The 69,984-nt window shown below is 52.0% G+C and overlaps 10 non-coding genes across 10 annotated transcripts; 6 read left to right on the forward strand and 4 right to left on the reverse strand.

Moving 5' to 3' along the window:
* Positions 1-10,438: 10,438 nt before the first annotated feature.
* On the forward strand, positions 10,439-10,510 carry TRNAQ-CUG (transfer RNA glutamine (anticodon CUG)). The gene has a single exon. It is a non-coding gene; the product is annotated as a tRNA-Gln (tRNA).
* Positions 10,511-24,926: 14,416 nt separating this feature from the next.
* LOC127041030 (U5 spliceosomal RNA) lies at positions 24,927-25,042 on the reverse strand. Its single transcript, XR_007771612.1, has one exon. It is a non-coding gene; the product is annotated as a U5 spliceosomal RNA (small nuclear RNA).
* A 7,701-nt stretch (positions 25,043-32,743) lies between these two features.
* TRNAK-UUU (transfer RNA lysine (anticodon UUU)) lies at positions 32,744-32,816 on the forward strand. Its single transcript has one exon. It is a non-coding gene; the product is annotated as a tRNA-Lys (tRNA).
* Positions 32,817-34,782: 1,966 nt separating this feature from the next.
* Positions 34,783-34,856, reverse strand: TRNAV-UAC (transfer RNA valine (anticodon UAC)). The gene has a single exon. It is a non-coding gene; the product is annotated as a tRNA-Val (tRNA).
* Positions 34,857-39,464: 4,608 nt separating this feature from the next.
* TRNAQ-CUG (transfer RNA glutamine (anticodon CUG)) lies at positions 39,465-39,536 on the forward strand. The gene has a single exon. It is a non-coding gene; the product is annotated as a tRNA-Gln (tRNA).
* A 9,704-nt stretch (positions 39,537-49,240) lies between these two features.
* Positions 49,241-49,404, reverse strand: LOC127041034 (U1 spliceosomal RNA). Its single transcript, XR_007771616.1, has one exon. It is a non-coding gene; the product is annotated as a U1 spliceosomal RNA (small nuclear RNA).
* A 3,520-nt stretch (positions 49,405-52,924) lies between these two features.
* On the forward strand, positions 52,925-53,040 carry LOC127041029 (U5 spliceosomal RNA). The gene has a single exon (XR_007771611.1). It is a non-coding gene; the product is annotated as a U5 spliceosomal RNA (small nuclear RNA).
* A 1,809-nt stretch (positions 53,041-54,849) lies between these two features.
* Positions 54,850-55,047, forward strand: LOC127041045 (U2 spliceosomal RNA). Its single transcript, XR_007771626.1, has one exon. It is a non-coding gene; the product is annotated as a U2 spliceosomal RNA (small nuclear RNA).
* Positions 55,048-60,386: 5,339 nt separating this feature from the next.
* On the reverse strand, positions 60,387-60,550 carry LOC127041011 (U1 spliceosomal RNA). The gene has a single exon (XR_007771594.1). It is a non-coding gene; the product is annotated as a U1 spliceosomal RNA (small nuclear RNA).
* A 3,518-nt stretch (positions 60,551-64,068) lies between these two features.
* On the forward strand, positions 64,069-64,184 carry LOC127041033 (U5 spliceosomal RNA). The gene has a single exon (XR_007771615.1). It is a non-coding gene; the product is annotated as a U5 spliceosomal RNA (small nuclear RNA).
* Positions 64,185-69,984: the final 5,800 nt, after the last annotated feature.

The following is a 69,984-nucleotide window of genomic DNA, read 5'->3' on the forward strand; positions in this document are numbered from 1 at the left end:
CAAGGAGTGAAGGGGGCCCAGGACTGCGCGGAGCTTTGGTAGGTGCATTCTGGCTCAGCATAAGGAGGGGGAGGACATGGATGACTTCCTGGTTGCCTTTGAGATGGCCTGCGAGCTGCACCAGGTAGATCCTGCGGACAGGCTCCAGGTTCTCACTCCCTTACAGGACCCCAAGGCCGTGGCATTGTACCGCCAATTGGGAGAGGCGGAGAAAGGGAACTACGAACTTTTCTAACTGGCCCTGCTGCTCGAGTTCGGGCTGACTCCTGAGATGTACCGGGAGAGTTTCCGGGGTCAGTATAAAACCCCTGAGGTCTCATATCTGCAACTAGCCGTCCGCATGGAGGGATACGCCAGCAAGTGGGCCAGTGGGGCCCAGATGAAGGGGGACCTGGTTAAACTGCTGGGACTGGAGCAACTGTAAGAGCAGTATCCATCTGACCTGAGGCTGTGGTTGAAGGACCAAAAACCAGAGGACCCGAGGCATACAGGGCGGCTGGCCAATGAGTTTGTGAAGATCCGGTCGGGAGATGGCAGGGAGGAGTCCCAAAGGAACAGGCCCACCGCGATGCAGAGAGAGTCTCATCCTGGGACATCCCAAAGAGGTAATAGGGAGAATCCTCTCCCAAGGAGAATGCCCAGAGACATGGCTCAGAAAGGCTGCGGCCTCAGAATAAGCCAGCTAGAGAGAGAGCATGTCTCCATCCCTGTCTCAGCTGCTGAGTTCCAGGCTGAGTTGCAGAAAAATCCCTCATTCTGGTGGTAGATTTCGCCACTCGCTACCTCGAAGTGGTGGCCTTGTCCTCTATCGAAGCAGACACTGTGGCAGATGCGCTGCTGACCATTTTCAGCTGGGTGGGGCTCCCCAAGGAAGTCTTGACGGACCAGGGGTCCAACTTCATGTCGACCCTGCTCCGGTGCTTGTGGGAGAAATGTTGGATCCGGCACAGCTGGGCCTCAGCGTATCACCCCCAGTCCAACGGGCTGGTGGAAATATTCAACGAGACGCTAAAGATGATGCTAAAAACATTTATGAACCAGCATCCGCAGGACTGGGACAAGTACTTACCTCACCTGCTGTTTGCGTATAGGGAGGTACCCCAGGAATTTATTGGGTTTTCGCCTTTTGAACTGTTATATGGAAGGCAGGTAAGGGGGCCCCTGGACCTGATGAGAGACAAATGGGAGGGGAATGCCACTCCCGATGGGGAGTCAGTGGTGGAGTATGTCCTGACCTTCAGGGAAAGACTTGCTGAGCTCATAGGCCTGGCCAGGGAGAATCTGGCATGAGCCCAGAGGAAGCAGAAGGTCTGATATGACCGCACGGTGCGGGCCCGCGCCTTCACCACTGGGGATCAGGTGATGGTTCTCATCCCCGTGAGAAAGAACAAACTTCAGGAGCCCGGGAAGGGCCCTTCAAGGTTGTCAAGCAACTAAATGAGATAAACTATGTGGTGGAGCTGTTGAACTGGACGCACCACCGCTGGGTGTACCATGTGAATATGATGAAGCCATATTATGACCCGGGGAATGTGGTGTTGGCCGTGTGTGGACATTGGGAGGGGCAGGGAGATGACCCTTTAGTGGATCTATTCCCTGGGACAATAGCTGGTTCCCCGCTGGAGGCAATTCCCCTCTCTGATCAGCTGACCCTGGCCCAGCACGCTGAGATCAGTGGGGTGCTGCATCTATACCGACAGCTGTTTTCCAACCAACCTAGACGCACTAATTTGACTGTCCACTGGGTGGAGACCGGGTCACATCCTCCTATAAGATGCTCCCCTTTTCGGGTCATCGGGAAAACTGCCCAGGACCTAGAAAGAGAGGTCAGGGACATGCTGGCTTTGGGGGTGATCAAGCCATCTTCCAGCCCTTGGGCCTCTCCAGTGGTGCTGGTCCCCAAAAGGGATGGGTCGATCCGGTTCTGTGTGGACTATCGAAAGCTCAATGCCATCATTGTATCTGTTGCCTACTCCATGCCCAGGCCTGATGAGCTCCTAGAGAAGCTGGGAGGTGCTCTGTACCTCACCTCCGAGGATCTTACAAAGGGCTACTGGAAAGTGCCACTGGCCGCAGATGCCAGGCTGAAATAAGCCTTTATCATCCCTCTGGGGCTCTACGAGTTTCTGACCCTGCCCTTCAGCCTCAAGGGAGCGCCAGCCACCTTCCAGCGGCTGGTGGATCAACTACTGAGGGGGATGGAGCGTTTTGCTGTGACGTATATTGACGACATCTGCGTCTTTAGCCGGACCTGAGAGGACCACGTGTCCCAGGTTAAACAAGTGCTGGACCAACTGCGGGAGGCTGGGTTAACCGTAAAGGCTGAGAAGTGCAAGGTGGGGATGGCTGAAGTATCTTACCTGGGCCATCGGGTGGGGAGCGGCTGCCTAAAGCCAGAACCAGCCAAGGTGGAGGTGATCAGAGACTGGCCCACTCCCCAAACCAAGAACCAGGTCTTTATTGGGATTGCGGCGTACTATTGAAGGTTCATGCCCCACTTTTAAGCCGTAGCCGCCCCCTCACTGAGCTGTGCAAGAAGGGGAAGCCAGACAAGGTGGTCAGGACTGAGCAGTGCCAGCAGGCTCTCCGGGCGCTGAAGAAGGCTCTAGTTAGTGACCAATTTCTGGCAAACCCAGATTTCGACAAGCCCTTTATGGTGTTCACCAACGCCTCAGACATGGGACTGGGGGCGGTGTTAATGCAGGAGGATGAAAAGGGGGAGAGACACCCCACCGTGTACCTGAGCAAGAAGTTGCTACCACGGGAGCAGAACTACGTGGCCATCAAGAAGGAATGCCTGGCCATGGTGTGGGCCCTTAAGAAACTGGAGTCATATGTCTTTGGGCGACACTTCACTGTGTACACCGGCCATTCTCCCCTGACTTGGCTGCACCAGATGAAAGGAGCCAACGCCAAGCTCCTGAAATGGAGCCTGCTCCTGCAGGGCTATGACATGGACATGGTCCATGTGAAGGGAAGTGCCAACTGATAGCAGACACGATGTCCCGGAGAGAGGGGCCCTGATCTTCCCCAAGTCACTGGTCAGAGTTACCCCGCTCAGTTCATTCTCGAAGCGGGGAGAGATTTGATGCAGTAGGGACTCTCTGTGTGGGGGGATGGGAGAGCTGGGGAGGACATTAGGTGAGGGACAGGATTTTTAAGCCTGTATCTTGAGCCAGGTACGGGGAGAGGGTGTCAGCACCTTTGCCCGGGAAGCTGGACAAAGGAATCGGTCGGCTGGAGGAAGGGCAGTTCAGTTTCTGTTTTGGGCTGGGTGGTTGGAGTTCAGGGTATCCCAAGCTGGGATCCAAGTACCCTGAACACCCAGAAGAACTAGATTGAGTGGTCCTGGTTGTGCCTCCAAGCTATGCTGTAACCTGCATTCCTGTGTCGAATAAACCTTCTGCTTTACTGGCTGGCTGAGAGTCACTGGGAGTCCAGGAAGAGGGGTGCAGGACCGGATTTCCCCACACTCCGAGACAGGAGTGGTGCTAGGTCGCTGCCTTCCCTCCTCGGCTCTGTGAGGGGACTGGGTAGAGGCCTTTCCAGTGGGGGAGGAGCGCTGCCTCCCCTCCCCGGCTCTGTGAGGGGACTGGGGAGCGGCTGTCCAAGCGGGGGTGGGGCACTTCCTTCCCTCCCCAGCTCTGCGAGCGGACTGGGGAGTGGACGATTCAGAGGGGGTGTGGTGCTGCCTTCCCTCCCGAGCTCTGTGAGGGGACTGGGTAGAGGCCGTTCCAGCGGGGCGGGGTGCTGGGTTCCCTCCCCGGCTCTCCGAGGGGACTGGGCAGCGGCCGTTCCTGCGGGGGCAGGGCGCTGCCTTCCCTCTCCGACTCTGCTAGGGGACTGGAGAGCAGCTGTTCCTGCGGGGGCCGGGCACTGGATTCCCTCTCCAGCTCTGTGGGGGGACTGGGGAGCGACTGTTCCAGCGGGGGTCGGGGCGATGACTTCTGTTGCCGACACAGAAGGTGCCCGAGGCAAGCAACAGTGGTTTGTTGCCCAGAGTGTGAAGCGCCAATGAACACACACCAGGGTGGAGAAGCAAGCAAAGTTTATTGGGATCTCAAAGCGGTGCAAGGAGATGAACGCCTCAAATCGTGCACCACTACACAAGCAGCTTTTCCCTTTTTATAAGTTTTTTTTTCTCTTTCTTCTTTCTTCCCCCACCCTCCTCCTCCTCCTTTCTCCCCTGTAGCAATTAGGTAAGCGCAGGTGCATTAAGTAATCTTGTCCGCGGCAGCTTGTTAGTAAGTTTTCCTTCTGCAAGTTACCTTGTCCTTCTGCTAAAGGTGCACAGGCCTTATCACTACTGCTTTAGACCGGTTTTAGCTGTGCTGCAAGTGATAACTTACTGTTACACATTTCATTTCACAGCTGCTAGCTTTCTAGATCAAGTAGAGTTCAACATGGAGGAGCTTTGGTTCACTAAGGCTTAGATTTATGCCTAGTGACACCAACACTGGGGAGCGGCCGTTCCTGCGGGGGTGGGGCGCTGCCTTCCCTCTCCAGCTCTGCGAGGGGAATGGGGAGCGGCTGTTTCTGTGGGGGTGGGGCACTGGGTTCCCTTCCCAGGTCTGCGAGGGGAATGGGGAGTGGCCGTTCCTGCGGGGGCGGGGCGCTGCCTTCCTTCCCCAGCTCTGGGAGGGGACTTTGGAGTGGCTGTATCTGCGGGGGTGGGGCGCTGCCTTCCCTCCCCAGGTCTGCGAGGGGACCACAAAGTGGTCTTTCCTGCTGGGGCAGGGCGCTGCCTTCCCTCTCCGACTCTGCTAGGGGACTGGAGAGCAGCTGTTCCTGCCGGGGCCGGGCACTGGGTTCCCTCCCCAGCTCTGTGAGGGGACTGGGGAGCGGCCGTTCCTGCAGGGGTGGGGTGCTTTCTTCCTTCCCCAGCTCTGCGAGGCAAGTGGGGAGCGGCCGATCCAGCGGGGGCGGGGCACTGAGTTCCCCTTCCAGCTCTGCAAGGGGACTTGGATGTTGTTTTTCCTGTGGGGGCGGGGCGCTGCCCTCCCTCCCCAGCTCTGCCAGGGGACTGGAGAGTGACCGTTCCTGTGGGGTCGGGGTGCTGTGTTCCCTCCCCAGGTCTGCGAGGGGACTTGGACGTTGTCTTTCCTGTGGGGATGGGGCACTGGGTTCCCTTCTCAGCTCTGCAAGGGGACTGGGAAGAGTCCGTTCCTACGGGGGCATGGCACTGTCTATCCTCCCCATCTCTGCAAGGGGAATGGGTAGCGGCCGTTCCTGAGCGGGAGGGGGACTGGGTTCCCCTCCCAGCTCTGTGAGGAGACTGGGTAGCAGTTGTTCCTGCGGGGGCAGGGCGTTGCCTTCCCTCCCCAGCTCTACCAGGGGACTGATAAGCAGCCGTTCCTGCGGTTGCGGGGCACAGGGTTCCCTTCCCAGCTCTGCGAGGGGACTGGGAGCGGCCGTTTCTGCCGGGGCGAGGCGCTGCCTTCCCTCCCCAGCTCTGCGAGGGGACTATAGAGCGGCCGTTCCAGTGGCAACGGGGTGCTGCCTTCCTTCACCAGCTCTGCGAGGGGAATGGGGAGCAGTGTTCCTGCAGGGGCAGGGCGCTAGGTTCCCTCCCCAGCTCTGCGAGTGGACTGGGGAGCGGCCGTTGAAGCAGGGACAAGCCGCTGCCTTCCCGCCCCAGCTATGGGAGAGGAATGGAGAGCGACCGTTCGGCGGGGGCAGGGTGCTGCCTTCCCTCCCCAGCTCTGACAGGGGACTGAAGAGCAGTCTTTCCTGCGGGGTCGGAGCGCTGGTTTCCCTCCCCAGCTCTGTGAGGGTACATGGGAACGGCCGTTCCAGAGGAAGCGGGGCGCTGCCCTCTCTCCTCAGCTCTGTGAGGCCACTGGGGAGCATCCGTTCCTGCGGGGGCGGGGCACTGTGTTCCCTCCCCAGCTCTGCCACCGGACTGGGTTGTGGCCATTCCTGCGGGGGAGGCTGCTGGGTTCCCTCCCCAGCTCTGCAAAGCCACTGGGTAGCGGCCGTTCCTCCGGGGGCAGGGCGCTGTCTACCCTCCCCAGCTCTGCCAGGGGACTGCGGCATGGCCGTTACTGCGGGGGCGGGGCGCTGCCTTCCCTCCCCAGCTCTGCCAGGGGACTGGGGAGCGGCCTTTCCTGTGGAGTCTGGGCTCTGGGTTCCCTCCCCAGCTCTGCGAGGGTACTAGGTAGCGGCCGTTCCTGCGGGGGTGGGGCGCTGCCTTCCCTCCTTAGCTGTGTCAGGGGACTCGGGAGTGGCCGTTCCAGCGGGGGTGGGGTGGTGTGTTCCCTCACCAGCTCCGGGAGGGGACAGGGGAGTGGCCGTTCGAGAGGGGGAGGGGCGCTGGGTTCCAGACCCAACTCTGGGAGGATACAGGGGAGGGGCAGTTCCAGCGGGGGCAGGGCGCGGACTTCCGTTCCCAACTCTGGGAAGGGCCTGGGGAGTGGTGGTTCCAGCGGGGGGGGGGGGGACGGGGACGCTGGCTTCCCTCCTGTCATAAACAGATGGTTAAGGGTTAATGTCTCTTTTACCTGTAAAGGGTTAAGAAGCTCAGTGAACCTGGCTGACACCTGACCAGACGACCAATCTGGGGACAAGATACTTTCAAATCTTGGTTCAGGGAAGTCTTTGTTGTGCTGTTTGTTTTGTTCTTTGTTCGCTCTTGGGGCTAAGAGGGACCAGACGTGCAACAGGGTTTTCTCCAATCTTTCTGAATCAGTCTTTCATGTTTCAAAGTAGTAAGTATAGCCAGGAAACGTGGATCAATCTTATGTTTGTTTTCTTTACTTGTAAATGTGTCTTTTGCTGGAAGGATTTTTACCTCTGTTTGCTGTAACTTTGAATCTCAGGGTAAGCGAGGCAGGGAGGTCCCTGTAGGCTATATAAATCTGAATACCCTGTAAAACATTTTCCATCCTGATTTTACAGAGATAATTTTTACCTTTTCTTTCTTTAATTTAAAACTTTCTATTTTAAGAACCTGATTGATTTTTTTCCTTGTTTTAAGACCCAAGGGGATTGGGTCTGAACGCACCAGAGATTGGTGGGGGGTAAAGGACGGGGAGGGGAGGTTAATTCCTCTTTGTTTTAAGATCCAAGGAGTTTGGATCAGTGTAGCCTCTCAGGGTAACCCAGGGAGGGGAAAGTCTGGGGGGAAAAAGAGGGGAGGGAAGGCTAATTTCTCCTTGTGTTCAGATCCAAGGGGTTTGGGTCTTGGGTTCCCCAGGGAAGGTTTAGGGGGAACAGGAAGTGTGCCAAACACCATATTTTGGCTGGTGGCAGCGTACCAAATTTAAGCTGGTAATAAAGATTAAAAGTGATCATGCAGGTCCCCACTTCTTGGACGCTAAAGTTCAAAGTGGGGAAAAAACCTTGATACCCCCCCAGAATGGACCCTGCCTGGGCAGACTCGCTGTGGGAAGCGCACGGAGGGTCAGAGGATGCTGAATGCTCCAAGGAGAGACCCAGGATGTGAAGATGTGTGAGCTTCTTGCCCTAAAAACTTCTGCTCCAAGGGAGAGGAGGCTCCTCAAAGTCCTGACTGGTTTTGTGGGGAGCAGTTCCAGGGCATCGCCCAGGGTCTCCGTGACAACTGGTGGCAGAGGTGGGATGTACTGCACCCTGTGAATGGCGCTGCTTGCAGTAAGTGACTGGGGAGCAGTAAAACAAAGGAGGAATAATGAGAACCAGGCGTGCTGAAGGCTCCGAGAGGGACGGTTTCAGGGAGCGGTTAACCTCTGGGAGTGTGTGACCAGCGAGAAGGACTGTTGGAGTAAGAGGGTCCCCCTGAGCACTGCAGCAAGCAGTCTCAGTGGCGGAGGATCTTGCCGCTCGACCCTGGGAGAGAGGATTTTTGCAGTAGCAGGGTTCCCCTCGGCATGGCAGGAGCAGTCCCAGGGGCGGAGGAGTCTGCAGCTCGACCCTGGCAAAGAGGTGGTGACCACGAGAAGGGCTGGCACACCAGGGGTTCTTCCTGGAAACCATGGGGGAGCCAAGAGCACACAGGCGTGTGAGTCCAGAGCAACTTGGGAACGGTGAAGTGATGGCCTATCACCACCTCCTTGAGAAGGACATTGTGATCCTGTACACAAAGAGGGTTACGCACAGGGAAGTTCACCAAGGCACAGTTAATCATGAGTGGGAGGAGAAGGACATGTCTGAGGAGCAGATTCCTGACCCAGATGGGGCTACAAAAGGATCTGGGAGCAGCTGGAGCAGCAGCCAGACATCCCCGAGAGTCTGGTCTCCAACCAGATGATGGTTATCACGATCAGGTTCCCCATCAGGGGATCGAAGACATATGGGATGGGAGCAGAGCCTGAGAATGCGAGAGGATAGTGAGAGAGAGCAAGAGCCTGAGGAAAAGCTGCAGGAGAAGCAGCAGCAGCATGGACTGGGGATGGTGGAGCAGAGAGACATAGGGGGCTGCCCAAGGGTCAATGGGGAAACACGCATGGGGTGGCAAGACCCTGGGACAGAGAGAACTGTGGTGGTGCAGCCGCAGATGCTGAGGGGCTGTGGGACCTGGGTGAAGGTCCCCATGGTGAAGCCCCCCGTCCTGCATATGGCCTGGATCCTTGTGCAGACCCAGGAGGGGTCTGGCTGGCTGGTTGCTGAGGTTCTCCAGGATATTGGCTGGGAGGCCCTGTTGGGAGGTGACTGTGTCTCTTTGGGACAGGATCCAGGCCCTGCTCCTGTAACGGCCGAGGATTTGAATTCAAATCCAGGGAACCAATTGGGTAAGACGGAAATGGTCTGTGAAAATGCAAATGACGTGGCTGGCAGGGGGGAGGGGCTGCTGGGCTCAGGGTACCTGCCTACCTGTAACCAGCCCCTGGGGCTGAGTGGGAGGGAGAGATGCTCCCTGCCCCCCTGCACACCGGAGAGGGGGCTCACGCTGGCTCTGAGGCTGTGACTAAAGCAAGGAGCTCGCTGCCTGCCCCCACTCAAACCGCCACTCCCCAGGCCCCTCCCACAGCTGGGGAGGGAAGGCAACGCCCCAACCCCGCTCGGACCGCTACTCCCCAGGCACCTTCCAGAGCTGGGGAGGGAAGGCAACGGCCCAACCCCGCTCGGACCGCTACTCCCCAGGCACCTTCCAGAGCTGAGGAGGGAAGCAAGTGCCCTGCCCCCACTCGAATCGCCTCTTCCCACAACCCTCCCAGAGCTGGGGAGGGAAGCCAGTGCCCCGCCCCAGCAGGAAAGACTGCGTCCCAGTCCCCTCTCAGAGCTGGGAGAGGAACCCAGTGCCCCGCCCCCGCTGGAACGGCCGCTCCCCAGTCGCCTGATGAGCTGGGGAGGAAAGCCAGCACCCCACCCCCACTGGAACGGCCAGTCCCCAGTCCCCTGGCATAGCTGGGGAGGGCCCCCAGCGCCCCGCCCACCCAGGAACGGCCGCTCCCCAGTCCCCTGGCATAGCTGGGGAGGGAACCCAGCGCCCCTCCCCCGCAGGAACGGCCGCTTCACATTCCCCTTGCAGACCTGGAGAGGGAAGGCAGCGCCCCTCCCCCGCAGGTTTGCACACGGGTCATGGCCATGGCCGGGAGCGCAGCGCAGAAGCTGCTCCAGCCCTGCAGCCTGCGGGGCAGCGCACTGGGGCTGGGGGCAGCACGGAGCAGGCAGGGCCCAGGTGGGCGGGGGGCGGAGACACACGTGGGGCGGACACGCTCCTGCCAGGAGCTGCCTGATTCACCCCCTGCCCGGGAGCTGCAGGAGGGGCCCAGATCATGGCTCGGCTGCAGAGCTCGGAGCCCAGACTGGGCCCAGGAGTGAGGGGATGGGGGAGCTGGGGATGTAGCGGGGGTTGGAACCAAGAGTTGGTTGGAGATGGGGTTGTGCCACTTCCGCTTGGCGGCAGGGGGGCCCTCTGCCTTTTTTTTTGCTCCGCACCCCACGTCCCGATATTTCATCTTTGACATCTGGCCACCCTAGCCTGATACGAAGGAGGAAGTCTGCACCAAGGGGCCAGGGACTGGCCTTTGCTAGAGAAACCACTGTCAAGTTTTAGCCAATCAGGACAAGTCAGCAAATAAGAACAACTTCAGGTATCAGTAACTGCTACAGGTTGCAAATTCCTACATGTAGCAGTTTCTGGCACTACACCTGCACAGCTCTGCTCCCTGGCTCTTCTCGGGCTCCTGCTCTCTCCTTAGCTCTGTCCCACTCTCGCCCAGGCAGTTTCAGCTCACATGGAGGATGGGACCCCCTGGCCTGGTGACTCCCTCATCACACTGCCTGGCCTGTCAGCGCAGCTAACTTGGAGCTTTGGCTTCTCCCCATTGTCCCTGGGGACTGTCAGTCTCAGGGTCCTGATTTCCCATTGATCCTTCCCCCTTCTATTGGTGCTGGGAACTAGCCAATCAACCTCCCCCACACACAAACACACTAAGTTTTAGTAAAGGGCCAAGAGCCCCCTTACACAAGCCAGCCCCATGAGGGTCACCGATGTGCAGAGAAAGCAGCACAAGCTGGTCCCATGGTGTAATGGGCAGCACTCAGGACTCTGAATCCTGTAATCTGAGTTCAAATCTCAGTGGGACCTTGTGTTGGCTTGTGGTCATAGGCGGCAGGTTATATACATTTGTGGTGCTCGGGCTGCAGGAATATTCAGGGCTGGGGGCCCTGCTCCAGCAATATTTGGAGCTGGGTCTCTTCCCCTGGCCCTGGCCCCTGCCTGGCACCCCTCCCCCTGCTGTGCTGTGTCCCTGCCTGACAAAAAGCAGCATGGGCCTGCCTGCTCCTGCTGCTGGAGTAGAGGTATTTGGGCAGAACTGCTGTCTGCTGCCCCAGGGTCCTAGTGCCTGCCCTCCACTAATTGCAAGGCAGGCTGCCCTGAGCCCCCCTGCAGTATGAACCCCCCATCTTCAGCCTCACACCACACCCCAACCCTCTGCCCTAGCCATGAACACTTCATCTCTCAGCCCCAGCCCTGAGCCCCTTCCTGCATCATGAATCCCTCATCCTCAGCCCTGCACTCCCTCCCAGAGCCTGCACCTCTCATCCCTTCCTACAACCCCACCCCCTGCCCCAGCCTGGAGCCTGCACCGAGCACTCAAACTCCATCCCAAAGCCTGCACCCTGCACCCCTCCTGCACCCTAATCCCCAGCCCAGGATCTGCACCCCAGATGTCCCCCCCAAACCCCCTCCCAGAGCCTTAGGCAGGTGGGGGAGGAGTTTGGGGGGTGTAGTTGGGGGGTGGGTTCTGGGCACCACCAAAATTTCTACAAACTTGCCACCCATGTTTGTGGTAAAGCCCCAGAGCTCAACTTCCCTGTCTCCAGCTTTGTACGAGTGAATCTTTCCCCTCCTGCTGGGTGACTCACACCTCCTAGAGCCAGGTCTTTGGCTGGGGTGGCCACAATGGGTTAGGGCTCTAGAACTTGCTACCCTGATAGCTGCGATTCTTGCTGCTGCACCTGCTGTTCACAAGCTTGGCCCTTGTGCTTCCTACCACACTTTTCCTCTGGCCCACATGGAGAAGAAAGGAGTGCCAGGACTGGGATTAATAGTCAGGCTTTGGCAGGAGGGAGGAAGAGTCCCAGGCTGGAGCCCCACATACCTTCCCTCCTCCAGGCACCTAGAGCAGAGGCAGCCCAGCTCTGTCCGCTGGATACATCGGCAGAGTAGGTGAGTTCATTTAAATACAGTCTGGTCCCAAAGCCTCCTCCCAACCCTGGTCATCAGTATCTGTCAGGGGGGAGCTCATTCACACCTCGCTTACAAATCATCATTTGAAATTCTAAGGTTGGACAACACTGCTGAAGCCAATGCACCAACATTGTCAGCAAACACAACAGCTGGGTGAGGAAACCCGGCTTTGTCCAGACTTTCCAAACCTATTTTACTTTCTCAGGTACAAGTAGTTTTCATACGTTATATCTGCTTTTAACGTTTCAATTTCCATTCAAATTTGCAACCAATGGAACCAACATTGGCAGCGCTGCATGTAACTACCTGTCCACCGAGGGAGGGGGTGTTGGGGAAATTCGGGGAAGGGGGTGCACAGCTGTGATGCAGTAGGGACTGTCTGTGTGGGGAGTGGGAGAGCAGGGGAGGACTTTAGGGGTTGGACGATGCCAGGGCCTGTAACCTGAGCTAGGTAAGGGAGGGGAAAGGTCAACACCTTTGCCCAGGAAGGGGAACAAAGGAAGGGAGCGGCAGGAGGGAATCAGTTGGAGTTTGGGCTTGGAGCTGTGTAAGCAGAGGGGGCTGCACCCAGGGAGGCTCAGCAAGGACCAGCTGATTGCCCAGCTGGAGCAGGGAGACCGCATGAATGAACGGAGCCCTGTCTCTGAGGGAAGCAGCCGGGCAGATGCAGCGCAGGCACCAGTGTCTGTCCCTGCTGGGAGTGGTCAGCCGGCAGACGAGGGCTTCCCGAGACCCCCCCTTCCTAGGCGTAGAGGAAGGGTGGGGAGGAGCCCAGTGTATACCGAGGGCACCGTGACACCCCCGGCCAGCAGGGGATCCGCCCGGCGAAGCCCACCCCCCAGCAGGGGATCCTCCCGGCAACGCTCAGCATCCGTGGAGCGGATGCGGCTGGAATATGAAAGGGAGCTGAGACGGGAGGAGCTCGAGTTAAAGAGGCGAGAGCTGGAGGAGAAGGCGAAACAGCGTGAACATGAGGAGAACCAGCGCCAGCGTGAGTGGGAGGAGAAGGAGAAACAGCGTAAACATGAGCTGGACCTGGCCCGGCTGAGGAGAAGTGAGGCCCCGGCTGCGGTGAGTGAGGGGGGACCCAAGCCTACAAAGAGCTTTGATAAGCACTTGCTGCCCCGGCGTAAGGAGGGGGAGGACATAGATACCTTCTTGACGGCCTTTGAGAATGCCTGCGAGCTGCACCGGGTTGACCCTGCAGACAGGATCGCAGTTCTCACCCCCTTACTGGACTCCACGGCCGTGGAGGTGTACAGCCGACTGAAAGGGGCGGAGGCAGGGGACTACGAACTGTTCAAACAGGCCCTGCTCCGCGAGTTTGGGCTGACTCCTGAGATGTACCGGAAAAAGTTCCGGAGCCAGCGTAAAACCCGTGAGGTCACATACCTACAACTGGTCAACCGGGCACAGGGGTATGCTCGCAAGTGGACAGCTGGGGCCCAAACTAAAGAGGACCTGCTTGACCTATTCATACTGGAGCACCTGTACGAGCAGTGCCCGTCCGACCTGAGGCTGTGGTTGATGGACCAGAAGCCGGAGAACCCGCAGCATGCAGGCCAGCTGGCCGACCAATTTGTGGACAGTCGGGCAGGGGATGGCAGGGAGGAGTCTCGAAGGAGCAGGCCTGCCTCAACGCAGAGAGAGAGTCATCATGGGACCTCCCAAAGGGGGCCTATGGAGAACCCCCCCAAAAGGGGAACATCCAGCGGCAGGTCCCTCCGACCCACTCAAGGGGACCCACGAGATATGGGCTGCTATTGCTGTGGCCAACGAGGTCACATACGGGCCCAGTGCGCCAAGCTCAGGGACAGACCAAGCAGACCCAACCCGCAGAGGGTGGACTGGGTAAAAACCCAATCGGAGGAGGGGCTACATTCCCAGGAAAGGGGGGTTGGCAACATACCACCTGTGGATGCTCCCGGTTCCGGGTTTTTGGTTTACCGGGTGGGCGCGGGGCTGCCCCTCCGGAAAGAGTGCATTGTTTCCCTGGAAGTGGATGGGAGGAAGGTCACTGGGTACTGGGACACGGGCGCAGAGGTGACGCTGGCCCGGCCCGACGTGGTGGCCTCAGATCGGATGGTGCCCGACACCTACCTGACCCTGATGGGCGTGGGCGGGACCCCATTCAAGGTACCCGTGGCAAGGGTACACCTGAAATGGGGGGCCAAGGAGGGCCCCAAGGATGTGGGGGTACACCAATATTTGCCCACTGACGTGTTAATGGGAGGGGACCTTGAGGACTGGCCTAGTAACACCCAGAGTGCCCTGGTCGTGACTCGTAGTCAGAGTCGGCAAATGGCACTGCTCCCCGGCAACGGGGAAGGTACTCGACCTGAGGTGCAGGACCCTAACTCAGGGAGCAGGGAACGCCCAGGGGCACGGTGCAGAGAGGCTGCGGCCTCAGACCCAGCCAGCAAGAGAGAGCCGGTCCCCATTCCTGTCCCAGCTGCTGAGTTCCAGGCCGAGTTGCAGAAAGATCCCTCCTTGCGGAAGCACAGGGACCGGGCTGACCTTAGTGCGGTACAGACCATGAGGAGAGGTTGCAAGGAGAGGTTCCTGTGGGAGAAGGGGTTCCTGTACCAAGAATGGGCTCCCCCAGGGGAAGTAGAGTCATGGGGGATCAGGAGGCAGCTGGTGGTTCCCCAGAAGTTCCGTCACAAGCTGTTGTACCTGGCCCATGACATCCCTCTCGCAGGGCACCAGGGAATCCGGCGCACCAGGCAGAGGCTGCTACAGAACTTTTACTGGCCTGGGGTCTTTACCCATGTCCGACAGTACTGCCAATCCTGTGACCCCTGCCAGAGGGTGGGGAAGGCCCGGGACAAGGGGAAAGCGGCTTTGAGGCCTTTACCCATCATAGAAGAACCTTTCCAGAAGGTGGCCATGGACATAGTGGGACCTCTCAGCAAGACGACCCGGTCAGGGAAGAAATACATCCTGGTGGTGGTGGATTTTGCCACTCACTACCCCGAGGCGGTGGCCTTGTCCTCTATCGAAGCAGACACAGTGGCAGATGCGCTGCTGACAATTTTCAGCCGGGTGGGGTTCCCCAAGGAGGTCTTAACGGACCAGGGGTCCAACTTCATGTCGGCCCTGCTCCGGTCCTTATGGCAGAAATGTGGGGTCCAGCACAACTGGGCCTCAGCGTATCACCCCCAGTCCAACGGGCTGGTAGAAAGGTTCAACGGGACGCTGAAGATGATGCTAAAAACATTTATGAACCAGCATCCGCAAGATTGGGACAAGTACTTACCTCACCTGCTGTTTGCGTACAGGGAGGTACCCCAGGAATCTACCGGGTTTTCACCTTTCAAACTGTTGTATGGAAGGCGGGTGAGGGGGCCCCTAGACCTGATGAGGGACGAATGGGAGGGGAAGGCCGCTCCCGAGGGAGAGTCAGTGGTGGAGTATGTCCTGACTTTCCGGGAAAGACTGGCCGAGCTCATGGGCCTGGCCAGGGAGAATCTGGCCCGAGCCCAGAGGAGGCAGAAGGTCTGGTATGACCGCACAGCACGAGCCCGTACCTTCGCCACCGGGGATCAGGTGATGGTTCTTATCCCCGTGAGGAGAAACAAACTCCAGGCTGCCTGGGAAGGGCCCTTCAAGGTTATCAAGCAACTGAATGAGGTAAACTATGTGGTGGAGCTGTCAAACCGGGCACATCACCGTCGGGTGTACCATGTGAACATGATGAAACCATACTATGACAGGGGGAATGTGGTGTTGGCCGTGTGTAGACATTGGGAGGGGCAGGGAGATGACCCCTTAGTGGATCTATTCCCTGGGACAAAAGCTGGTTCCCCCCTGGAGACGATTCCCCTCTCTGAGCAACTGACCCCGGGCCAGCACGCTGAGATCAGAGGGGTGCTGCATTTGTACCGACAGCTGTTTTCCAACCAGCCTGGACGCACTAATTTGACTGTCCACCGGGTGGAGACTGGGTCACATCCCCCTATAAGATGCTCCCCTTTTCGGGTCACTGGTAAAACTGCCCAGGATCTTGAAAGAGAGGTCAGGGACATGCTGGCTTTGGGGGTGATCCAGCCGTCTTCCAGCCCTTGGGCCTCGCCAGTGGTGCTAGTCCCCAAGAAGGATGGGTCAATCCGGTTCTGTGTGGACTATCGAAAGCTCAATGCCATCCCCGTATCTGATGCCTACCCTATGCCCAGGCCTGACGAGCTCCTGGACAAGCTAGGAGGTGCTCGGTACCTCACCACTATGGATCTTACCAAAGGCTACTGGCAAGTGCCGCTGGACGCAGATGCCAGGCTGAAATCGGCCTTTATCACCCCTCTGGGGCTCTATGAGTTTCTGACCCTTCCCTTCGGCCTCAAGGGAGCGCCAGCCACCTTCCAGCGCCTGGTGGATCAGCTACTGCGGGGGATGGAGAGTTTTGCCGTGGCGTATATTGACGACATCTGCATCTTCAGCCAGACCTGGGAGGACCACATGTCCCAGGTTAAACAAGTCCTAGACCGACTCCGAAAGGCTGGGTTAACAGTAAAGGCTGAGAAGTGCAAGGTGGGGATGGCTGAAGTATCTTACCTGGGCCATCGGGTGGGGAGCGGCTGCCTGAAGCCGGAACCAGCCAAGGTGGAGGTGATCAGAGACTGGCCTGCTCCCCAAACCAAAAAGCAGGTCCAGGCCTTTATTGGGATGGCGGGGTACTATCGAAGGTTCGTGCCCCACTTTAGTGCCATAGCCGGCCCCATCACTGAACTATGCAAAAAGGGGAAGCCAGACAAGGTGATCTGGACTGAGCAGTGCCAGGAGGCTTTCCAGGCGCTGAAGGAGGCTCTGGTTAGTGGCCCAGTTCTGGCAAACCCAGATTTTGACAAACCCTTTATGGTGTTCACTGATGCCTCAGACACGGGACTGGGGGCAGTGTTAATGCAGGAGGATGAAAAGGGGGAGAGACACCCCATCGTGTACCTGAGTAAGAAGCTGCTACCCCGGGAACAAAGCTACGCAGCCATCGAGAAGGAATGCCTGGCCATGGTGTGGGCCCTTAAGAAGCTAGAGCCATATCTCTTTGGGCGACACTTCACCGTGTACACCGACCACTCTCCCCTGACCTGGCTGCACCAGATGAAAGGAGCCAACGCCAAGCTCCTGAGGTGGAGCCTGCTCCTGCAGGACTATGACATGGACGTGGTCCATGTGAAGGGAAGTGCCAACCTGACAGCGGATGCGTTGTCCCGGAGAGGGGGCCCTGAACTTCCCCAGGTCACTGGGCAGAGTGACCCCGCTCAGTTCAGTCTCGAAGGGGGGAGAGATGTGATGCAGTAGGGACTGTCTGTGTGGGGAGTGGGAGAGCAGGGGAGGACTTTAGGGGTTGGACGATGCCAGGGCCTGTAATCTGAGCTAGGTAAGGGAGGGGAAAGGTCAAACACCTTTGCCCGGGAAGGGGAACAAAGGAAGGGAGCGGCAGGAGGGAAGCAGTTGGAGTTTGGGCTTGGGGCTGTGTGGGCGGAATTCAGGGGATCCTAGCTAGGATCCAAGCACCCTGAAAGCCCAGAAGGACTCGGTGGAGGGGTCCTGACTGTGCCTGCAAGCTCTGCTGTAACCTGTGTTCCTGTTGTCCAATAAACCTTCTGTTTTACTGGCTGGCTGAGAGTCACTGTGGGTTCCAGGAAGAGGGGTGCAGGGCCGGACTCCCCCACACTCCGTGACAACAGCCCCCTGGCTGGGGGGCATATAGGGAATGCCCAGTTTCACTGAATTGAGTCTCCTACTGCAGCACCTGAGTAGATTACATCAGAGAGGAGCTGCAGTGTCTAGGCAGTGGGATGCCTGTGCCTTTAAGAGCCCAGCCCTGGGAAGCCCATGCTGAGAGGTGCTGCCTGTGAGAGGGGAAATAAAAAAGCCCTCTGCTCCCCCCACCCATGTTTGCAAACACTGGAGTCTCAGCCCACCGGGATCACTGTTACCCCTCGGCCCCTGCCTGTGCCAGGGTTTAACCCTCTGGCAGCGCCTCCCTCTGGGCTTAACTCTGGCTCCTCTCCCCCTCCCTGACTTTGCCCTTCAGCCCCTCTCCTAACTGTGCCTCCAGCTGCTTGACCCTCCGACCAGTCAATTTCCACCCCCTGCTCAGACCCTGGCCACCCCCTCCTCTGATTTGCCCCCCTTTGCCCCTTTTTAATCCCTGTAAAAAGTAAAGTGTGGTGGGTCCCATTCACTGGAGGGAAGGCTGGGCGCCTGGCCCCTGCCTGCCCAGTGCTCAAAGTGCCCCATGATCTTATGGATATTTGTTGAGTGCTGCAGGGTCACCCGAAGGGGGAGAGAGGCACGATTAGGTGGTGATGCAGCCAAGGGTGCCTCACTCAACACTGAAATGCAGCCAACTCTGGGGTGACTTACACAAGTCAGCAAATGAATTTGGAACAAGAAACGCACTGAAAGGATCGAGGCAGCTGCAGGAGGTGGAGAAAACCAGAAAAAGCAGTATCCCTGGATCCCAGCCCTGCCCCTCCCCCCCCTCTACCCCCTAACCTCCACTCCCCTCCCACGTTTGAGGGGAGAACCCAAGAGTCCTGGTCCCCAGCCTTGCCCACCCCCATATTTTGATATGGCTCCATCCAACAGCTGCCCCCACAATTGCAGGGTAGTGCCATGGGGCACACCGGGGCCTGCCTGTTTGCAGAGGATGGGCAATGCCAGTGCCCCAGGATGGGAAGAGATGATGCTAAGGGAGAAGCAAGCAGCAGACAGCTCCCATGACAGAGAAAGAAATGCTAGGGGGTGCTGTGCTGCAAGGAGTGAAGGGGATTGGCAGGGAATGGGAGGATCTTCCCTCACACCAGGTGTGTCTGTCTCCCTCCCAATTCCTCCCCAGCCCTACCCCAGCCCAGGCTAATCCCGGCCCAGCTGCCAGGGTTAAATTTGGCCTGGATTCTCCAGCTGCTGGGGATGGGGCTTGGGGCTAGGAAGCATGAACCTCTACTCCCCCTTCCCCAGACACAGTTGCATGGGCACAGACCAAAGGAGCCTGCAGCACTGCTGCCTAGAGGAAACTGACACACCAGCCAGTGACAGACACATCATGGCTCTCCTCATCCTCATCCTCTTTTCCATATACAACCTGGCTAGGTGAGAGAGTGGTAAACTCAGGGCAGTTGCATAGTTAACCTGTGGAATTCATTGTGAAGGCCAAGACTATAACAGGGTTCAAAAAAGAACTAGATAAGTTTAGGGTGGATAGTTCCATGAAGGGCTATTAGCCAGGGTGGGCAGGGATGGTGCCTGTAGCCTCTGTTTGCCAGAAGCTGGGAATGGACAATAGGTGATGGATCAATTGATGATTCCTTGCTCTGTTCACTCCCTCTGGGGAACCTGGCACTGGCCACTGTCAGAAGACAGGAGGATACTGGGCTAGATGGACTTTGCGTCTGAACCAGTCTGGCCGCTCTTCTGTCTCCCTTGGAGCAACAGTGACACCAAGTGGCCAATCAGGGTAGCACACAGAGTATGTATCCCTTGGAGCAGCAGTGACACCTTGTGGTCATTCAAGGTAATGCACAGAAGGTGTTTCTCGATACAGCAGCGACACCCACTGGTCAAGTGGCATAATGCACAGCATGTGTCTGCACTCTACGAGCAGTGACACCCACGGACCAGTCACGATAAGGCACAGAGTGTGTTTCCCACCAATCTGGGTAAGGCACAGAGCATGTTTCCCATGGAGCAGCAGTGACACCCAGTGACCAGCAGGGGTGGCATCAGACTCTTCTCCTTTAGTGGGGGACTGAAATGGGCTAGACAAAAAAAATTGGGGGGCTGTGCCCCCCATCACCTGGCCCCACCCTTCACGGGGGCCGTGCCTCTGCTCTTTCTCAGTTAAAGGCCAGGCTCATCTCCTCTCCCCCCGGCTAGGGTTTACAGCAACACAAACTTTATTAAAATAAAATAATAAACAGGGTTTACTTTAAATATTCTAAATCTGTCCAAATTTTAGTACTGAATCCAAAGTTTTCTTAAAGATCCCATCAGTAACCAAAACCTAAATGAAAATTGAAACCAAAAACTAGGCTTAATTTAAAACCCAAACATTAAGAAAAAACTTTGTTTGTAAAAATAAAAACTAACAAATGCTGTAAATTAATAATTTCAACATTTTATCAAAAAAGTGTGCTACAGCAGAATGATAAAATAACATCAAATAAATAAGAATGACGACTAAAACCTCCTATAAAGGAATTGAATCCTTGAATACTGGTCAAATCTGTATAAGATATGCAGAACTATGTCAAAACTGGTGTTGCAGGTCAGCCATTCAAATCCAGAAAATGTCAATTAAAAGCTCCATTCCAACTAAAAAAACTAAAACACCCCAATAAAACAAAACGGTCACAGCCTGAAACAAACCTACACAGAAGCAAAATTAAACCTGTACCAACACTGGAACAAACTATGTAAATTTCTAATTCTAACTTCTTGTTTCTCCCAGGAGAAAGGTGTTTTGCACCCCAGTAACCAGGCTGTCACTGCAGCTTTCCTTTCACTAAATAAGATTTGTACCAAATATAAATTGCCCTCCAATTTCTCTAAGAGAAATTGAAATTGTATCTTTGTACTAATATCCCAAGTGTGCAAGTCCATCCCCTCAGAGCAGCCTCACACTCTGAGGCCAGGGGAGAATCCCAACTGGTTTGTGCATTTGTAACCTTGGGGCCTGAAGCTGATGAGAGAAAGGGAAATGAGCCATCTTGGAACTTTCCGATACCACCTGCGGGGAGCACAGGGATTTGACTGAGTGACATCCTGGCTAATATTCACCTTGTTCTCCGCCAGCAGGCTCTGCTGGAGAGCTCGGGAGTGACTTGACCATGGCAGCACCCTATTTACATATTACAAGCTGGCATTTTGGGGGCAATGGGGTGAAATGTGAGTACTTTTGGGGTCGGGACCCACATGAGAAGGGATGTGGACAAACTGGAGAGAGTCCAGCAAAGTGCAATAAAAATGATTAGGGGACTGAGACACATGACTTACGAGAACCTACAGGCCATATCCTGTATGTTAAGCTAAGGCAAAGTTAGCATATCTATATTGTGACCTTTTACTCAGAGAGGAAAATCAACCTTTATCATGTTACTTAAATAGATAAGTACCCATGCCTGTCCAAGACCTTTACCTAGACCAATCGACAATGGAGAATGGCATAGGGTTTTTTTCAGTGTTGTACCCACAGATTTAACAGGTACACTACAAGGTAACTTAAGTGCATATTTACATGTCATCAACAAGCACAAACATACTAGTGTATAAAGAAAATGTACCCTAATGTTTTGTGAGTGAGGAATGAAATTTGGGCATAGGAGGAAGGATTTCCGGCCCTTGTGCCCTATGAAAGAGGTAACTTACCTCGCTAGAGCACTTCGCTCTATCATTCTGACTTACTTCCTCCACTCTCTCTCTATGTACTATCAGCAGGCTGTACTTGTTCTTAAACTTTAAGTTTCAAGGGAACTTGGCTAAGTTCGGTTTCCCTACGTTGTTATTCTTTGTTTATTAGGTTTTGATTTTAAGTTTAACATATTCAAGTAAACCCTAAGTAACACTAGCTTTTTCTAAGTACTGCATCTTTCACTTAAGAATTGAGAAACCTGAACTGCAAGGCTGGTCCTGTGTCTCTTACCACCAGGTTATCAAGGAAGGCTGTGAGTATATTAATCAAAACTTTGTTGCATATAATGCCATATGCATCTTTTGAATAGCAGTAATGCAACTGTAACTTTGTAACTCAATTAAACTAAATTAAATGTAAGCTAATCAATTAAATTTTCATCAAATTATCCACATTAATATTATTAGTACACCCTACATCAGGCTACATGGGACAGAGAGTTGGAGTGCAGAGGGATGAAGGCACTGGCTCTGGGGGTGCAGACTCTGGGGTGGTGTTAGAATGAGACATTCAGGTTGCAGTAGAGGATTCAGAGTTAGGATAGAGAATTGGCTGTGAATGCTCTGGCATAAGGCCAGGAAAAAGAAAATTTAGATGCAAGAGAAAAACCAAGGTAGAGCAAAAAGCAATGAAGAAGTGTGTGATTTTAGCTGCACAGGACGAAAAAGCTCTGCTTGTCTTCTCTCACCAAAGCATCAAAGAACCAGTTGAAAGACATCTCTCCCCCACTGCAACAACAATTCCAGTTGACCTGGACTGAGAAAGGAAACCTTCTCCTTTACAGCACCAGCAGACCTGGACTGAGTCATGAACACCTCCCACTCTCCAATCCAGTGTTTCTGGCCTGGGACAGGGGAGGGGCTCCTCTCTTCTCCATTTGGGACATGGTGGGAAGAGAAAAGTGACAGGGCTTTACGGGAAATAATTATTTGCCAGATTCATGTGCAAGTCCTAATCCTTGTTAACCCAAACAAACCGTTTATCCTGCATGCTGATGCCAGTTTGGAGGGTCTGGGAGCAGTCCCATACCAGGAAGTGGAAGGAAATGTAAATCTGTAGGCTTTGCCAGCTGAGGACTGTCTGATAGCGAAACTCACTATCCCATCCACCAGCAGCAGTTCTTGGTATTGAAATAGGCCATCACTGAGAAATTTCGAGACTACTTGTGTTGTGCTTAGTTTCAGGTGTGGACAGAGAACAATCCACTGACTTATGTGTTAACAAGGGCTAAGCTGGATGCTACAAGGCAGAGGTGGGTGGCTACTTTTGGTAGCCATAACTTCACAGTCAATACCAATGAGTTGGTATAATAAGGAATGTGATTTATCAGGACCACCAATTCTTGGCTGGGGGGGAGGATGTAAGCAGGGTGAGAATGATCTCTACCCTGCCATCTGTTGATGATCTGTTGTAAAGGCCTTTTGAGGCTGATGTCATTTGCATGGTTCCACCCACCCCAGATTGCATGATGGGGGTGCCTGTCCAAAGGGTCATTTTGGCTGCTGTGGGATCCCCAGTCTCTTTCTTATTAGGGCAGGGGTAATAAAGTGCAGTTATTCTGGTGATATAAATCAAGGACAGTAGAACGGTACTTAGCAGTTCGTGATTTTGGAACTCACCTGAACCTACATATATCTCGTTAGGCAAGGGACCTGGGTTCCAAAGCATAGTGAAATAAGAGAGATTGAAAAAAGATGTTTGTGTTTTATTAGTACAGATTTTTTGTGAAATCTGTAAATGTAAGTTTTATGTCTTATGTATCTCTCTATTTTAAAAATAGAGCTTTTATAGTTTGAACACATATTTGCACCTGTACCACAGATAAAAAGCCGTTAATGACTAAATGCACTGTTTAGACATACATAAACTGCTGGGCTGGCATCTCATTTCCACACTAAAACTTGTAAACAACTCCATAGATAGGTAAAATGCTTCTTACGGCTCAAACGGCAAGGAAATTTTGCAGATTGCAAACTGGGACATCAGCTGTAGGACGCAACTTTCAAATTCTTAGTCACAGGTAAGCAGGCAGGTTTATGCAAATTCTGGACTCTGGGACCAGAGCTGGGGTTGGCATTGGGGGGGACCCAATTTTTGTAGCACATGCACCACCTCTGCAACACCAACCTTTACTACCTCACTTCGTAACACCACACACACAGCAGCCTTTTACCTCTCAGGAACCAAAGAATACCCTGAAAAAAACAGAGTGGTATAAGCTGAAGGCAAATGACTGCAATACCAACAACACCTCAAAGAGATTCAAAAACGTCTCTGTCTTTACACACCTTAGACAGTAGGAAGAAAACCTACAAACACAGACCAACAAAACAAACATCCATTCCAACCTCCCACAAGCTTTGAGTCTTTGGAACCCAGACCCCTAAATGGGTGAGTTCAGGCGAGGGTGAAGCTCTCCGGCCTCAAATGCCAGGTACAGTTACTGTCTCCTTGATCCAGAACGAACAGGAAAATACACTGCATTACTCCTGCCCCAATAACAAAGAGATTGGGGATCCCACAGCAGCTAAAATGACTGTTTGGAAAAGCACTCCCATCATGCAATCCGGAGTGGGTGGAACCATGCAAATGACATCAGCCTCAAAAGGCCTTTACAACAGATCACCAACAGATGGCAGGGTAGAGTTCATAGCAACCCTGCTTAACTTAGGCTACGTCTACACTACAGCATAAAATAGAAATTATTAAAACCAGATTTATAAAACCGGTTTTATAAAATTGATTTTACGCATCCACACTAGGGCACATTACTTCGGTGGTGTGCGTCCATGGTCCTAGACTACCATCGATTTCCGGAGCGGTGCACTCTGGGTAGCTCAGTAAAAGAATGGGACCAATAACTTCGATTTCCATCCACACTAACCCTAAATTGATATAGTAATATCGATTTTAGGGTTACTCCTCTCATTGAGCAGGAGTACAGAAATCGATTTTAAGACCCCTTAAAATCGATTTTAAGTGCCTTGTAGCGTGGACGGGTACAGCGTTAAATCGATTTAACACTGTTTAAATCGATTTAACACTGTAGTGTGGACCCTAACTCTTACAGCAAACCAGGGCAAAGAAAGAATATGCAAGCGCTATTCCGCAGCCCCGATGCTCTTTTCTGCTCCTTCCCACCGAACTATCTCAAACATACAGTCAATTGCATCAAAGCAATTCTTCACTATTTGGGGCATTGGTGCCCCTTAGTCCCCCTGAGGTGATCGGCTGGTTCCTTCTGGCCTTAAACGCTAGGTAGGAATCTGACTCAAAGGGCCACAACCTTCCTCCTCTTCTGCTCCTATGAACTATCCCTCATCTGGGCAAAACCTTTGAAAACACTGGTGTTTTCCCAACAGGAAAGGGATGGACAATTTCTCTTCTGTGGGGAGGTGAGGGAAACCATGCAATCACCTTCTGGAAGGTATATCAAGGAGGGTGGCGTAAGAACCCTCACGGACTAGAAAAAGAAAGCAGCTCTTTAACTGACCTTCCAACAACGACAAACTAAAATCTGCAAGAGCAGCCTTTCAACTCACGGCCCAATAACAAGCCGTTGCCAATAACTAATCGCAGAGTTACAAATGACTCCAAACCATACACTCTTGGGACAAACCAAACCTTAACACAAACAACACCGCATTTATTTGCTGCTCTTCAACCGTGATAACCGATAACTTCCGAAACCAAAGAGCCAGCAGAATACCCATCACAAAAGTGTCCCCTGCTAGATAGGAAGCCATCTCACTAACACGATGAGCTCAAAGTAAAATAAAATAACGGGATAGAAAATCCCAAACAGTCATTTTCAGAGCTCTGAGTTGTTTATAGGGAAGCTCGAGCCACTGACACCAGTTCAGGTAATCCCTTTCTGTTCTTTTCACAACAGAGAACAGCCTCACCAAAGCAAAGCCTCAAAAAAATGGGTACAAACTCATAAATGTTCCTCTCCACGGAAATCTTTAGTAAAAGGTGAAAGATTTATACGAACTGAAGAGAAAACAGAATACATAGAAGACAGGGCAGAGGCGCTGCCGGGGCAACCGCGTATGCTACCACAAGTCAGGGTGAGTACTCTCACAGCCCGCTAAACTGCAGAGTTTTTAGAGGAAATGGAATTGAACCGATTGACAGCCCGAGTTGGATCATGGGAACCGGGGACACAGGGAGTAAAACTAGCCCCTTGATGAGGGACTCGCTTCGCTGCGCGCAGTGCATTGTGAGTATGCAAATAAGATGGTCCGGCCATCTCCGGCGCTCAAAGGAGTCTTTTCTCCGGGCTGCCTCTGCTCCTTTCCCAGCTGGGCGGAGATTGGGATGCGGGGAGGGTGGGGAAGCTGCTCTCCTGAGACAGTCCTGCTGATGCCCAGGCACATGGAGGACGGAGCCTGGACGAGAAGCAAGAGGGCACTTGGCTCACAGCTAAAATCCGGAGCAACAGCACACACTTTGCAAAGGAAGAGGAGGCGGGGTCTCGGACATGAGATTCTATCTGCCGGCCGGGGTGTGACCCCGCGTTGTACCTGCTGCTTGGTCTGCCTCTGCTGCAAAGTAGGTCGCCTCAGGTCCTTGGAGTTCCCTGAGCTGCAGCTCACCCTGATGCACGGGAACAGCTTAAAAATCATGGACTCTCAGGCTACATCTACACTACAGCATAAAATCGAAATTATTAAAACTGGTTTTATAAAATCGATTTTACGCGTCCATGGAAACCATAGGGGAGCCAAGAGCACACAGGCCTGTCAGTCCAGAGCAACTTGAGAATGGTGAGATGATGGCCTATCACCATCTCCTTGAGAAGGATACTGTGATCCTGTACATAAAGAGAGGGTTACACATGGGGAAGTTCACCAAGGCACAGTTAATCCTTAGTGGTAGGAGAAGGACACGTCTGAGGAGCAGATTCCTGACCCAGATGGGGCTACAAGAGGATCTGGAAGCAGCTGGAGCAGCAACCAGGCATCCCCGAGAATCTGGTCCCCAACCAGACGAGTGTCTTCACGATCGGGTTCCCCATCAGGGGATCAGAGACGGATGGGATGGGAGCAGAGTCAGAGAGAGCAAGAGGACCATGACAGAGTAAGATCCTGAGGAAAAACTGCAGGAGCAGCAGCAGCAGCATGGACTGGGGATGGTGGAGCAGAGAGACATAGGGGGCTGCCCAAGGGTCAGTGGGGAAACACGCCTGGGGTGGCAAGAGCCTGGGATATAGAGAACTGTGGTGATGCAGTAGCAGATGCTGAGGGGCTGTGGGACCTGGGTGAAGGTCCCTGGGGTGAAGCCCCTCGCCCTGCTTATGGCCTGGATTCCTGTGCAGACCCAGGAGGGGTCGGGCTTGGCTGGTCGTTGGGGTTCTCCAGAATATTGGCTGGGAGGCCCTGTTGGGGGGTGACTGTGTCTCTTTGGGACAGGATCCAGGTCCTGCTCCTGTAACGGCCGAGAGTTTGAATTCAAATCCAGGGAACCAACTGGCTAGGATGGAAATGGTCAGTGAAAATGCAAATAACCTTTCTGGCAGGGGGGAGGGGCTGCTGGGCTCAGGATACCTGCCTACCTGTAACCAGCCCCCTGGGGCTGAGTGGGAGAGAGAGATGCTCCCACCCCCCTGCACACTGGAGAGGGGGCTCATGCTGACTCTGATGCTGTGCCCAGAGCAAGGAGCTCGCTGCCTGCCCCCACTGGGTGAGGATACCTGGGCATCCCTGGGAACGCTGGTGGGTTTGAATTTGCCCAGGTCACTGGCTAAACTGACCTCGCTCAGTTCGGCCCCTCCAGCTCTACAGGTGCCCCTCACTCCTGATCCGCAGGCCTCTGGGCTCCCCACTGAGCTCCCCAGTAACTGCGCTGCTAGTGCCCCTCACTCCCGACCCCTAGCCCCTGCTATCCCAGTCCTGACCTCCAGACTCACAGCTCTGCTGGTGCCCCTCACTCCCGACCCGCAGCCCCCTGGGTTCCCCCCAGTTCTAGCAGTGCCCCTCACTCCCAACCTGCAGCCCCCTCAGTTCCCCGCTGAGCTCTCCAGTCACTGCGCTGCTGGTGCCCCTCACTCCCGACCAGCAGCCCCTGCTATACCAGACTCACAGTTCTGTTGGTGCCCCTCACTCCCGACCCGCAGCCCCCAGGGCTTCCCCCAGCTCTACCAGTGCCCTCACTCATGACCCGCAGCCCCCTGACCTCCATCAACTCTGACGGTGCCCCTCACTCCCGACCCACAGCCCCTGGGCTACCCGCTAATCTCCCCAGTCACTGTGCTGCCGGTACCAGTCACTCCCGACCCACAGCACCTGCTATCCCCGTCCTGACATCCAGAATCACAGCTCTGCTGTTGCCACTCACTCCCGACCCGCAGATCCCTGGGATTCTCCTAGCTCTATTAGTGCCCCTTACTACTGACAAAGAAACCCCTGGGATCCCCGCTAATCTCCCCAGTCACTGCTCCATCAGTGCCCCTCACTCCCGACCTGCAGCCCCTGCTATCCCAGTACTGATCTCCAGACTCACAGTTTTGCTGGTGCCCCTCACTACCGACCCGCAGCCCCCTGGGTTCCTTCTAGCTCTACCGGTGACTCTCACTTTCAACACACAGCCACCTGGGCTCCCCGCTGAGCTCCCTGGTCACTGCGCTGATGGTGCCCCTCACTCCCAACCCGCAGCCTCCTAGGTTCCCCCCTGCTTTACCGCTGCCCCTCATTCCCGACTAGCAGCCGTTGGGCTTCCCGCAGCTCTACCAGTGCCACTCACTCCCGACCCGCAGCTCACTGGGGTCCCTCCAGCTCTGACAGTGCCACTCACTCCCTACCCACAGCCCCTGTTATTCCAGGCCTAACTTCTAGCTTCTCTGCTCTGCTGGTGCCCCTTACTCCTGACCCGCAGCCCTTGCTATCCCAATCCTGAACACCAGACTCACAGCTCTGCTGGTGCCCCTTGCTCCTGAACCACAGCCCCTGGGATTACCCCAGCTCTACCGGTGCCCCTCACTCCCGACCCGCAGCTCCCTGGGCTCCATCCAGCTCTCACGGTGCCTCTCACTCCTGACCCGCGGTCCCCTGGGCTCCCCATTGAGATCCCCAGACACTGCGCTCTGGTGCCCCTCACTCCCAACCAGCAGCCCCTCCTATCCCAGTCCTGTCCTCCAGACTCACAGCTCTGCTGGTGCCACTTATTCCCGACCCACAGCACCTTGGGCTTCCCCCGGCTCTGCCGATGCCCCTCACTCCCGACCCTCAGCCTCCTGAGCACATCCAGCTCTGACAGTGCCCCTCACTCCTGACCCGCAGTCCCATGGGCTCCCCGCTGAGCTCCCAAATCACTGCGCTGCCGGTGCCCCTCACTTCTGACCCGCAGCCCCTGCTATCCCAGTCCTGACCTCCAGACCCACAGATCTGATGGTGCCCCTCACTACCGATCCACAGCCCCCTGGCTTCCTTCCAGCTCTAGCGGTGCCCCTCACTCTCGACCCGCAGCCCCCTGGGCTATCCACTGACATGCTCAGTAACTGCGCTGCCGTTGCCACTCACTCTCGGCCCGGAGCTCCCTAGTTTCCCCCCTGCTCTACCGCTGCTCCTCACTCCCAACCCAGAGCCCCTTGGGCTCCCCACTAGGCTTTCCAGTCACTGCGCTACTGGTGCCCCTCAGCTGAGGAGGGAAACGAGAGCCTCTCTCCCGGTAAAACTGCCACCCCCCAGACCCCTCCCAGAGCTGGGGAGGGAAACCAGTGCCCCTCCCACCCTGGAATGGCCAATCCCCGCGACCCTTCCAGAGTTGGGGAGGGAAACCAGCGCACCGCCCCGGCTCAAACCGCCACCTTCCAGACCCCACCCAGAACTGCGGAAAGAAGCCAGTGCCCTGCCCCCGCTGGAGCCGCCACTCTCTGCTCCCCTCCGAGAGCTGGGGAGGGAAGCCAGCACCCCCTCCCCGCTGGAACTGCCAGCCAACAGGCCCCTCCCAGAGCTGGGGAGGGGAGACAGCACCCCACCCCCAGTCGAGGTATCACTCCCCAGCCCCCTCCCACAGCTAGAGAGGGAAGGCAATGCCCCACCCCCGCTCGAACCGCCACTCCCCAGGCCCCTCCAAGAACTGGCAACGAAAGCCACCTTTCCCACAGGAACCTCTCCTTGCAACCTCTCCTCATGGACTGTACCGCACTGAGGTTATCCAAGTCCCTTGGCCTCCGCAAGGAGGGATCTTTCTGCAACTCGCCCTGGAACTCAGCAGCTGGGACAGGGATGGGGACCTGCTCCCTCTCGTCGGCTGGGTCTGAGGCCACAGCCTCTCTGAGCTGTGTCCCTGGGCGTTCCCTCCCCACCAGGTTAGGGTCCTGCACCTCGGGCACAGTACCTTCCGCATTGTAGGGGCGCAGTGCCCTGTACCGACTCTGACTACGGGTCACTACCAGGGCACCCCAGGCGCTGCTTGGCCAGACCTCCAGGTCCCCCCCATTAACACCTCCGTGGGCAAATGTGGGTGTACCCCCAAGTCATTGGGGCCCTCCTTGGCCCCCCACTTCAAGTGTACCCTCGCCAAGGGCACCTTGAATGGGGTCCCGCCCACGCCCATCAGAGTCAGGTAGGTGTCGGGCACCATCTGATCTGAGGCCACCACCTCAGGCCGGGCCAGAGTCACCTCTGCACCCATGTTCCAGTTCCCAGTGACCTTCCTCCCATCTACCTCCAGGGAAACAAGGCACTCTCTCCGGAGGGGCAGCCCCGCTCCCACCCTGTAAACCAAAAACTCAGAGCCTGGAACATCCAGCCCCCCAAAGGAGCTGACTGGGCACCCTTCTCCCTCCTTCGCAGGAGGTACGCGGCCAGCCCCCCTTTCCTGCGAATGCTGCCCCTCATCCAGCTGGGTCTCTACCAAGTTAACCAGGTGTGGAGTCAGTCTGCTCAGTCTGTTCTTGACCCTGGGGCACTGGGACCGTATGTGGCCCCTCTGGCCACATTTATAGAAGCTCATGTCCCCTTGGTCTCCTCGAACCAGCCGGTTGTCCCTGACACTGAGTGTTCCCCTTGGGACGGGATTCTCCCTATTCCCCCTTTGGGAGGTCCCAGGATGACTCTCTCTCTGCATCGCAGCGAGCCTGTTCCTTTGGGACTCCTCCCTGCCACCTCCCGTCCAGCTCTTCACAAACTCATCAGCCAGCTGCCCTGCATGTCGCAGATTCTCTGGCTTTTGGTTCCTCAAGCACAGCCTCAGGTCGGATTGGCACTGCTCATACAGTTGCTCCAGTACCAGCAGTTTAACCAGGTCCCCCTTTGTCTGGGCCCCATCTGCCCACTTGCTGGCGTATCCCTCCATGCGGACGGCTACTTGCAGATATGAGACCTCAAGGGTTTTATACTGACTCTGGAACCTCACCTGGTACATCTCAGGAGTCAGCCCAAACTCGCGCAGCAGGGCCTGCTTGAATAGTTCGTAGTCACCTCTCTCCGCCCCTTCCAGTTGGCGGTACAATGCAACGGCCTTGGGGTCCAGTAAGGGAGTGAGAACTCTGAGCCTGTCCACAGGATCTACCAGGTGGAGCTCGCAGTCCATCTCAAAGGCATCCAGGAAGTCATCCATATCCTCTCCCTCCTTACGCTGGGCCAGGATGCACTTATCAAAGCTCCCTGCAGTCCTGGGCCCCGCCTCACTCCTTGCAGTTGGGGGCCCGCTGCCCCTCAGCCTTGCCAGTTCCAGCTCATGATTACGCTGTCTCTCTTTCTCCTCCAGTTCCCGCTGGCCTTGTCTCTCCTCATGTTCTCTATGTCTCTCAAGATCCTCCAGCTCTCTCAGTTTTAGCTCTCTCTCCCATTCCAGCCGCTTCTGCTCCATGGATGCCGAGCGTGGCCGGGACGATCCACTCCTGGAGGGTGAGCTTTGCCGGGAGGATCCCCTGCTGGCCGGGGGGGGGTCACGGTGCCCTCGGTATTCGCTGGGCTCCTCCCTGCCCTTCCCCTAGGCACGGGAAGGGGGGGTCTCGGGAAGCCCTCAGCCGCCGGCTGACTACTACTAGCAGAGACAGACATTGGTGCCTGCACTGCATCTGCCAGGCTGCTTCCCTCAGAGACAGGGATCAGTTCATTCAAGCCATCTCCCACCTCCAGCTGGGCAATCAGCTGGTTTTTGGTGAGGCTCCCACTGCGCAGCCCCCTCTGCTTGCACAGCTCCACCAGGTCGCATTTGCGCCACTTGGCATACATCTTCCTGCTGGCCACTCACAGGCCGGGGTGCTCGCTGCTCCCCACGATTTCCATGGAGACCCCTAGTGTGCCAGTCCTTCTTGAGGTCACCACCTCTCTGCCAGGGTCGAGCTGCAGACGCCTCTGCCCCTGGGAACACTCACTGCAATCCCCCGGGGGACCCTGCTACTGCAAAAGTCCTTCTCTCTGGTCACACACTCCCAGGAGTTAATCACCCCTAAAACTGTCCTTTAGTTTTACTGCTCCCCAGTCACTTACTGCAGGAAGTGCCGTCCACAGGGTGCAGTAGATCCCACCTCTGCCACCAGTTGTCACGGAGCATGGGGGAGTGCCGCCCTGGGACACCCCGGGACAGCAGCCTGGAGTCAAGGACAGTGTCCAGTGGGGGGTTCTCTTTTTCCTCTTTCTGGGGTGAGCAGGGACCTGGGGGTGTTTCTTGCAGGGCAGTTGGAACTGAATTGGGGTACAGGCTTTTAATAACAGGCAGCTCAAGCTCAGACTAATTTTGTTACAATTTTCTTTATAATGTAAAATAATTCAAAAGTAAATGGGCAGGAATGATTGGAACTCTTTTCTCCCTGTCATACAAAGAAATGGCTTTTTGGCTTTTCATGATACAGGAGTCAGGTTCGTTCACTGTGCAGAATCAATGTGCACAGAAGCCTGTTGTGTTTCATTTCTTAAGTTCTGCTGCCATCATGTGGCCATTTCCTTCCCCTCCTTTCTGTCCAAAGTGCAGAGCCCAGTTCCTCCAGGAAGAGAAGGATATCTTTCTTCTTTCCTTCCTCAAAAGCCCCCTTCCTTGGAAAGCCCTTTGCTGGGTCTGGGTGGGGAACAGCCATTCCTGAGGATTAATTTCACACCATATTTGAGGTTGATTTATAGATTTTACAGCCAGACTAGATCACTAGGTACCTCTGCTCTGACCTGATTCAGAACAGAGTCCAGAGAATTTTACCCAGTGACTCCTACACCCACCCCAAGATCTTCTGGCTGAGCGAGGAGGTTTCATTCAGAAAGTCATCATGTTTGGATGTAAAGGTGTGAAATGATGGGGAAATTGGTCCCTCTTTCAAGTTTCAATGTTGTAACTTCTACATCTAGACTGGGGTGGCCAACCTGAGCCTGAGAAGGAGCCAGAATTTCCCAATGTAACTGCCAAACATGCACCTTTGTATGCAACTACTGAGTCAATTGTGAAGCTTCCCATCATTATCATTATCCCTCTGAAATAATGATGTGATGGACACTTGGCTGTATATCCCAGTGTGCCCTGCACGTCTACAGGCTGCATTAGCCAATCCAACCATTCGGCACTTGCAGATGGGCACCTCTGTACTGTGCCTGAGTCTTGTACAGCTATGAAAGGCTGGTAGATGCCAATATTTCCCTGTCTTTTTAACCTGCACTAATACCAAGCCAGGCCAGGGCTGGGAAGAGAGACAGAGCAGCAGGTTTCCCATATTGTATCCATTTCCCTTTTTCTTGACTAGTTTCTCCTCTGCATAACTTGACCATCTTTTGTTGTGAGCCTGGCTAACTCAGCTGGTAAAGTGTCAGACTTTTAATCTGATGGTCCAGGGTTCAAGTCCCTGGTCAGGTAATAAACTACTCACTATATCTTTAAACTTTGTTCTTCTGATGTCCTCTTTGGTGTTACTTTTTCTCTTCAAGACTGTGCCTTTCCTAAGAAGGGCCTTTGTGTGTGTGTGGGTTTGAAGGGGCAACTTCCTGACATCCTCTCTGTGCTTGCAGCCTGGAGGAATAAAGGCCTCTGGGCACACAGCATCTTCCTCCCTTGCATGCACACACACACACAGAAAACAAAACAGAATATCTCTAAGGAATTACAATCACCTGCGGCCTTCCTCTATCCTGCTGGATACCCAAATGATGATGCTCTTCAGCCTAAACCCATGTCCCCTCTACTCCCAGTGACCCTCAGTCCCAATCCACTGCCCCTCCTATGCACACTGCTCCTCACTCCCATCCAGAGCCTACTCCTCTTCACCCTTCTCCTCTATCCCAACCCACAGCCCCCTCCTTTTTACACTGCTCATCAATCCCAACCCACAGGCCTCTCCTATTCCCAGTGCCCCTCAATCCCAAACCACGGCTCCCTCCTTCCCTCCAGCAGCAGGTGCTTCAGACTCCCTCAGGAAGATTTTCTTGCAAGGTTTCGTGTATGAGTCTGCATGTGGATTTTACAGTGCGTTGGAAATATGTTGCATTGCTTGCCAAAATGATCACTTTTGGCTCGTGTTGGATTCCCAGTCTCCTTGTTATTGGGACAGGAGAAAGAAAGAGTTGTTATCCTTGTTGTGTGAATCAAGGGCAGCACAACTGTGCTTGGCAGACCCTGATTGAAGGACTCACCCTCAATTCAATAGCACTTGGTAGGCGGGGGACAAGGGTTCCAGGACCAAGTGGGCTGGGGTCTGAATACTAAAATTTAGGTGTTAAATCAACTTTAGGACAGGGTAGCAGTGGAGGGATGAGTGAGTTCCTAGACAAGACAGTGATGTACAGTGCCTTCTTATTTTCCCTCTTTTCCACTCAGGATGGCAGGTGAACTCTACAGAGACACCTCTGGGCTTGCACTGACTAAGGACAACAGCTGTGAGTGGAGTGCTGGGGGGGCTCATGTTTAAGGACTTTTGGTTGCTGGACTTACAAACCGTAGGGAGAAGGACACTGCCCAGCTTATTTGGGGGTGGGTCTTTTCCTCGTGGTTTATGTTTATGTGTTGGGGCTGCTGACATGACTTCTGCTAACCCTGGGCTTACATTGTAATGTAGACATATCCTAAGAGGGCATCTATACTGTGATAAAATCCCACTGACCTGGATGATCTGATTTGGGCTCCTGGGGATCAGACTGGAGCCCAGGCTTGGAAACCCTCACCCCTCGTGGGGTCTCTGAGGCTGGGCTGAAGCTCAAGTGTCTACACTGTAATTTTATAACCCTGCAGCACAAGCCCCCAAGCCTGATTCAACTGACTCAGGGTTTGAGAATAGTGACTTGGGTGTGTTAATGGCAGTGTAGACATAATGCTCGGCTATGTCCACACTGCAATGAAACACCCAAGGCTGTCCTGTGCCAGCTCAGGCTCCTGAGGATTTTGGCCTTGGGGTGGTAAATTTGCACTGTAGACATCTCAGCTCAAGCTCAATATTGGGCTCTGGGAGCCCTCAAGGTTGGGAGGGAGTTTAGCAAGCAAAAAAGGTAAAATGGCAGTGGAGTATTACCCTGGACTCAATGGCATTTCTCCATTGGTCTGTCTGCTTTGGGGCAGGGATAATAACACGTCCTGCTGCATTTGTTATTTCAAAGGGGGGTTTAGTATTTTCATTCTCACACACGGTGCATGAAGCAGGGCTCAACCCATCTGTGAGAGGCTGGACCACTGACCTATCAGCTCTTAACTCCCAAACTTCCAGTAATTCTGTTATCAGTGCCTGTGAGTATAATTTAAAACTACCACACTGGGCTGGACCAAAGGCCCATCTAGCTCTGTGTTTTGTCCACTGACGGTAGCCAACACCAGGTGCCCCAAGAGTTAATCAACAAGGCATCACTGGGAGTTGAACCCAGGATCTCTTGTTTGTAGGACAGGGGCTTTAACCAGCTAAGCCATGATGCCCACCTGTGGCTTAAGCACAGTGTCTACGCACATCTGACTCCCTGCCATCCCCACTGGGGCCTGACAAGCTTTGCTTGTGTTTGGATTCTGCAAAGCAGAGGAGCAGGTGAGCTTTTCCTTGCAAGCTCTGTGTGTGTGTGTGTGTGAATCTTTGCCCAGGTCTGCACTACAGTTAGTTCAGCATCATTATATTGCTCAGGTGTGAGAAAAACACACAACGCTCCCTCGTTCAGCAGCTTTTGGCTGGTGCACACGCTGCAATACCACGTCTGGTGACAAAACTGCCCTGTTTTGGTGACAAAATAAAACCACCTCGACGAGAGGCCTAGAGCTTTGTGCAGCAAGCTTAAAGTGACAAATTGTCAGTGTAAATGCTGCTGGTCATTATAACACCATAACTGGCCTCCACCAGTATCCCATAATGCCCATCATGAACTCACCTGCCCTGCATTCCTGCTACAGAGGCTGGGCCCCTTCCCTTTCATAGTTCCAGAAAGTTCTGAGAGCTGAGCCGCTATCTGCATTGGGATTAGGTTGATATACTGCATTGCCAGCCTAAGTAACGTAATTACACCAACCTAATTTTGTAGTGTAGACTTGTCCAAAGAATCACACACACACCTAGGGAGCAAAACTTCACCTGCTCCTCTGCTTTACAGAAGCCAAACATGAGCAACTTTTGTCAGGGCCCAGTGGGTATTGGCAGACAGTCAGGTGTGGGCAGACACAATACTTTAAGTAACAGCAAGTACCATGGCTTAGGTGGTTAAAGCACCTGTTTTGTAAACAGGAGATCCTGGATTCAACTCCCAGTGGTGGCTTTTGGGGCACCTGGCATTGGCTACTGTCAAAAGACAAGATTCAGAACTAGATGGACCTATGGTTTAAATTACACTCACAGGCACTGATAATAGAGTTACTGAAAGTTTGGGTGTTAAGAGCTGATAGGTCAGTGATAAACTCCCCTCAATACAGTTTTACTATTTCCACTTTCTAAACTGCCTCCCAACCTCTATAAAATTACAGTGCAGACATATGGGCTTGAGCCCAACCTCTGAGGCTCCACGAGGGGTGAGGGTTTTTGAACCCAGTCTTCAGTGTGAACACAAATATCTGCACCACAGTTTTTAGCCCCTCAGATTTACGTCCATGAGCCCAAGTCAGATGACCCAGGCCAGCCCTGCTGCCATCTTTATCCCAGGAGAGATGGACTCTAAGGGTACGTCTCCATTGCAATGGAAGCCCAGGTGTGGCACACTGTGCTCAAAGCAGCACCCTGGAAGCCCCATATTCACCACTCTCATATAATGATCATATGGTTTGTACAAGTCTGCCTTGTGAGGATGGACACTGCTTGATTCACATCCTAGCAAAGGAGCTTCCTAACAAGCTGGAAGAAACGATGAAAGAAGGGTTGAGACACCATGACTTGGCCTCTCTCCCCCATAACTCAACAGCTGGAAACACACCTGGAGGACAAAGACTGAGCTGAACTGATTCAGAAATCAGAAGAGAATCCTAATAATATATTCAAACCAAATTCCCCAACCAGACTAGTATTGGTTTTTCAGCAGGATTCCTGGGCCCAGCCTTGTTGGGGTTACGAGGACTCTGCCACACATGAGAGTAGAAAGAGAGTCCTTGGGGTCAGGCAGGCCTCTGGTAACGGGGTGGGGACTCAGATCCTTTCTGTGGCCAATTGCACCAGGGTCATGTATAAACCATGGAAGTTCCCCACAATAGCCAGACCAGAACCCCCTGTACACTTGCCCTCTGTACTCATTGCTTCTCTGTCTCTCTTCCCCTCCTCTCCGTTGCTCTCCCTCTCAGCTTTCTCAGCACCTGGCCCCACAGTGCTTCCTGCCAGCAAGAGACTGCATGTTCTAGGCCTGTTCCTGTGGATGTGGCTTCTCTCCTGATTCCTAGGAATCAGCATGTGGCTGGTGGACAGCACCAGGAATCATTTGGTTCCTGACACACAAGGCAACTAAAAAGCTGAACACCCAGACAAGAACTTGAACCCTGGCCCTTCAGAGTAAAAGCCTGATGTTTTACCAACTGAGCTACATGGGCTTGTTGAGACTATCTTCACCATTCACCACAAGAGCAAGCAGGTAGGCAAAAGAGAGGCAAAAAAAGTCCCAGGAACCCTTCATGTGGCCTAATGAATAAGGTATCTGAGTGTGGATCAAAAAATTGAGGGTTTGAGTCCCTTGTGGTGGTTTTTCTGCAGTTTTACCTTTGTGCTGAAAGTCCTGCTCGCTTCAGGGTTGGAACCTCTTCTTGGCTGCTCAGGCTTCAGCTAGAGCCCCGGAAAGGAGTTGGGAGTTGGGTGTCACAAAGGCTGGGGCATGAGCCCCAAGTGCTTCCAGTCTAGCCTTTGCCATTCCTGGCTTGCCAAAGAAAGTGGGCGACTGCCCAGGCTAGCGTGTGCGCCTGTCCCTGTGCTGGAGGGTACTTGCTACATAGCATTTTCGGAGTCTGGGTGTTTCTCTGCTTCTCGCCAGCTCAGGAAAAGCCTCTTGGGATAAAATCTCCTGCCCCACTGCAAAAGTGAGCACCATGAGTGGGACCAGTCAGAGGCCCCAATATAGGGGCTGGCCCTGCTTTCCTACCATCTTGTGATGTTGGCCACAGAACATCAGCAGCTGCCCCACATGCTGGTGACCTTCAGTGGGTGTTTGGCATGGCAGGGAGCAGCCTGGCTGGGTGTTTTTGTGCCTGTCTGAAGGCCACACACATAGGCATGGTCCTGCCGTCCTCTAGCCCTGACCTCAGTTGCTCTGTGGCTTTTAAGACTTCCCTTGGAGCTGTCAGCACCAGCTGCCTCTGCTCTAGGTGCCCAGAGGAGGAGAGGTGTTGTTGGGTCACTTTTACAGATGCCCCTTCCCTGGTACTGCCCTTGCTCAGCTGCACAGAGGAGCTTCCATCCCCAATCCCTGCCTGTCACTGCCCAGCAGCCCTCTGGCACCATTCCTGAGGGCTGCCCTGCCTCACTTTCTTCCTACCATGTTGGGAAAGACAGTTCTCATTATTAAAGGGCAGGTGGGCCAACTAGGGGCAGAAGCCAATTCTGTGTTTTCCTACTGCAGAGCCCAAGCTCAGGAACTCATCTTGGGTGCAGACATTGCTGTGCTCCCAGAAAACAAGCCTTCCCTGCACACACAGGGCCTGTCAAAGCCTGGGAGTGAACCAAGGACCTTCAGATTTTCAGTCTAGTGCTTGCCCGACTGAGCTACTTTAACAGCTCCATGATAGCACTTTGGCCTGTTGCTTCTCTGTCTGGGATGTTTTTGTCAGCAGTTGCACACAGAAAGGACAGGAAAACAAACGGCTGCTTCATACTCCCACCGGAGGAACCCGGCACCCTTAGCTGTGGTGAATAAGAAGTGTCTGTTGGCTGACAGGGTCTGTCCCCCAGGAGCTGGAACAGCAGCTGCCGCCTCCCCCTGGGCTCCAGGCTGTGGGAAACGCTCATTGCCTGGCTGCATGGGCGGATGCTGCTCCGTGCTCTGGAGAGCATCTGTATTGCTCTGTCAACCCCCCATCTTCACTGAGCCAGTCTGGTAAGGTCCCAAGTGCCCCCTCCGGCCTGGCAGCTGAGAGTCTGTGCAGACATCAGCCCCCCTGCCAGCCCCACAGGCAGCAGCAGCGCCAGCTCCCCCAGCACCACAGGGGCACTCAATGAACTTCCTGTGGGGAAATGGCTCCTTGTTGTCCAGCTGCCAGAGTGAGAGCCAGGAGAGAGCAGTGTCTGGCTCACCTTGGGGGAGAGAAGAGACCTGATGAGTGTGGATCTCCCTCAGTCTCCCCTGGAATGCTGGTCAGTTTTATTGTCACTGTGATAGTCAGCGTTTCCCTTCAGGGCCGGCCCTAGAGGGGTCTGGGGTCCGGGACAAATCCCTCCTTTTGTCCCCAGGCCCTGCCCTACCCCCCCCACCCCTGTCCCATCTCTTCCCATCCTGCACCTTTCTGCCCCATTCCTCTCCCACCCCCACCTCTTCCCGTCCCTGCTCCTTCCCCTCCCCACCCAGCGGCTCCTGCACCCCACTGAACAGCTGATCACTGGCAAGTGGAAGGTGCTGAAGGGGAAGAGGAGGAGCTTGTCAGCAAGGCCTGTAGTGGGCGGGCGGGGAAGCTGGCTGCCAGTGGGCGCTGAGCACCTATTTTTTCTTTGTTGATTCTGCAGCCCCATAGCTCCCATGGAGTCGCTGACTTGGCTTCTTTTGCACTGTAGAGAGAGGAGCAGAACCAGGGCTATGGCTGATATATGGGGCACCAGGTGAGTGGCAGAGGCTTCAGGTGCTGAGAGTTTGCCTGACACCTCAGGGACACAGTGTGAGATGGTGTCCCAGGGATCTCTATGAAAGGAGCAGAACAGGATTTACTTGGGGTGGGGAGAGAACTGAGAGTGTCTGAGTGGCTAAAACACAGGCCTTGCTGTGAGCAAGATTGGAACCTGCACAGGGGAACCCTATTGGAGTTGGTGCTGGGAACTAGCCAACCAACCCCCCCGCATACGCACTAAGTTTTAGTAAAGGGCCAAGAGCCCCCTTACACAAGCAGCCCCATGAGGGTCACCGATGTGCAGAGAAGGCAGCCTAAGCTGGTCCCATGGTGTAATGGGCAGCACTCAGGACTCTGAATCCTGTAATCTGAGTTCAAATCTCAGTGAGACCTTATGGTAAATCCCCAGAGCTCAACTTCCCTGTTTCTAGATGTGCAAAAATGAATCTTTCCTCTCCTGTTGGGGTGACTCACACCTCCAAGAGCCACATCTTTGGCTAGGGTGTCCACAATGGATTAGGGCTCTAGAACTTGCTATGCTGATGGTCAGGGCCGGCTTTAGGAAGTGCAGGGCCCAATTCAAACACTTTCTGCAGGGCCCTGGCAGGGATAACTTAAAAAGAAAAAAGTGTAAAAAAAAAGCCTTCCATGTACTATTTACTTTCCATAACTATATAAATAATAAAATTGTTTATTATGTACATTGCATCATATATGCTGGTGATTGGTTATTAACGACTGCTGTTTCACATGTGTGGGTCCCCGCCACTCCCTGGGGGTGTGCACATGTGTGGGTCCCCGCTGCTTCCTGCCCCCCTCATTGAAGCAGGTGTGCAGGTTAATGGCCTGGGAATTGCAGAGTGGCAGTGGACATGGGGCTGGTTAAAAGCAGAGCAGGGGCTGACTGGAGGTAGGGTCTGGCTGCAGGCAGGGCAAGGGGTGCAGGGCTGGCTGGAGACAGGGGAGTGTGGGGCGGGCTGGCTTCGGGCAGGGCCGCAGGGTGGTGCAGCAGGGGTTGGCAGGGCTGGAGACAGGAGTATGGGACTGGCTGGCGTCAGGTAGGGGGGTGCAGCAGGGGTTGGCTGGAGACAGGGCAGGGCGGACAGTGCAGGGTTGGTGCGGGCAGGGGTGTGTGGCAAGGGTTGGCTGGAGAGAAGGCAGGGGGTTTGGTGGGGCTGGCTGTGGGCAGGGGGTGCAGAGCTGGCTGCAGGCAGCGGGGGGTGGGGCTGGTGCGGGCAGGGCAGGGGATGCAGCAGAGGCAGCAGGAGCCCTGGCCCTTTAAATAGCTGTCAAGCCCCCCACTATCCCAGGGCTCTGGGGGCTATTTAAAGGGCCTGGGGCTCTCCTGCTTCTACCCCGCCCCAGACCTTTTAAATAGCTGTGGGAGCCCTGGGGAATGCATGGGGGCGGCGGAGCTCCGGCAGCTATTTAAAGGATGGGGTGGCAGAGGCAGCTGGAGCCCTGGCCCTTTAAATAGCTCCCAGAGCCCCCTGCTACCCCAGGGCTCTGGGGGCTATTTAAAGGGCCCGGAGCTCCAACCGGGGGCACGGGACTTGTCGCGCTCTGGCCGGAGGTCCAGATGGGGCCACGGGGCTTGAGGTGCTCGGGCCAGAGCTCCAGCTGGGGCCGCGGAGCTTTCGGTGCTCCGGCCAGAGCTCCAGCTAAGAGAGCAGGGCTGTGGGGCAGCCACGCTCCCGCCGGCGCTTTGGTCAGGGGAACGGGGCCATGGAAACCCCAGAGCAGACTGCAGCCGGGGTAAGTAAAAAAAAATTTAAAAGGCGCCTAAAGCGTGGGGCCCTCTTAGGCGCGGGGCCCGATTCCCAGGAATCAGGCAAATCGGCCTAAAGCCGGCCCTGCTGATGGTTAGGATTCTTGCTCCTTCACCTGCTGTCCACAGGCTTGGCTCTTGTGCTTCCTACCATACGTTTCCTCTGGCCCACATGGCGCTTGAAGAAAGGAGTGCCAGGGCTGGGATTAATAGTCAGGGCTTGGCAGGAGGGAGGAAGAGTCCCAGGCTGGAGCCCCACACACCTTCCCTCCTCTGGGCACCTAGAGCAGAGGCAGCCCAGCTCTGTCCGCTGGATACCTCAGCAGAGTAGGTGAGTTCATGTAAATACAGTCTGGTCCCAAAGCCTCCTCCCAACCCTGGTCATCAGTAGCTGCCAGGGGAGAGCTCATTCACACCTCGCTTACAAATCATCATTTGAAATTCTAAGGTTGGCCAACACTGCCGAAACCAATACACCGACATTGTCAGCAAACACAACAGCTGGGTGAGGAAACCCGGCTTTGTCCAGACTTTCCAAACCTATTTTACTTTCTCAGGTACAAGTAGTTTTCATACGTTGTATCTGCTTTTAAAGTGTGTGTTAACATTTCAATTTCCATTCAAATTTGCAACCAATGACAACATTGGCAGCGCTGCATGTAACTAGCTGACCACTGAGGGAAGGGGTGTTGGGGAAATTCGGGGAAGGGGGTGCACAGCCCCCTGACTAGGGGGCGTATAGGGAATGCCCAGTTTCACTGAATTGAGTCTCCTACTGCAGCACCTCAGTAGGTTACATCAGAGAGGAGCTGCAGTGTCTAGGCAGTGGGATGCCTGTGCCTTTAAGAGTCCAGCCCTGGGAAGCCCATGCTGAGAGGTGCTGCCTGTGGGAGGGGAAATAAAAAAGCCCTCTGCTCCCCCCACCCATGTTTGCAAACACTGGAGTCTCAGCCCACCGGGATCACTGTTACCTCTCTGTCCCTGCCTGTGCCGGGGTTTAACCCTCTGGCAGCGCCTCCCTCTGGGGTTAACTCCGGCTCCTTCCCCGCTCCCTGACTTTGCCCTTCAGTCCCTCTCCTAACTCTGCCTCCAGCTGCTTGACCCCCCCGACCAGTCAATTTTCACCCCCTGCTCAGACCCTGGCCACTCCCTCCTCTGATTTGCCCCCCTTTGCCCCTTTTTAATCCCTGTAAAAAGTAGGGGGTGCTGAGTCCCATTCTCTGGAGGGAGGGCTGGGGGCCTGACCCCTGCCTGCCCAGTGCTCAATGTGCCGCATGATCTTGTGGATGTTTGCCGAGTGCTGCAGGGTCACCCGAAGGGGGAGAGAGACACAGTTAGGAGGTGATGCAGCCAAGGGTGCCTCACCCAACACTGAGATGCAGCCACCTCTGGGGTGAGTTACACAAGTCAGCAAATGAATTTGGAACAAGAAACACACTGAAAGGACCGAGGCAGCTGCAGGAGGTGGAGAAAACCAGAAAAAGCAGGAGCCCTGGATCCCAGCCCTGCCCCTCCCCTACTCTACCCCCTAATCTCCACTCCCCTCCCACATGTGAGGGGAGAACCCAGGAGTCCTGGTCCCCAGCCTTGCCCGCTCCCATATTTTGATATGGCTCCATCCAACAGCTGCCCCCACAATTGCAGAGCAGTGCCATGGGGCACACCGGGGCCTGCCTGTTTGCACAGGATGAGCAATACCAGTGCCTCAGGATGGGGAGAGACCATGCTAAGGAAGAAGCAGGTAGCAGACAGCCCCCATGACACAGAAGGAAATGCTAGGGGGTGCTGTGATGCAAGGAGTGAAGGGGGTTGGCAGGGAATGGGAGGATCTTCCCTCACACCAGGTGTGTCTGTCTCCCTCCCAATTCCTCCCCAGCCCTGCCTCAGCCCAGGCTAATCCCAGCCCAGCTATCAGGGTTAAATTTGGCCTGGATTCCCCAGCTGCTGGGGGTGGGGCATGGGGCTGGGAAGAATGAGCCTCTACTCCTCCTTCCCCAGACACAGTTGCATGGGCACAGACCAAAGGAGCCTGCAGCACTGCTGCCTAGAGGAAACTGAGGCACCAGCCACTGACAGACACATCATGGCTCTCCTCATCCTCATCCTCTTTTCCATATACAACCTGGCCAGGGGAGGGTGGGGGTAAACTCAGGGAAGTTGCATAGTTAACCTGTGGAACTCCTTGCAAGAGCATGTTGTGAAGGCCAAGACTATAACAGGGTTCAAAAAAGAACTAGATAAGTTTATGGTGGATAGATCCATCAAGGGCTATTAGCCAGGGTGGGCAGGGATGGTGCCTGTAGCCTCTGTTTGCCAGAAGCTGGGAATGGGCAACAGGGGATGGATCACTTGATGATTCCCTGCTCTGTTCATTCCCTCTGGGGCACCTGGCACTGGCCACTGTCAGAAGACAGGAGGATACTGGGCTAGATGGACTTTGCGTCTGAACTAATCTGGCCGCTCTTATGTCTCCCTTGGCGCAGCAGTGACACCCAGTGGGCAGTCAGAGTAATGCACAGAAGGTGTTTTGCTTGGCGCAGCAGTGACACCAAGTGGCCAATCAGGGTAACACACAGAGTATGTTTCCCTTGGAGCAGCAGTGACACCTCCTGGTCATTCAAGGTAATGCACAGAAGGTGTTTCCCTTGATACAGCAGTGACACCCACTGGTCAGGTGGTGTAATGCACAGCGTGTGTCTGCCCTCTACGAGCAGTGACACCCACGGACCAGTCACGATAAGGCACAGAGTGTGTTTCCCACCAATCTGGGTAAGGCACAGAGCATGTTTCCCATGGAGCAGCAGTGACACCCAGTGACCAGCAGGGGTGGCATCAGACTCTTCTCCTTTAGTGGGGGACTGAGATGGGCTAGACAAAGAAATTGGGGGGCTGTGCCTCCCATCACCTGGCCCCACCCTTCATGGAGGCCATGACTCTGCTCCTTCTCAGTTAAAGGCCAGGCTCATCTCCTCTCTCCCGGGCTAGGGTTTACAGCAATACAAACTTTATTAAAACAAAATAGTAAATAAGGTTTACTTTAAATATTCTAAATCTGTCCAAATTTTAGTACTGACTCCAAAGTTCTCTTAAAGATCCCATCAGTAACCAAAACCTAAATGGAAACCAAAAACAAGGCTTAATTTAAAACCCAAACATTAAGAAAAACTTTGTTTGTAAAAATAAAAACTGACAAATGCTGTAAATTAATAATTTCAACATTTTATCAAAAAAGTGTGCTGCAGCAGAATGATAAAATAACATCAAATAAATAAGCATGACCACTAAAACCTTCTCTAAAGGAATTGAATCCTTGAATACTGGTCAAATCTGTATAAAATATGCAGAACTATGTCAAAACTGGTGTTGCAGGATAGCCATTCGATCCAGAAAATGTTAATTAAAAGCTCCAGTCCAACTAAAAAAACCAAAACAACCCAATAAACCAAAATGGTCACAGCCTGAAACAAACCTACACAGAAGCAAAATTAAACCTGTACCAACACAGGAACAAACGATGTAAATTTCTAATTCTAACTTCTTGTTTCTCCCAGGAGGAAGGTGTTTTGCATCCCAGTAACCAGGCTGTCACTGCAGCTTTCCTTTCACTAAATAAGATTTTTACCAAATATAAATTGCCCTCCAATTTCTCTAAGAGAAATTGAAATTGTATCTTTGCACTAATAGCCCAAGTGTGCAAGTCCATCCCCTCAGAGTAGCCCCACACCCTGAGGCCATGGGAGAATCTGAACTGGTTTGTGCATTTGTAACCCTGGGGCCTGAAGCTGATGAGAGAAAGGGAAGTGAGCCATCTTGGAGTTTTCCGATATCACCTGCGGGGAGCACAGGGATTTGACTGAGTGACATCCTGGCTAATTTTCACCTTGTTCTCCACCAGCAGAATCCACTGGAGAGCTCGGGAGTGACTTGACCATAGCAGAACCCTATTTACATATTAAAAACTGGCATTTTGGAGGCAATGGGGTGAAATGTGAGTACTTTTGGGGTTGGGACCCACATGAGAAGGGATGTGTATAAACTGGAGAGAGTCCAGAAGAGGGCAATAAAAATGATTAGGGGACTGAGACACATGACTTACGAGAACCTACAGGCCATATCCTGTATGTTAAGCTAAGGCAAAGTTAGCATATCTGTATTGTGACCTTTTACTCAGAGAGGAAAATCGACCTTTATCATGTTACTTAAACAGATAAGTACCCATGCCTGTCCAAGACCTTTACCTAGACCAATCGACAATGGAGAATGGCATAGGGTTTTTTTCAGTGTTGTACCCACAGATTTAACAGGTATGCTACAAGGTAACTTATATGCATATGTACATGTCATCAACAAGCACAAACATACTAGCCTATGAAGTAAATGTACCCTAATGTTTTGTGGGTGAGAAATGAAATTTGGGCATAGGAGGAAGGATTTCCGGCCCTTGTGCCCTATAAAAGAGGTAACCCACCTTGCTAGAGCACTTTGCTCTATCATTCTGACTTACTTCCTCCACTCTCTCTCTATGTACTATCAGCAGGCTGTACTTGTTCTTAAACTTTAAGTTTCAAGGGAACTAGGCTAAGTTCGGTTTCCCTACGTTTTTAGTCTTTGTTTATTAGGTTTTGATTTTAAGTTTAACATATACAAGTAAACCCTAAGTAACACTAGCTTTTTCGAAGCACTTCACCTTTCACTTAAGAATTGAGAACCCTGAACTGCAAGGCTGGTCCTGTGTCTCTTACCACCAGGTTATCAAGGAAGGCTGTGAGTATATTAACCAAAACTTTGTTGCATATAATGCCATATGTATCTTCTGAATAGCAGTAATGCAACTGTAACTTTGTAACTCAATTAAATTAAATTAAATGTAAGCTAATCAACTAAATTTTCATCAAATTATCCAAATTAATATTATGAGTACACCCTATATCAGGGTACATGGGGCAGAAAATTGGAGTGCAGAGGGATGAAGGCACTGGCTCTGGGGGTCCAGACTCTGGGGTGGGGTTAGAATGAGACATTCAGGGTGCAGTAGAGGACTCAGAGTTAGGATAGAGAATTGGGCCATGAATGCTCAGGAATGAGGCCAGGAAACAGAAAATTGAGATGAAAGAAAGAAATCAAGCTAGAGCAAAAAGCAGAAAAGAAGTGTGTGATTTGAGCTGCAGAGGAAAGAAAAAACCTCTCCCTGTCCTCTCTCACCAAAGCATCTAAGAACCAGATGAGAAACATCTCTCACACACTGCAACAACAATTCAAGTTGACCTAGGCTGAGAAAGGAAATCTTCTCCTTTGCAACACTAGCAGACTGGACTGGACTGGACTGGACTGGACTGGACCTCACCTCACCTCACCTCACCTCACCTCACCTCACCTCACCTCATCCCCTGATCCCCTCCAATCTGGTGTTCCTGGCCTGGGACACGGGAGGGGCTCCTCTCTTCTCCATTTGGGACATGGCGGGATGAGAGAAGTAACAGGGCTTTATGGGAAATAATTATTTGCCTGATTCATGTGCAAGCCCTAGTCCTTGTTAACCCAAACAAACCGTTTATCCTGCATGCTGATGCCAGTTTGGAGAGTCTGGGAGCAGTCCAGTACCAGGAAGTGGAAGGAAATGTAAATCTGTAGGCTTTGCCAGCTGAGGACTGTCTGATAGCGAAACTCACTATCCCATCCACCAGCAGCAGTTCTTGGTCTTGAAATGGGCCATCATTGAGAAATTTCGAGACTACTTATGTGGTGCTCAGTTTCAGGTGTGGACAGAGAACAATCCACTGACTTATGTGTTAACAAGGGCTAAGCTGGATGCTACAAGGCAGAGGTGGGTGGCTACTTTTGCTAGCCATAACTTTGCATTCAATACCAATGAGTTGGTATAATAGGAAATGTGATTTATCAGGACCACCAATTCTTGGCTGGGGGAGAATGTAAGCAGGGTCGCTATGAACCCTACCCTGCCATCTGTTGGTGATCTGTTGTAAAGGCCTTTTGAGGCTGATGTTATTTGCATGGTTCCACCCACCCCAGATTGCATGATGGGGGTGCCTGTCCAAAGGGTCATTTTGGCTGCTGTGGGATACCCAGTCTCTTTCTTATTAGGGCAGGGGTAATAAAGTGCAGTTATTCCGGTGATATAAATCAAGGACAGTAGAACAGTACTTAGCAGTTCATGATTTCGGAACTCACCTGAACCTACATAAATCTCGTTAGGCAAGGGACATGGGTTCCAAAGCAGCGTGAAATAAAAGAGATTGAAAGAGGATGTTTGTATTTATTAGTACAGCTTTCTTGTGAAATCTCTAAATACAAGTTTTAGGTCTTATGTATCTCTTTAGTTTAAAAATAAAGCTTTTATAGTTCTAATACATATTTGCTATTATACCACAGATAAAAAGTTATTAATGACTAAGTGTCCTTTTTAGACATATATAAACTGCTGGACTGGCATCTTGTTTCCACACTAAAAGTTTTAAACAACTCCATAGATGGGTAAAATGCTCCTTACAGCTCAAACGGCAAGGAAATTTTGCAGATTGCCTCCTGAGAGATCAGCTGTGGGACACAACTTTTGTGACACACGAACTACCTCTGCAACGAAATTCTTAGTCACAGGTCAGCAGGAGGGTTTATGCAAATTCTGGACTCAGGGACCAGAGCTGGGGTTGGCACAGGGGGGGGAGGATTTTTGTGGCACATGCACCACCTCTGCAACACCAACCTTTGTTACCTCACTCCATAATACCACACACGCAGCAGACTTTTGCCTCTCAGGAACCAAAGCATACCCTGAAAGATTGAGTGACATAACATTAAGGCAAACAACTGCAGCACTAACAACAACTCAAAAAGATTCAAAAACACCTCTGTCTTTACACACCATGGACAACAAGAAAGAAACCTACAAGCACGGACCAGCAAGAACCGAACAAACATCCATACCCACCTTCCACAAGCTTTGGGTCTTTGGAACCCAGACCCCTTAATGGGTGAGTACTTTACAGGCGAGGGAGAAGCTCTCAGGCCTCAAATGCCAGGTACAGTTCCTCTCTCCTTGATTCAGAACGAACAGGAAAATACACTGCATTACTCCTGCCCCAATTACAAAGAGACTGGGGATCCCACAGTAGCTGAAATGACCGTTTGAACAAGCACTCCCATCATGCAATCCGGGGTGGGTGGAACCATGCAAATGACAGCAGCCTCAAAAGGCCTTTACAACAGATCACCAAAAGATGGCAGGCTAGAGTTCATAGCCACCCTGCTTAACCTACGGTGGGAAGGAGCAGAAAAGAGCATCGGGGCTGCAGAATAGTGCTTGCATAGGCTTTCTTTGCCATGGTTTGCTGTAAGAGTTAACAGTGATAGATTGGTAGTCACAGGTCAGCATAATCTCCCCAAATGGAAAGGCACTGTTCCTGGAGAAGGGTCCTGCAGAGGGTTTTCCTTGCTGGTGCAGGCCATCCACCTCCCCGAAAGGCGGGAGCTAGGTCGACGGAAAAATTCTTCCCACCAAGGCCTGGACTGACGTAGCCACGCCGATTTACGTTCCCCGTGCAGACCAGGCCCGAGGGTTGGAGCGTCCCGAAGAGTTAAGTCAAAACAGCTCCATCCGTCAGGGGTGCGCAAAAGGGAACCTCGCTCCTGGGCGACGCGGCCACGCCGCCCTAAGCCCCAGCGTAGCTAAGGGCATTCGGGGAGGCGGGGGGCCTAAAGCGATGGAAAGACCTCCTCCAGCACAGGATTGTGACAGTCTGGTCTCCGTAGCACAGACAGGGAGGCCACCAAGAGACAAGAACAGACAGCAAAAGCCAAAACGGCCCCAGGGCAGGGGGCGAGGCTGCCTGGTGGACGAGGGGACCTGGCAGGACAGGCCTTTTGGACAGGCCGTCCCCCTGTCAATGGAGCCCAAGAAGGAGAGCTGGGCAAGAAGCTACAAGCAGGGAAAGAAGCAGAGCAGGCGGGCAGGCAGCTCCCCTTAGAGCACAAGTAGGGATTGGTCCAAGCCCCGCCCCCGCAAAAGCAGACTAGAGAGCAGATCAGCTGCAAAAGACCAGGGAAGGTCAAGAAAGCACAGAGCCTTGGAAGCCACAAGTAAAGTTTCAGAAGTGAGCTTTGCTTTTTCTCTCTTGGCCCCATTCTCAGCAGCAATGACAAAGGTGCCAAAAGCTACAAGGCCTGAGAAAGAGAACAGTCACAAAGACAGGAGAACAAAACTGCTTTTGTCAAAACCAACCAAGCACACAGCTGCACAGTGGACCAAGCATCCCCAGCCCACTGAGCGGCACTCCCCAAGGCATCTCATTTTCCTGTCTTTTCAACCAATCATCAGGGGAGAGCACGGACACAGTCCCCCACTGCCACAAATTATGCAGTCGAGTTTCCCACATTTGAGGAAATCACAGGGGTCAGCACACCTGCAATGCAATGGATGAGCCTCACCCTTGGAAAACCACCTCCATGATCATGGTATTTCCCCTGCCAAGTAAGTATGAGGTCCAACTGCCCAGCTGCCACCTGCCCTCGCTCTCCCCAGACTTATAAGACGCGGGGCGGACCGCAGCGCCCCCGAGCCCCCGGCCTCGCCCACACCGGCCCCCACTGCCGACAGCTGCCCCGCCACGTCCCCGAGGCCCCTCCCTTCTCCATGCCGAGCTCGCGGGGCCAAAGGCGGGCCCTGCCGGGCAGCCTGTCTCTGCTCCCACAATGCTCTGCTCGCACACAGATCTGCATCCACGCTCATGCGGCTCCGCCCCTCCGCTCGGGCCCCTCCCCCTGCCTGGCCGGGCCAGGGCTCTTGCGTGCCCTGGAGTTGAAGCCGGGTCCCGTCCCAGGCATCCAGGCTATCAGAGAGACGACATGGACCAGCTGCTGCTGGGGAAAGAGTGCAGCTTGCATTTTGCTGCTCTCTCTCCCCACCGGAAGTTGGTCCAATACAAGAACGACCTCCCCTGCCTTGTCTCACGTCAGTTTTTCCTCAGTGCAGAAGGTCGGGTGTTGTCAGCCGCTCTCCAGAAACTGGAAGGCCACTGCATCCCTTTTGTTACCTGCCAAGTGAGGCTGAGTGCACTGGCAGGCAGCGCCGTTGGAAGAAGTGGAAGATTGGACAAATGACCAGGGAGGAGTATAAAACTATTGCTCGGGCAGGCAGGAGCAAAATCAGGAAGGGCAACTCAGGCTTGGAGTTGCAGCTAGCAAGAGATGTTAAGAGTAACAAGAAGAAGGGTTTCTTCAGGTATGTTAGCAAGAAGAAGAAAGTCAAGGAAACTGTGGGCCCCTTACTGAATGAGAGAGGCAACCTAGTGACAGAGGATGTGAAAAAAGCTAAGGTAGTCAATGCTTTCCCCCACCCCACCCCCGTCTTCACGAACAAAATCAGCTCCCAGACTGCTGCACTGGGCAGCACAGCATGGAGAGGAGGTGACCGACCCCCTGTGGAGAAAGAAGTGGTTTGAGACTATTTAGAAAAGCTGGAGGAGCATGAATCCGTGGGGCTGGATGCGCTGCATCCGAGGGTGCTAAAGGAGTTGGCGGGTGTAATTGCAGGGCCATTGGCTATTATCTTTGAAAACTCATGGTGATCGGGGGAGGTCCCGGATGACTGGAAAAAGGCTAATGTAGTGCCCATCATTAAAAAAGGGAAGAAAGAAGGAGGATGCGGGGAACTACAGGCCAGTCAGCCTCACCTCAGTCCCTGGAAAAATCATGGAGCAGGTCCTCGAGGAATCAATTCTGAAGCACTCAGAGGAGAGGCAAGTGATCAGCAGCAGTCAGCATGGATTCAGCAAGGGCAAGTCACGCCTGACTTACCGAATTGCCTTCTGTGAGGAGATAACTGGGTCTGGGGATGAGGGGAAAGCAATGGACGTGTTATTCCTTGATTTTATCAAAGCTTTTGATACAATCATCTCCCACAGTATTCTTGTCGGCAAGTTCAAGAAGTATGGGCTGGATGAATGTACTATAAGGTGGAGAGAAAGCTGGCTAGGTCGTCGGGTAGTGATCGATGGCTCCACGTCTAATTGGCAGCCGATATCAAGCGGCGTGCCCCAGGGGTCGGTCCTGGGGCCGGTTGTGTTCAATATCTTCATTAATCTTCTGGAGGATGGCGTGGACTGCCCTCTCAGCAAGTTTGCAGATGACACTAAACTGGGAGGAGCGGTCGATACGCTGGAGGGTAGGGATAGGATACAGAGGGACCTAGACAAATTAGAGGATTGGGCCAAAAGACACCTGATGAGGTTCAACAAGGACAATTGCCCAGTCCTACACTTAGGATGGAAGAATCCCACGCACTGCTCCAGACTAGGGACCGAATGGCTAGGCAGCAGTTCTGCAGAAAAGGACCCAGGGGTTATAGTGGACGAGAAGCTGCCTATGAGTCGACAGTGTGCCCTTGTTGCCAAGAAGGCTAACGGCATTTTGGACTGCATACGTAGGGGCATTGCCAGCAGATGGAGGGACGTGATCGTTCCCTTCTATTCGACATTGGTGAGGCCTCATCTGGAGTACCGTGTCCAGTTTTGGCCCCCACACTACAAGAAGGATGTGGAAAAACTGACAAGAGTCCAGCCTAGGGCAAGAAAAATGATTGCGGGGGCGGGGGGGGTGCGGGGCCTGGAAGACATGACTTATGAGGAGAGGCTGAGGGAACTGGGATTGTTTAGTCTGCAGAAGAGAAGAATGAGGGGGGATTGATCGCTGCTTCCAACTACCTGAAAGGGGGTTCCAAAGAGGATGGATCTAAACTGTTCTCAGTGGTACCAGATGACAGAACAAGGAGCAATGGTCCCAAGTTGTGGTTGGGAAGGTGGCGGTTGGATATTAGGAAAACCCTTTTTCACGAGGAGGGTGGTGAAGCATTGGAATGGGTTCCCTATTCCAATGAAGGTGGTGGAATCTCCTTCCTTAGAGGTTTTCAAGGTCAGGCTTGACAAAGCCCTGGCCGGGATGATTTAGTTGGGGATTGGGTTGGACTAGATGACCTCCTGAGGTCCCTTCCAACCCTGAGGCCTGATCCACACTACAGCGTTAAATCGATTTAAACAGCGTTAAATCGATTTAACGTTGTACCCGTCCACACTACAAGGCACTTTAAATCGATATTAAGGGCTCTTAAAATCGATTTCTGTACTCCTCCCCAACGAGAGGAGTAACCCTAAAATCGATATTACTATATCGATTTAGGGCTAGTGTGGACGGAAATTGAAGTTATTGGTCTCATTCTTTTACTGTAGCTACCCAGAGTTCACCGCTCCAGAAATCGATGGTAGCCTAGGACCATGGACGCACACCACCGAATTAATGTGCCCTAGTGTGGACGCGTAAAATCGATTTTATAAAACCGGTTTTAATAATTTCGATTTTATGCTGTAGTGTAGACGTAGCCTGAGAGTCCATGATTTTTAAGCTGTTCCCGTGCATCAGGGCTAGCTGCAGCTCAGGGAACTCCAAGGATCTGAGGTGAGCTACTTTGCAGCAGAGGCAGACCAAGCAGCAGGTACAACGCGGGGTCGCACCCCGGCCGGCAGATAGAATCTCATGTCCGAGATCTCGCCTCCTGTTCCTTGGCAAAGTGTGTGCTGTTGCTCCGGATTTTAGCTGTGAGCCAAGTGCCCTCTTGCTTCTCGTCCAGGCTCCGTCCTCCATGTGCCTGGGCATCAGCGGGACTGTCTCAGGAGAGCAGCTTCCCCACCCTCGCCGCATCCCAATCTCCGCCCAGCTGGGGAAGGAGCAGAGGCAGCCCGGAGAAAAGACTCCTTTGAGCGCCGGAGATGGCCGGACCATCTTATTTGCATACTCACAGTGCACTGCGCGCAGCGAAGCGAGTCCCTCATCAAGGGGCTAGTTTTACTCCCTGTGTCCCCGGTTCCCATGATCCAACTCGGGCTGTCAATCGGTTCAATTCCATTTCCTCTAAAAACTCTGCAGTTTAGCGGGCTGTGAGAGTGCTCACCCTGACTTGTGGTAGCATACGAGGTTGCCCCGGCAGCGCCTCTGCCCTGTTTTCTATGTATTCTGTTTTCTCTTCAGTTCGTATAAATCTTTTGCCTTTTACTAAAGATTTCCGTGGAGAGGAACATTTATGAGTTTGTACCCAATTTTTTGAGGCTTTGCTTTGGTGAGGCTGTTCTCTGTTGTGAAAAGAACAGAAGGGGACTACCTGAACTGGTGTCAGTGGCTCGAGCTTCCCTATAAACAACTCAGAGCTCTGAAAATGACTGTTTGGGATTTTCTATCCCGTTATTTTATTTTACTTTGAGTTCATCGTGTTAGTGAGATGGCTTCCTATCTAGCAGGGGACACTTTTGTGATGGGTATTCTTCTGGCTCTTTGGTTTCAGAAGTTATCGGTTATCACGGTTGAAGAGCAGCAAATAAATGTAGTGTTGTTTGTGTTAAGGTTTGGTTTGTCCCAAGAGTGTATGGTTTGGAGTCATTTGTAACTCTGCGATTAGTTATTGGCAACAGCTTGTTATTAGGCCCCTGAGTTGAAAGGCTGCTCTTGCAGATTTTAGTTTGTCGTTGTTGGAAGGTCAGTTAAAGAGCTGCTTTCTTTATCTAGTCCGTGAGGGTTCTTACGCCGCCCTCCTTGATATACCTTCCAGAAGGTGATTGCATGGTTTCCCTCACCTCCCCACAGAAGAGAAATTGTCCATCCCTTTCCTGTTGGGAAAACACCAGTGTTTTCAAAGGTTTTGCCCAGATGAGGGATAGTTCATAGGAGCAGAAGAGGAGGAAGGTTGTGGCCCTTTGAGTCAGATTCCTACCTAGCGTTTAAGGCCAGAAGGAACCAGCCGATCACCTCAGGGGGACTAAGGGGCACCAATGCCCCAAATAGTGAGGAATTGCTTTGATGCAATTGACTGTATGTTTGAGATAGTTCGGTGGGAAGGAGCAGAAAAGAGCATCGGGGCTGCGGAATAGCGCTTGCATAGGCTTTCTTTGCCCTGGTTTGCTGTAAGAGTTAGGGTCCACACTACAGCGTTAATTCGATTTAAACAGTGTTAAATCGATTTAACGCTGTACCCGTCCACACTAAAAGGCACTTAAAATCGATTTTAAGGGGTCTTAAAATCGATTTCTGTACTCCTGCTCAATGAGAGGAGTAACCCTAAAATCGATATTACTATATCGATTTAGGGTTAGTGTGGACGGAAATCGAAGTTATTGGTCCCATTCTTTTCCTGAGGGCTCGTCCACACTAGGGGGGGGGAATCGATCTTAGATACGCAATTTCAGCTACGTGAATAACGTAGCTGAAGTCGAATATCTAAGATCGGATTACTCACCCATCCAGACAGCCCGGGATCGATGTCCGCGGCTCTCTGTGTCGATTCCGGAACTCCGTTGGGGTTGATGGAGTTCCAGAATCGATATAAGCACGCTTGGGGATCGATATATCGCGTCTAGATTAGACGCGATATATCGATCCCCGAGCAATAGATTTTAACCAGCCGATACGGAGGGTAGTCTGGACGTACCCTGAGCTACCCAGAGTGCACCGCTCCGGAAATCGATGGTAGCCTGGGACCATGGACGCACACCACCGAAGTAGTGTGCCCTAGTGTGGACGTGTAAAATCGATTTTATAAAACTTGTTTTATAAAATCGATTTTATTAATTTCGATTTTACTCTGTAGTGTGGACGTTGCCCCGAGAGATGGGTAGTCACAAGTCAGTAGGTGGCTTTATGGAAATTAGGAGTCTAGAGGGGAAACCAGCGAGAGGAAGGCATCTGCAAGACTTGTCTGTCTTTGAACAGAATTGTGTGTTAAGGGTTCTTGCTTTGAATTCTTCCCCTGGAGTCATTTCAAGGAAGTGAGTCTCACGTAGAGTTCCCTAGTTACGGTGTTTGTTGCGTGTCTGAGAGCTCGTCCCGGTGAGGTAGAAATGAGTGGGTGCAGGGGTGTGCGTGCATGCGTGGCAGAGTGTCAATATTGCTTCTTTGTTCCCTGGAGCTAAGATCAAAGTGTAGTGTCTGTTTTTATCAGTTTAATCTCTGATAGGTCGTTGATGTGAGGACTGTATATAAACTTGGTTTTTCAAAAAGAAGGGGGGTCAGAGAAGAAACTTGCTTTGTCTGCCCCATGCATTGACCTGATATTGCTGTGACTCCAGGAACAGTGTATCTCCTTTAGGGGAGAACCGTCTGGTTAGAGAAAAACAGACAAGAGTTGAACTGTGGTGATGGTTTTTTCAAGCAGATCTTTTTTCAATAGTAGCAAAATCAGGTGTCTTTAGCATTTTTGTTTCCTTATGATAAACACCAATACAGTTATGGTTTCTTGGAAGTGTTTTGTGAGTCTGCAGATGTGAGAAGTTCTTCTTTCTCTGGCTAGAGAATTATTTAAGAAGCTGGATTCCTTTTTTCTGCTGTGAGTCTTTTCAACAGTATGAGGGACAAATGCTTTCCAGACTCTGGGTCTCTTGGGGAGATGGTTGTTTTTTTGTTTTTGTTTTTCTTGGGGTGGGGGATTGGTAATATTTGAGATTAGGTGTATATCAACAACTGCATGATTTACACAGACTTCTCTCCACCCGACCTACGTTCTCTGTATCTCGGTTGGTAAGATCGAGACAAGGCTCTAGATGTCGTGCTGCACCCAGCACACAGGGGCCCCAATCCTGATTCCCCCCCTCCCGCACCTACTGTAATCTAAATGCTAAATAATAACCCTTAACTTCTCATTATTGCCACCCTCACTATTGGAAAATCCGCAAAATCACGACAGTGGCTTACAAATCATGAGGATTCTTTTTTTAAAAAAAAATGTAATGTGGGTTCTCTAGCTTTCCCTTCCGGTTTTCTGAACCAGGCAAGCTAGAAGCTTACCTTTCTAGTGCAGCCAGAGCCCCAGAGAGCAGGAGCCCCCGGCACCTGGGGCTGGCATGCAGTGGGGTTCCTCACGGTTGTGTGTTCCACACTTTGATCTCACCCACCAAGTATCAAGTGTGATCTCCTCAGGCACTAGAAGAGCCTAACCATTTAGTCACAGACAGCCCCCTTGGGCACCCTGACTCTATCTTGCCACCCAGGTGTAGTAGACGCTGCTGTAACACGCAAACTCTGTACGTCCTTTAGGGCTAACCCTAGCCCAAGAGCCGGGATCCCTTGCTTATGCTTAGAAGGCGTGCCGTCTCCCTGAAGTCCAAGCAGCATCGCGGGTGGGGACAACAGTTTCTTCCTGACAGAGTTTTTTATTCCATTCCCCCAGAGCTCAAGCTCATGGGGGCAAGTGTCTGTGCAGGTCTCTGCCTCCTCGTGGGTGTGTGAGGGGGAGCAATCAACCGAGTCTTTTGTCCACGGATGATCCACAGTGTCTTGTCTGATGTCTCAGTCAAGGCTTTCTCTTGTTGGAAAGGAGATGACGCTTCTACTGGCAAGGAAGCATTTCACACTTGGTAATGCTTCGCTCCTGACTGGTGGTGGCAAGGAGGTTTACAGCTTTAGTGCCAACGCTTATAGATCACCTTACAACATGGGCTATGGCTATTATAGGTGAGAAGAATGCATGCAGCAACTCACGAGCTTGTCATAAACTCTAAACATACTTTTATAAATCTAATGCCTGTTTTAACAGCACTAACAAACAGCTGAGCAAGACTAGTTACCAGCCATGCGTTTGTTTGTCACTTTTCAGTAAGGCCTAGGGGCCTTGGCATGAGCTGGTACTTGGTCTGCCAGTGTTAGAAGAGGATCATCCCTCTCTTAGCCCCAGGGGTCTGTACTGGGAGCAGTACTGTTCAACTTACTCATAAATGATCTGGGGAAAGGGGTAAACAGTGAGGTGGCAAAATTTGCGGATGATACGAAATTGCTCAAGATAGTTAAGTCCCAGGCAGACTGCAAAGAGCCACAAAGAGATCTCACAAAACTGGGCGACGGGACAAACAAATGGCAGATGAACGTCGGTGCTGTTAAGTGCAAAGTAATGCACACTGGAAAACATAATCCCAACTCTCCCTACAAAACGACGGGGTCTAAATTAGCTGTTACCACGCGAGAAAGAGATCTGGGAAGCGTTGTGGATAGGTCTCTGAAAACATCCACTCAGTGTGCAGCGGAGTCTTGGGAATCATTAAGAAAGGGATAGGTAAGAAGACAGAAACTGTCATATCACCTCAATATCAATCCATGCTACTCCCACACCTTGAATACTGTGCGCTGATGCGGTCGCCCCAATCTCAAAAAAGATCTATTGGAATGGGAAAGATTCCGAAAAGGACAACAAAGATGATGAGGGAATATGGGCCAGCTTCCGTCTAAGAAGGGATTAATAAGATTGGGACTTTTCATCTTGAAAAAGAGACGACTATAGGGGGATACGACGGAGGTCTATAAAACCGTGACCGGTGTGGAGAAAGTAAATAAGGAAGAGTTATTTACTCCTTCTCATAAGGCCCGAGCTGGGGGGGGGGTGTCACCAAATGAAATTAATAGGCAGCAGCTTTAAAACAAACAGAAGGAAGTATTTCTTCACGCACCACACAATCAACCTGTGGAACTCTTTGCCAGAGGATGTCGCGAAGGCCAAGACTATAACAGGGTTCCAAAAAGCACTAGATACCTTCATGGAGGATAGGTCCATCTATAGCGCTTCGCCAGCGGTATCTCTAGCTAACCCCCGTTTGCCAGAAGCTGGGCATGGGCGCCAGGCGATGGAGCACTTGAGGATTCCCCGTTCTGGTGTAGAACTGATAAATGAAATTGTTTTCAATTGTTCACTTTATTAATGTAACTTCTGTTCATCATTCACTACACTTGCCTATACTGTAACTTCTGTTCCATATTGTAATTCAAACCCCATTTTAAAACACTCACTCCATTTTGTAAAAGCTTCCTCCAACCTTCATTTTTGCAAACCCTGCTGTAATCTTATTAGTTTAGTTTAGATGTGTGAATGAAGTATGTATGAATGATGGAATCAACCTCCAGCCCCAGCCTATCCTGATGAGATAAAGTTCAAATACCAACAGCTGAAGACCTAGGCAACAGCCCTAAACAAAGTAAGAAGCATCCACCCTAAAAAGAAAAGGACAACAGAACAACAGAAGGAAGATCAAAGCCAGGTCCAAGGCTGAAAGTCACGCCTGCAATTGATGGGTGATCAGTCTAAACCCAGAGGCAGTGTGACACAGCAAGACCTATAGACTTTGAATCCAAACTAAAAGCCTATAAAAAAGAAGGGTGAGATGAGAGACTCTGGGTAACATTCTGCTGCCAACATGGAAGGACATCAGTGCCTGCCCAACAGAGATCCAGCTTATCCTTGTGCCCGGCTTTCCTGGCCAGTTAGCTGCCACAAGCTACGAACCCAAGCTGCAAAATCAAGCCATGAACTTCAGGACTGGTAACTATGCAGCAGCTGCAGAACACCTGATGAATGTGGGAGTGTGTGTGTGAATGTGTGTATGTGTGTGTGTATAGGTATTAGGTATAATGTGAAGGTGTGTATGTGTATAGGTAATAGGTATAATGTGTGTGTATAAGAATTAAGATATTAGTTATTAGTCATAAATTGTTATCATAATAAATGTGGCATCTTTGTCTTGTCCCCTTTAAAAAGATCCTGCTGTTTTTTTTTACTGATCTAATATAATTGGTATAACACTGGTCATTCCTTCTGGGGTGCCTGGCATTGGCCGTGGTCAGAAGACAGGATACTGGGCTAGGTCTTTAACTTTGACAGGGAGCTGGGAAGATGGTAAATCAGACAGAACCCGTTCGACAAACCTCTTCATTTCTTTGTTACTGCCTGACTTCTTTATTCATTTCCTTTTCCTTATTTCCCAGCAGACTGGCTAGACACCAGATTTGGGTGCTAGCAGAGGGACCTGACGAGCTCCTTCTTTTCGGCAGCGTTGAACATGCCAGGGCACAGTCAGATTCTGGATGCTCATCTGAACGTAACGCCTAGCGCTCAGCTTTATTTCTGTTTCTTAGCTCTTTTGGGCCATCGATCTTTGGTCTGACATGTAGGATCCCTGCATTAGGAGAGATGGCTAATTAATGAGACCACAAACCTTGGAAATCAAATGAAACCTGAAGTCTGTAGAAGACCCCGAAAGGCCCTTGGGGAGTGGAGGGCAAGCTGAGGAAGAGTTCCCTGCACAGCTTATCTCTCCATTCTCGTTTTCCTGTCCTGAGCGCAAAAGCCGGGAAGCAGCTCCGGGTAGGGGAGGGGATACCATACGCGTGCAGTGGTTAGACAGGAAACAGCAAGGAACTGGACTGGTACGGAGTGAAATTGTAAGCCTCTTCTGTATGCCTGATGACTGCATGTTTGAGAGAGTTATGTGGGAAGTGGAGGCTTTGAGTGGGCTTTCAGAGGAAATGTAATGGAAAGGCAGCAGAAAGTGGAATCCCAGGTTTTTAAACAATCCTCTGATAACACACCAAAAAGCTCAGGTCTAGTTACTCATTCCAAATTAGAAGAAAGTTACAGCAAGATTTCATCATAAAGGAAGTCAAACCCTAAAGATTTCAGAACACAACTGCTGTAAGGAGCCACGAGGGAAGCAAGACAAAGTCAACCTTGTCACAGAGAAACCCAGTTAAACTATTTCTCTCTTTTGAAGCAGCATAATCTCCCCAAATGGAAGGGCACTGTTCCCGGAGAAGGGTCCTGGAGAGGGTTTTCCTCGTTGGTGCAGGCCATCCACCTCCCCGAAAGGCGGGAGCTAGGTCGACGGAAAAATTCTTCCCACCAAGGCGTGGACTGACGTAGCCGTGCCGATTTACGTTCCCCATGCAGACCAGGCCCGAGGGTTGGAGCGTCCCGAAGAGTTAAGTCAAAACAGCTCCGTCCGTCAGGGGTGCGCAAAAGGGAACCCCGCTCCTGGGCGACGCGGCCACGCCGCCCTAACCCCCAGCATAACTAAGGGTATTCGGGGAGGTGGTGGGCCTAAAGCGATGGAAAGACCTCCTCCAGCACAGGGTTGTGACAGCCTGGTCATCGTAGCACAGACAGGGAGGCCACCAAGAGACAAGAACAGACAGCAAAAGCCAAAACGGCCCCAGGGCAGGGGGCGAGGCTGCCTGGTGGACGAGGGGACCAGGCAGGACAGGCCTTTTGGACAGGCACAGGGAAAGAAGCAGAGCAGGTGGGCGGGCAGCTCCCCTTAAAGCAAAAGAAGGCATTGGTCCAAGCCCCCCCCGGCAAAAGCAGACTAGAGAGCAGATCAGCTGCAAAAGACCAGGGAAGGTCAAGAAAGCACAGAGCCTTGGAAGCCACAAGTAAAGTTTCAGAGCTGAGCTTTGTTTTCTCTCCCTTGGCCCCATTATCAGCAGCAATGACAAAGGTGCCAAGAGCTACAGGACCTGAGGAAAAGAACAGTCAGAAAGACAGAGAAGCAAAACGGCTTTTGTCAAAACCAACCAAGCACACAGCTACACGCTGGACCAAGCATCCCCAGCCCACTGAGCAGCACTCCCCAAGGCATCTCAGTTTTCCTGTCTTTTCAACCAATCACCAGGGGAGAGCGCAGACGCAATCCCCCACTACCACAAATTATGCAGTCAAGTTTCCTGCATTTGGGGAAATCGCAGAGGTCAGCACACCCACAGTGCAATGGATGAGCCTCACCCTGGGAAAACCACCTCCGTGATCATGGTATTTCCCCTGCCAGGTAAGTATGAGGTCCTACTGCCCAGCTGCCGCCTGCCCTCGCTCTCCCCAGACTTATAAGACGCGGGGCGGACCGCCGCGCCCCGAGCCCCCGGCCTCGCCCACACCGGCCCCCACTGCCGACAGCTGCCCCGCCGCGTCCCCGAGGCCCCTCCCTTCTCCATGCCGAGCTCGCGGGGCCAAAGGCGGGCCCTGCCGGGCAGCCTGTCTCTGCTCCCACAATGCTCTGCTCGCACACAGATCTGCATCCATGCTCATGCGGCTCCGCCCCTCCGCTCAGGCCCCTCCCCCTGCCTGCCCGGGCCAGGGCTCTTGCGTGCCCTGGAGTTGAAGCCGGGTCCCGTCCCAGGCATCCAGGCTATCAGAGAGACGACATGGACCAGCTGCTGCTGGGGAAAGAGTGCAGCTTGCATTTTGCTGCTCTCTCTCCCCACCGGAAGTTGGTTCAATACAAGAACGACCTCCCCTGCCTTGTCTCACGTCAGTTTTTCCTCAGTGCAGAAGGTCGGGTGTTGTCAGCCGCTCTCCAGAAACTGGAAGGCCACTCCATCCCTTTTGTTACCTGCCAAGTGAGGCTGAGTGCACTGGCAGGCAGCGCCGTTGGAAGAAGTGGAAGATTGGACAAATGACCAGGGAGGAGTATAAAACTATTGCTCGGGCAGGCAGGAGCGAAATCAGGAAGGGCAACTCAGGCTTGGAGTTGCAGCTAGCAAGAGATGTTAAGAGTAACAAGAAGAAGGGTTTCTTCAGGTATGTTAGCAAGAAGAAGAAAGTCAAGGAAACTGTGGGCCCCTTACTGAATGAGAGAGGCAACCTAGTGACAGAGGATGTGAAAAAAGCTAAGGTAGTCAATGCTTTCCCCTGCCCCGCCCCCATCTTCACGAACAAAATCAGCTCCCAGACTGCTGCACTGGGCAGCACAGCATGGAGAGGAGGTGACCAGACCCCTGTGGAGAAAGAAGTGGTTTGAGGCTATTTAGAAAAGCTGGAGGAGCATGAATCCGTGGGGCTGGATGCGCTGCATCCGAGGGTGCTAAAGGAGTTGGCGGGTGTAATTGCAGGGCCATTGGCTATTATCTTTGAAAACTCATGGTGATCGAGGGAGGTCCCGGATGACTGGAAAAAGGCTAATGTAGTGCCCATCGTTAAAAAAGGGAAGAAAGAAGGAGGATGCGGGGAACTACAGGCCAGTCAGCCTCACCTCAGTCCCTGGAAAAATCATGGAGCAGGTCCTCGAGGAATCAATTCTGAAGCACTCAGAGGAGAGGCAAGTGATCAGCAGCAGTCAGCATGGATTCAGCAAGGGTAAGTCACTCCTGACTAACCGAATTGCCTTCTGTGAGGAGATAACTGGGTCTGGGGATGAGAGGAAAGCAATGGACGTGTTATTCCTTGATTTTATCAAAGCTTTTGATACAATCATCTCCCACAGTATTCTTGTCGGCAAGTTCAAGAAGTATGGGCTGGATGAATGGACTATAAGGTGGAGAGAAAGCTGGCTAGGTCGTCGGGTAGTGATCGATGGCTCCACGTCTAATTGGCAGCCGATATCAAGCGGCGTGCCCCAGGGGTCGGTCCTGGGGCCGGTTGTGTTCAATATCTTCATTAATGTTCTGGAGGATGGCGTGGACTGCCCTCTCAGCAAGTTTGCAGATGACACTAAACTGGGAGGAGCGGTCGATACGCTGGAGGGTAGGGATAGGATACAGAGGGACCTAGACAAATTAGAGGATTGGGCCAAAAGACACCTGATGAGGTTCAACAAGCACAAGTGCCCAGTCCTACACTTAGGACGGAAGAATCCCATGCACTGCTCCAGACTAGGGACCGAATGGCTAGGCAGCAGTTCTGCAGAAAAGGACCCAGGGGTTACAGTGGAGGAGAAGCTGCCTATGAGTCGACAGTGTGCCCTTGTTGCCAAGAAGGCTAACGGCATTTTGGACTGCATACGTAGGGGCATTGCCAGCAGATGGAGGGACGTGATCGTTCCCTTCTATTCGACATTGGTGAGGCCTCATCTGGAGTACCGTGTCCAGTTTTGGCCCCCACACTACAAGAAGGATGTGGAAAAACTGAAAAGAGTCCAGCCTAGGGCAAGAAAAATGATTGCGGGGGAAGGGAGGTGCGGGGCCTGGAAGACATGACTTATGAGGAGAGGCTGAGGGAACTGGGATTGTTTAGTCTGCAGAAGAGAAGAATGAGGGGGGATTGATCGCTGCTTCCAACTATCTGAAAGGGGGTTCCAAAGAGGATGGATCTAAACTGTTCTCAGTGGTACCAGATGACAGAACAAGGAGCAATGGTCCCAAGTTGTGGTTGGGAAGGTGGCGGTTGGATATTAGGAAAACCCTTTTTCACGAGGAGGGTGATGAAGCATTGGAATGGGTTCCCTATTCCAATGGAGGTGGTGGAATCTCCTTCCTTAGAGGTTTTCAAGGTCAGGCTTGACAAAGCCCTGGCCGGGATGATTTAGTTGGGGATTGGGTTGGACTAGATGACCTCCTGAGGTCCCTTCCAACCCTGAGGCCTGATCCACACTACAGCATTAAATCGATTCAAACAGCGTTAAATCAATTTAACGTTGTACCCGTCCACACTACAAGGCACTTTAAATCGATATTAAGGGCTCTTAAAATCGATTTCTATACTCCTCCCCAACGAGAGGAATAACCCTAAGATCGACATTACAATATCGGTTTAGGGTTAGTGTGGACGGAAATTGAAGTTATTGGTTTCATTCTTTTACTGTAGCTACCCAGAGTGCACCGCTCCGAAAATCGATGGTAGCCTAGGACCATGGACGCACACCACCGAATTAATGTGCCCTAGTGTGGATGCGTAAAATCGATTTTATAAAACCGGTTTTAATAATTTCGATTTTATGCTGTAGTGTAGACGTAGCCTGAGAGTCCATGATTTTTAAGCTGTTCCTGTGCATCAGGGCGATCTGCAGCTCAGTGAACTCCAAGGATCTGAGGCGAGCTACTTTGCAGCAGAGGCAGACCAAGCAGCAGGTACAACGCGGGGTCGCACCCCGGCCGGCAGATAGAATCTCATGTCCGAGATCCCGCCTCCAGTTCCTTGGCAAAGTGTGTGCTGTTGCTTCAGATTTTAGCTGTGGGCCAAGTGCCCTCTTGCTTCTCGTCCAGGCTCCGTCCTCCATGTGCCTGGGCATCAGCGGGACTGTCTCAGGAGAGCAGCTTCCCCACCCTCGCCGCATCCCAACCTCCGCCCAGCTGGGGAAGGAGCAGAGACAGCCCGGAGAAAAGACTTCTTTGAGCGCCGGAGATGGCCGGAGCATCTTATTTGCATACTCACAGTGCACTGCGCGCAGCGAAGCGAGTCCCTGGTCAAGGGGCTAGTTTTACTCCCTGTGTCCCCGGTTCCCATGATCCAACTCGGGCTGTCAATCGGTTCAATTCCATTTCCTCTAAAAGCTCTGCGGTTTAGCGGGCTGTGAGAGTACTCACCCTGACTTGTGGTAGCATACGCGGTTGCCCCGGCAGCGCCTCTGCCCTGTCTTCTATGTACTCTGTTTTCTCTTCAGTTCATATAAATCTTTCACCTTTTACTAAAGATTTCCATGGAGAGGAACATTTATGAGTTTGTACCCATTTTTTTGAGGCTTTGCTTTGGTGAGGCTGTTCTCTGTTGTGAAAAGAACAGAAGGGGACTACTTGAACTGGTGTCAGTGGCTTGAGCTTTCCTATGAACAACTCAGAGCTCTGAAAATGACTGTTTGGGATTTTCTATCCCGTTATTTTATTTTACTTTGAGCTCATCGTGTTAGTGAGATGGCTTCCTATCTAGCAGGGGACACTTTTGTGATGGGTATTCTGCTGGCTCTTTGGTTTTGGAAGTTATCGGTTATCACGGTTGAAGAGCAGCAAATAAATGTGGCATTGTTTGTGTTAAGGTTTGGTTTGTCCCAAGAGTGTATGGTTTGGAGTCATTTGTAACTCTGCGATTAGTTATTGGCAACAGCTTGTTATTGGGCCCCTGAGTTGAAAGGCTGCTCTTGCAGATTTTAGTTTGTCGTTGTTGGAAGGTCAGTTAAAGAGCTGCTTTCTTTATCTAGTCCGTGAGGGTTCTTACGCCGCCCTCCTTGATATACCTTCCAGAAGGTGATTGCATGGTTTCCCTCGCCTCCCCACAGAAGAGAAATTGTCCATCCCTTTCCTGTTGGGAAAACACCAGTGTTTTCAAAGGTTTTGCCCAGATGAGGGATAGTTCATAGCAGCAGAAGAGGAGGAAGGTTGTGGCCCTTTGAGTCAGATTCCTACCTAGCGTTTAAGGCCAGAAGGAACCAACCGATCACCTCAGGGGGACTAAGGGGCACCAATGCCCCAAATAGTGAGGAATTGCTTTGATGCAATTGACTGTATGTTTGAGATAGTTCGGTGGGAAGGAGCAGAAAAGAGCATCGGGGCTGCGGAATAGCGCTTGCATAGGCTTTCTTTGCCCTGGTTTGCTGTAAGAGTTAGGGTCCACACTACAGCGTTAAATTGATTTAAACAGCGTTAAATCGATTTAACGCTGTACCCGTCCACGCTACAAGGCACTTAAAATCGATTTTAAGGGGTCTTAAAATAGATTTCTGTACTCCTGCTCAATGAGAGGAGTAACCCTAAAATCGATATTACTATACCAATTTAGGGTTAGTGTGGATGGAAATCGAAGTTATTGGTCCCATTCTTTTACTGAGCTACCCAGAGTGCACCTTTCCGGAAATCGATGGTAGTCTAGGACCATGGAGGCACACCACCGAAGTAATGTGCTCTAGTGTGGATGCGTAAAATCGATTTTATAAAACCGGTGTTATAAATCTGGTTTTAATAATTTCTATTTTATGCTGTAGTGTAGACGTAGCCTAGGTTAAGCAGGGTCGCTATGAACTCTACCCTGCCATCTGTCGGTGATTTGTTGTAAAGGCCTTTTGAGGCTGATGTCTTTTGCATGGTTCCACCCACTCCAGATTACATGATGGGAGTGCTTTTCCAAACGGTCATTTCAGCTGCTGTGGGATGCCCAGTCTCTTTGTTATTGGGGCAGGAGTAATGCAGTGTATTTTCCTGTTGGTTCTGGATCAAGGAGAGAGTAACTGTACCTGGCATTTGAGGCCTGAGAGCTTCACCCTCGCCTGAAAATACTCACCCATTAAGGGGTCTGGGTTCCAAAGACTCAAAGCTTATGGGAGGTTGGAATGGATGTTTGTTTGGTTCTTGTAGGCCTTTGCTTGTAGTTTTTCTTCCTACTGTCCATGGTGTGTAAAGACGGAGATGTTTTTGAATCTCTTTGAGTTGTTGTTAGTACTGCAGTCATTTGCCTTAAGCTTATACCACTCTGTGTCTTTCAGGGTATGCTTTGGTTCCTGAGAGGTAAAAGGCTGTTGTGTGTGTGGTGTTATGGAGTGAGGTAGTAAAGGTTGGTATTGCAGAGGTGGTGCATGTGCTAAAAAAATTGGGTCCCCCCCACTGCCAACCCCAGCTCTGGTCCCAGAGTCCAGAATTTGCATAAACCTGCCTGCTTATCTGTGACTAAGAATTTGGAAGTTGTGTCCCACAGCTGCTGTCCCAGTGTGCAATCTGCAAAATTTCCTTGCCGTTTGAGCCGTAAGGAGCATTTTACCCAGCTATGGAGTTGTTTACAAGTTTTAGTGTGGAAATGAGATGCCAGCCCAGCAGTTTATGTATGTCTAAAAAGTGCATTTAGTCATTAATGGCTTTTTATCTGTAGTATAAGTGCAAATATGTGTTCAAACTATAAAAGCTCTATTTTTAAACTAGAAAGATATGTAAGACACAAGACTTGCATTTACAGATTTCACAAAAAATCTGTACTAATAAAATACAAACATCCTTTCTCAATCTCTCTTATTTCACTATGCTTTGGAACCCACGTCCCTTGCCTAACGAGATTTATGTAGGTTCGGGTAAGTTCCAAAATCACGAACTGCTAAGTACCGTTCTACTGTCCTTGATTTATATCACCAGAATAACTGCACTTTATTACCCCTGCTCTAATAAGAAAGAGACTGGGGATCCCACAGCAGCCAAAATGACCCTTTGGACAGGCACCCCCATCATGCAATCTGGGGTGGGTGGAACCATGCAAATGGCATCAGCCTCAAAAGGCTTTTACAACAGATCACCAACAGATGGCAGGGTAGAGTTCATTCTCACCCTGCTTACATCCTCGCCCCCAGCCAAGAATTGGTGGTCCTGATAAATCACATTCCTTATTATACCAACTCATTGGTATTGAATGCGAAGTTATGGCTAGCAAAAGTAGCCACCCACCTCTGCCTTGTAGCATCCAGCTTAGCCCTTGTTAACACATAAGTCAGTGGATTGTTCTCTGTCCACACCTGAAACTGAGCACCACACAAGTAGTCTCGAAATTTCTCAGTGATGGCCCATTACAAGACCAAGAACTGCTGCTGGTGGATGGGATAGCGAGTTTCGCTATCAGACAGTCCTCAGCTGGCAAAGGCTACAGATTTACATTTCCTTCCACTTCCTGGTACGGGACTGCTCCCAGACCCTCCAAACTGGCATCAGCATGCAGGATAAACGGTTTGTTTGGGTTAACAAGGATTAGGACTTGCACATGAATCAGGCAAATAATTATTTCCCGTAAAGCCCTGTCACTTCTCTCATCCCACCATGTCACAAATGGAGAAGAGAGGAGCCCCTCCCCTGTCCCAGGCCAGGAACACCAGATTGGAGAGTGGGAGGTGTTCATGACTCAGTCCATGTCTGTTAGTATTGCAAAGAAGAAGGTTTCCTTTCTCAGTCTAGGTCAACTAGAGTTGTTGTTGCAGTGAGAGAGAGATGTCTTTCATCTGGTTCGTTGATGCTTTGGTGAGAGAAGACAAGCAGAAGTGTTTTCTTCCTCTGCAGCTAAAATCACACACTTCTTCTCTGCTTTTTGCTCTACCTTGATTTCTCTCTTCCATCTAAATTTTCTTTTTCTTGGCCTCATTCCAGAGCATTCACAGCTAATTCTCTATCCTAACTCTGAGTCCTCTACTTCACCCTGAATGTCTCATTCTAACCCCACCCCAGAATTTGCACCCCCAGAGCCAGTGCCTTCATTCCTCTGCACTCCAACTCTCTGTCCCATGTAGCCTGATGTAGGGTGTACTAATAATATTAATGTGGATAATTTGATGAAAATTTAATTGATTAGCTTACATTTAATTTAATTTAATTGAGTTACAAAGTTACAGTTGCATTACTGCTATTCAAAAGATGCATATGGCATTATATGCAACAAAGTTTTGATTAATATACTCACAGCCTTCCTTGATAACCTGGTGGTAAGAGACACAGGACCAGCCTTGCAGTTCAGGTTTCTCAATTCTTAAGTGAAAGATGCAGTACTTAGAAAAAGCTAGTGTTACTTAGGGTTTACTTGAATATATTAAACTTAAAATCAAAACTTAATAAACAAAGAATAACAACTTAGGGAAACCGAACTTAGCCTAGTTCCCTTGAAACTTAAAGTTTAAGAACAAGTACAGCCTGCTGATAGTAGATAGAGAGAGAGTGGAGGAAGTAAGTCAGAATGATAGAGCGAAGTGCTCTAGCAAGGTGGGTTACCTCTTTCATAGGGCACAAGGGCCGGAAATCCTTCCTCCTATGCCCAAATTTCATTCCTCACCCACAAAACATTAGGGTACATTTACTTTATACACTAGTATGTTTGTGCTTGTTGATGACATGTAAATATGCACATAAGTTACCTTGTAGTGTACCTGTTAAATCTGTGGGTACAACACTGAAAAAAACCCTATGCCATTCTCCATTGTCGATTGGTCTAGGTAAAGGTCTTGGACAGGCATGGGTACTTATCTATTTAAGTAACATGATAAAGGTTGATTTTCCTCTCTGAATAAAAGGTCACAATATAGATATGCTAACTTTGCCTTAGCTTAACATACAGGATATGGCCTGTAGGTTCTCGTAAGTCATCTGTCTCAGTTCCCTAATCATTTTTATTGCACTTTGCTGGACTCTCTCTACTTTGTCCACATTCCTTCTCATGTGGGTCCCAACCTCAAAAGTACTCACATTTCACCCCATTGGCCCCAAAATGCCAGCTTGTAATATGTAAATAGGGTGCTGCCATGGTCAAGCCACTCCCAAGCTCTCCAGTGGATCCTGCTGGCGGAGAACAAGGTGAAAATTAGCCAGGATGTCACTCAGTCAAATCCCTGTGCTCCCCGCAGGTGGTATCGGAAAGTTCCAAGATGGCTCATTTCCCTTTCTCTCATCAGCTTCAGGCCCCAGGTTTACAAATGCACAAACCAGTTGGGATTCTCCCCTGGCCTCAGGGTGTGGGGCTGCTCTGAGGGGATGGACTTGCACACTTGGGATATTAGTACAAAGATACAATTTCAATTTCTCTTAGAGAAATTGGAGGGCAATTTATATTTGGTAAAAATCTTATTTAGTGAAAGGAAAGCTGCAGTGACAGCCCGGTTACTGGGGTGCAAAACACCTTTCTCCTGGGAGAAACAAGAAGTTAGAATTAGAAATTTACATAGTTTGTTCCTGTGTTGGTACAGGTTTAATTTTGCTTCTGTGTAGGTTTGTTTCAGGCTGTGACCGTTTTGGTTTATTGAGGTGTTTTAGTTTTTTTAGTTGGAATGGAGCTTTTAATTGACATTTGCTGGATTTGAATGGCTGACCTGCAACACCAGTTTTGACATAGTTCAGCATATTTTATAGATTTGACCAGTATTCAATTCCTTTATAGGAGGTTTTAGTGGTCATGCTTACTTATTTGATGTTATTTTATCATTCTGCTGTAGCACACTTTTTTGATAAAATGTTGAAATTATTAATTTACAGCATTTGTTAGTTTTTATTTTTACAAACAAAGTTTTTCTTAATGTTTGGGTTTTAAATTAAGCCTTGTTTTTGGTTTCAATTTTCATTTAGGTTTTGGTTACTGATGGGATCTTTAAGAAAACTTTGGATTCAGTACTAAAATTTGGACAGATTTAGCATATTTTAAGTAAACCCTGTTTATTATTTTATTTTAGTAAAGTTTGTGTTGCTGTAAACCCTAGCCGGGGGGAGAGGAGATGAGCTTGGCCTTTAACTGAGAAGGAGCAGAGGCATGGCCCCCATGAAGGGTGGGGCCAGGTGATGGGGGGCACAGCCCCCCAATTTTTTTTGTCTAGCCCATCTCAGTCCCCCACTAAAGGAGAAGAGTCTGATGCCACCCCTGCTGGTCACTGGGTGTCACTGCTGCTCCATGGGAAACATGCTCTGTGCCTTACCCAGATTGGTGGGAAACACACTCTGTGCCTTACCGTGACTGGTCTGTGGGTGTCACTGCTCGTAGAGGGCAGACACATGCTGTGCATTACACCACCTGACCAGTGGGTGTCACTGCTGTATCAAGGGAAACACCTTCTGTGCATTACCTTG

This window comes from Gopherus flavomarginatus (assembly GCF_025201925.1).
Source record: "Gopherus flavomarginatus isolate rGopFla2 chromosome 13 unlocalized genomic scaffold, rGopFla2.mat.asm SUPER_13_unloc_1, whole genome shotgun sequence".
NCBI classification, from domain to species: Eukaryota; Metazoa; Chordata; order Testudines; family Testudinidae; genus Gopherus; species Gopherus flavomarginatus.